The sequence below is a fragment of the Coptis chinensis genome, chromosome 7, assembly GCF_015680905.1.
Source record: "Coptis chinensis isolate HL-2020 chromosome 7, ASM1568090v1, whole genome shotgun sequence".
NCBI lineage: Eukaryota > Viridiplantae > Streptophyta > Magnoliopsida > Ranunculales > Ranunculaceae > Coptis > Coptis chinensis.
In genome coordinates this window covers 8642680-8710186 of record NC_141462.1, presented here as the reverse complement: position 1 = coordinate 8710186, position 67507 = coordinate 8642680, and the positions used below count along the sequence as shown (strand labels likewise).

At 36.8% G+C, this 67507-nt stretch overlaps 11 protein-coding genes, 1 long non-coding RNA gene, 4 other non-coding genes and 1 pseudogene across 21 annotated transcripts; 13 read left to right on the top strand and 4 right to left on the bottom strand.

The window, feature by feature from the left end:
* The first annotated feature begins 1943 nt into the window (after nt 1–1943).
* Nucleotides 1944–5592, top strand: LOC147485799 (uncharacterized). Its single transcript, XM_086573318.1, has 4 exons — nt 1944–2399; nt 2658–2853; nt 4472–4603; nt 5115–5592. The coding sequence occupies exons 1-4, from the start codon at nt 2107–2109 to the stop codon at nt 5238–5240; spliced, it is 747 nt and encodes a 248-aa protein (XP_086429444.1). The 5' UTR covers nt 1944–2106; the 3' UTR covers nt 5241–5592.
* A 542-nt stretch (nt 5593–6134) lies between these two features.
* LOC147485794 (histone-lysine N-methyltransferase SUVR3-like) lies at nt 6135–10297 on the top strand. Of its 2 annotated transcripts, none has more exons than XM_086571262.1 (2): nt 6135–6763; nt 9604–10297. In XM_086571262.1, exons 1-2 carry the CDS (start codon nt 6184–6186, stop codon nt 9990–9992), a joined length of 969 nt encoding a protein of 322 aa, XP_086427388.1. In that variant the 5' UTR covers nt 6135–6183; the 3' UTR covers nt 9993–10297. The 2 variants fall into 2 exon arrangements, with proteins under 2 accessions (XP_086427388.1, XP_086427387.1); XM_086571261.1 differs by having other exon boundaries at nt 6136–6805.
* On the top strand, nt 6870–6950 carry LOC147485798 (small nucleolar RNA SNORD36). Its single transcript, XR_015203399.1, has one exon. It is a non-coding gene; the product is annotated as a small nucleolar RNA SNORD36 (small nucleolar RNA).
* Nucleotides 7070–7155, top strand: LOC147485797 (small nucleolar RNA Z101). Its single transcript, XR_015203421.1, has one exon. It is a non-coding gene; the product is annotated as a small nucleolar RNA Z101 (small nucleolar RNA).
* On the top strand, nt 7244–7327 carry LOC147485796 (small nucleolar RNA Z102/R77). The gene has a single exon (XR_015203426.1). It is a non-coding gene; the product is annotated as a small nucleolar RNA Z102/R77 (small nucleolar RNA).
* On the top strand, nt 7503–7588 carry LOC147485795 (small nucleolar RNA Z102/R77). The gene has a single exon (XR_015203423.1). It is a non-coding gene; the product is annotated as a small nucleolar RNA Z102/R77 (small nucleolar RNA).
* A 6837-nt stretch (nt 10298–17134) lies between the features above and the next one.
* LOC147485793 (LOB domain-containing protein 20-like) lies at nt 17135–18801 on the bottom strand. The gene is made up of 2 exons (XM_086571263.1): nt 18432–18801; nt 17135–17557 (listed from the first exon to the last, which is right to left on the bottom strand). The coding sequence occupies exons 1-2, from the start codon at nt 18799–18801 to the stop codon at nt 17217–17219; spliced, it is 711 nt and encodes a 236-aa protein (XP_086427389.1). The 3' UTR covers nt 17135–17216.
* Nucleotides 18802–20330: 1529 nt separating this feature from the next.
* LOC147485792 (uncharacterized) lies at nt 20331–21595 on the top strand. Its single transcript, XR_015202483.1, has 3 exons — nt 20331–20777; nt 20925–21150; nt 21239–21595. It is a non-coding gene; the product is annotated as an uncharacterized LOC147485792 (long non-coding RNA).
* Nucleotides 21596–22249: 654 nt separating this feature from the next.
* Nucleotides 22250–23313, top strand: LOC147485791 (uncharacterized). Its single transcript, XM_086574936.1, has 4 exons — nt 22250–22596; nt 22792–22872; nt 22992–23092; nt 23189–23313. The coding sequence occupies exons 1-4, from the start codon at nt 22528–22530 to the stop codon at nt 23253–23255; spliced, it is 318 nt and encodes a 105-aa protein (XP_086431062.1). The 5' UTR covers nt 22250–22527; the 3' UTR covers nt 23256–23313.
* A 1741-nt stretch (nt 23314–25054) lies between these two features.
* LOC147485790 (putative splicing factor 3A subunit 1 pseudogene) lies at nt 25055–27115 on the bottom strand (annotated as a pseudogene).
* A 757-nt stretch (nt 27116–27872) lies between these two features.
* On the top strand, nt 27873–30316 carry LOC147485789 (uncharacterized). Its single transcript, XM_086571657.1, has 6 exons — nt 27873–28015; nt 28165–28390; nt 28485–28528; nt 29185–29262; nt 29399–29485; nt 29583–30316. Exons 1-6 carry the CDS (start codon nt 27941–27943, stop codon nt 29655–29657), a joined length of 585 nt encoding a protein of 194 aa, XP_086427783.1. The 5' UTR covers nt 27873–27940; the 3' UTR covers nt 29658–30316.
* A 594-nt stretch (nt 30317–30910) lies between these two features.
* LOC147485788 (uncharacterized) lies at nt 30911–33851 on the top strand. The gene is made up of 6 exons (XM_086571635.1): nt 30911–31052; nt 31391–31616; nt 31712–31761; nt 32726–32803; nt 32910–32996; nt 33100–33851. Exons 1-6 carry the CDS (start codon nt 30975–30977, stop codon nt 33721–33723), a joined length of 1143 nt encoding a protein of 380 aa, XP_086427761.1. The 5' UTR covers nt 30911–30974; the 3' UTR covers nt 33724–33851.
* A 204-nt stretch (nt 33852–34055) lies between these two features.
* LOC147485787 (uncharacterized) lies at nt 34056–37354 on the top strand. Of its 2 annotated transcripts, none has more exons than XM_086571637.1 (6): nt 34056–34217; nt 34439–34664; nt 34771–34826; nt 36307–36381; nt 36477–36560; nt 36691–37354. In XM_086571637.1, exons 1-6 carry the CDS (start codon nt 34152–34154, stop codon nt 37207–37209), a joined length of 1026 nt encoding a protein of 341 aa, XP_086427763.1. In that variant the 5' UTR covers nt 34056–34151; the 3' UTR covers nt 37210–37354. The 2 variants fall into 2 exon arrangements, with proteins under 2 accessions (XP_086427763.1, XP_086427762.1); XM_086571636.1 differs by having other exon boundaries at nt 34768–34826.
* Nucleotides 37355–37613: 259 nt separating this feature from the next.
* LOC147485786 (uncharacterized) lies at nt 37614–39110 on the top strand. 2 transcript variants are annotated; one of them, XM_086571634.1, is made up of 4 exons: nt 37614–37768; nt 38007–38232; nt 38311–38366; nt 38764–39110. In XM_086571634.1, exons 1-4 carry the CDS (start codon nt 37709–37711, stop codon nt 38932–38934), a joined length of 513 nt encoding a protein of 170 aa, XP_086427760.1. In that variant the 5' UTR covers nt 37614–37708; the 3' UTR covers nt 38935–39110. The 2 variants fall into 2 exon arrangements, with proteins under 2 accessions (XP_086427760.1, XP_086427759.1); XM_086571633.1 differs by having other exon boundaries at nt 38761–39110.
* A 728-nt stretch (nt 39111–39838) lies between these two features.
* On the bottom strand, nt 39839–41915 carry LOC147485785 (uncharacterized). 2 transcript variants are annotated; one of them, XM_086572637.1, is made up of 2 exons: nt 41776–41915; nt 39839–40875 (listed from the first exon to the last, which is right to left on the bottom strand). In XM_086572637.1, exon 2 carries the CDS (start codon nt 40808–40810, stop codon nt 39950–39952), a length of 861 nt encoding a protein of 286 aa, XP_086428763.1. In that variant the 5' UTR covers nt 40811–40875; nt 41776–41915; the 3' UTR covers nt 39839–39949. The 2 variants fall into 2 exon arrangements, with proteins under 2 accessions (XP_086428763.1, XP_086428762.1); XM_086572636.1 differs by having other exon boundaries at nt 39839–40871; nt 41776–41913.
* Nucleotides 41916–42315: 400 nt separating this feature from the next.
* Nucleotides 42316–43500, top strand: LOC147485784 (acidic endochitinase-like). 2 transcript variants are annotated; one of them, XM_086572635.1, is made up of 2 exons: nt 42317–42758; nt 42819–43500. In XM_086572635.1, the coding sequence occupies exons 1-2, from the start codon at nt 42400–42402 to the stop codon at nt 43357–43359; spliced, it is 900 nt and encodes a 299-aa protein (XP_086428761.1). In that variant the 5' UTR covers nt 42317–42399; the 3' UTR covers nt 43360–43500. The 2 variants fall into 2 exon arrangements, with proteins under 2 accessions (XP_086428760.1, XP_086428761.1); XM_086572634.1 differs by having other exon boundaries at nt 42316–43500.
* A 5050-nt stretch (nt 43501–48550) lies between these two features.
* LOC147485783 (uncharacterized) lies at nt 48551–51228 on the bottom strand. The gene is made up of 5 exons (XM_086573583.1): nt 50028–51228; nt 49747–49956; nt 49506–49628; nt 49358–49432; nt 48551–49258 (listed from the first exon to the last, which is right to left on the bottom strand). Exons 1-5 carry the CDS (start codon nt 50496–50498, stop codon nt 48767–48769), a joined length of 1371 nt encoding a protein of 456 aa, XP_086429709.1. The 5' UTR covers nt 50499–51228; the 3' UTR covers nt 48551–48766.
* Nucleotides 51229–67507: the final 16279 nt, after the last annotated feature.

The window sequence follows — 67507 nt, the reverse complement described above, 5'->3', positions numbered from 1 at the left end:
TGTGAATTTCGTTCTATTGCATAAAGAATTGTCACGAAAGTACATCTCAATTTTTTTGTACGATCGGAAGCATATGCATGCAATCTGTTCTTGGACACCGATAATTCATCATAAAATTCACCAAAGATGTCGGCGATAAATGCAAGAGCATTGCAACCCAACAAATTAACATCTTTACTCTAATATAAAATTATCGGGCCGGTTCAATCAAGCACACGCGCTAACATTAAGAAAATGAAGGAGTGGAATACTTACCTAAATTAAACTATGGTGACAAATTGACAATTATTGTGTCCTTGCAATTAGACTCACACTCTTAGATTGTGCATCAATGCAATAAAATATCCAATTTGTATTAGATTGTTGCATCGACTCTTCTTCTTTGTAGATATTTTCCCCATAATCAATGTAAGAGACCCATACAAAGGCTTGGAATCAGCGGTGAAGCTTCTTAGGATGAAATACAAGCAGCAAAAAACTTTTTGATTAACAAATATGCAAGACACAAGTCCAGTGTCAATGCTATAGAATCAACACATGACAAGATAATAATTATGAGAAGTTTCATGAAAGGAGGAGACCGAAGTTAACGTCAAGAAAAGAATGAGGGACGTAACTTAATCCGCGAGGTTGTCTTTGGTTGTCACAAGTATATTTCAAACTCCTTCCACCAACTGTCGTCATAAAGGCGGCCTGCGTCTTTATAGTACTTTTTGCTTAGCATACTCTTTCCGACAAAGGATAGACTGGCTCTGCAGGTGTTATATCTTTTTGACAACCATATATGAAGTCTGAAGAGCAAACTCCGAGCTCGCTATATGGGTATGCATCTTGATAGTTCTTTTACTACTAAGATCGTATATCTTTGCTCTATGGATCTTTGTTTTGTTTTGTTGAATAACGCTAGGCTTTACTCACTTTCGGGATTGATTCCACCTGCATTACCGAGGTGCGGTCCAAGGAGTTTGGAAGTCACAACTTCACTCTTAACTTATCTGCTTCTTTGGGTTTCTTCTACTTATCCGAAGTGATTGCGGTACCCTTGGCATCATATTTTTACGTGGCGTAAAAGTGGGTGAAGCGGATGTTTATGGATGTTACGCATCTCTCTTATTATTGCAGTGAGCATTCACGTTTTGTTTGTTTCTCTATCATTTTATGACTTTCGGAACACATGCTCGCCAGTCAATGTGTTCAATACGTGTGATAGTACTCAACCTTTCATTCCGGATGCAAAGCGTTCTCATTTGGAAATAAAATCCGGATGGTAAGTTAGGTTACAACTCTTAGTTTAATACTTTAACCCTCCCTTATCTCGATCGAGCTTATAACGCACATCTCCCCCCCTCCCCTCCTCCCTCCCCCTCTTTAGACTAATGTAAGGATGAGTCTTGAACCAAGCGAAGATAGATTTTTTGCTACATGAACAAAACCATGCATGATCTTTGGGCGCTTTTTGTCACTCTACTCTCTAAACCAATAAGTGGAGTCTCCCCTCTCCCTCTACCTTTTCCTTATAAGGCCTAAAAAACTTACCTATCAATTTCAGAAGGCATGTCAAAGTTTATGATACAATTCACTTTCTTCAAAAAATCCAACCACCAATAAATTCCATAATGGACGGGTGCTTTAGGATGTGTTATATATGTAATGGTTTACTAACCTTTGTATACTATGTAATAAATTTGTTTGTTAACAACGTGCAAAGCACGTACATCTTGCTAGTATATATTAAAGATTGGTTTACATATTTTTTTTTGTTCATAAACAAATTAAAAATCAAACTAAAATAGCCTAATAATAAATACTAATTGCTACGTATGTTTGCATTTCCATCCACATCAAAGATCTCTTTAAACAATCAAATAAATGAATGAAGCGCACGTCCACACGCTTGCCAACATCTCTTTATTTTCCCACCAAACCAACCTTTCCATAAAACTCCAACACCTTCGGCATTAGAAACTTCTCAGAAAACCCTATCAATTTTACCGCCATTTCTACCTCAGCTAGTCAATAAAATACCAATAAAACCCCTCTGATCTTCGTTTATTTAAACATTTTAAGTAAAGGGTAACTGCTAATTTGCATTAATAATAATTAAGAATGCCACCCTTTGATTCTGCGTCGAAGGCGGCCCGGGCATTGTTATTGCGCAATATGAATAGATCTTCATGTACAAGTAGTCAATTTGGGAAATATGTTTCGAATAGATGGTCTAGTAGTATTCCAGGTGTTGGGGTACCATGTGTTGAGAAATTGATTAGTAATGATAAAGAGAGAATTTTTTCGATTAGAGATTTGCATCAATCGGCTCAAATAAGGGGGTTTCTTGGTTGTGGTGATGGAGAGGAAGGGAGTGTTCTCTCTAAGACGTATGAGGAGAAGCGCGTGATGGGGTAATGTTAATTTGTTTGTTAAGCTTGATGCGTTGCAATGTTGTTGTTTGATATTAGTACTCAGAGATGTAGATTCTGGGGCTGTCTAGTGTTCCATAATTTTTTTTCTATATATTGGTTTTTGTGCAGTTAAAAGCTTATTCTTATTGTGTATAGTACAGTTAAGATTATTATCGAAAAAAAGCTTATTCTTATTTTTGACCTCCGAATAGAATTTAACTTGTTGGCTTCTTACATTTAATCTTCTCTGTCTATCAGGTATACTCCGGAGCAATTATTTGCAGTCGTTGCAGCTGTTGACATGTATGAAGACTTTCTTCCATGGTGTCAACGCTCAAAGATAGTTCGACACAATCCAGATGGATCTTTTGATGCCGAGTTGGAGATTGGTTTTAAATTTCTTGTTGAAAGCTATATGTCTCATGTAGAAATGACCAAACCAAAGTACATAAAGGTAATTTGTTTATGTCTCTTGGTAGTTACATAAAACCAGAAAATGTTATCTTTATTTAGCTTGAACTAGTAGGTTGTGCAAAAACCTGATGCATAACATGTTGGTATGTGATGATTCCAGAAAAGTATTTTTTTACTTATTTTTTGTGATCAGATGGGGCAAAACATGAATGAACAAGCCTAAAAACACAGCAGTATAGGAGTGTTGCTGTTGTCGCCCATGTTTTGATTACTGGGGTAGGAAAAATGAGCTTATTAAAGTAGATTCGTTTGTGATCGACATAATGCGTAATATAGTAATTAAGAAATGAAAGTGCACCCTATCATGGTTGCAAGAAGCTATGAAGATTACCTCTTTTAAATCAGATCCTTTTTTCGATGCCATCAAAATTAGAACCACACACTAAGATTGAAAGAACGTCTGTTAAAGCAAACTGGAGAGCAGCAGTAGGTGCGACTGAGGAAAAGGTTCTCAAGCCTCCTCTATTTTGAAATTTTTTCAGTATTTTCCGAGTACAACCCAGTGTTAACCTTTTTTTTCACAAAGCCTCTTTCAGTGGCCTATCTTGTCATTGTTTTTAGAGTTTGTACCTTATGGGAAAGGACAGTAATCCTCGTTAGACTTTTGTGATCTTAAGATGACATCATATCTTTGATAATATACTATACATCCGTGATTTGACAAAGGTAGCCTCCATGTTTTGTGAAATGTGGTGCTTCAGATCAACTTCCAATCACAAGCATTAGCAAGATGCCTCTCCCTCCTCAAACATGAGCACTGTGTTCCACAGGCCTCTCCCGCTCCAATATAAAGGGCAAAGGCAGAAAAAGAAAGAACAGAACATTTTCCTTATGATTCTAAGCCATCTAGCGAATAATTCATTGGCCACGATTGAGTATGAAGTAGATGACATTTCCCCCTTTGTGTTGATATTAGGAACATTAGCAAGTCTTTTCTCCATTTTGGACCATAACAATCCTCTTAGGAATCAGGTTGTTGAAAAACCCCAATTACGAGGGGTATGTTCTTTTTCCCTGTCAGTATTGGAAGGACATACTGTTAAAAAAACAAGAAAAAAGAAAAGACAACTTCTATAACATCTGAATAAACTAAAACAGATTTTTGAAAGGGTGGAAAAACTATATGAGAATTGTTTTGCATGATCTCGTTACTATCCAGAAAATTGTTTTGTTTGTCTAGAGAATTGGGGTAACAGTTGGTCAGTCGCACAGTGATACACTATTGCACGATAACGAATACTGACCATGACTTACCATTGTTTTCGGGCATAGCAGATATGCTTGATTTTTTTTTCTATTGGTTTAATGATTTTAATATCAAATTTTTGTTTGAACACTTATAAAAGCTTGCCACTTCATGAGGCTGTTACATTTTTTCAATGTAGAGGGTTATGGCCCCTTATTGATGCACCATAATCTGTGAGTGCTTTGGACTTTAATTAGAACTTGGCTGATGGATCACTTATAATATTTGGCTTTTGTAGATTATTTCTGTGATTGTTGATATGCCAAATAGTTTTTCGCTATAAACATGTTACTTTTTCCTTAGTTGCTATACTCTAGATATCCAACTCATATCCCTATCTGCTAACTTCCAGACAACTGCGTCAGAGAGCAATCTTTTTGATCATCTGATCAACGTATGGGAGTTCAGTCCCGGACCGATCCCAGGAACATGTGGCCTTTATTTCATGGTGGATTTCAAGTTCCAGTCACCACTTTATCGGCAGGTATGATTTACCCTTGCTTGCAATAATTCTTTAAAATTCATTGCCAGTTTTCTGCATTCTGTTCTGACCAACTTCAACATTTCATGTTATGCATAATGGATGACTGTATAATTCAAACCTACTTCCCCAAAATGTTAAACGTCTTATCTCAGGTTTGTAAGATTGTTTTTGTTTGGATTGATAAAAGATTTTATTAAAATCAATTGAAGTTGATTACAGCAGATATCAACATTTGGCCCTCTTGTACTATCATTTATCTTAGGTAGTTTTTTTTGGAGGACTTCTGTGGTGACCAAGAATATGGACTAAATTCTGTTTTTGATGTATGAACAACTCCATACTAGTACTCTGTCCAACTTTCAGTTTATCTAAAAACCAATCAGGGTGTGTAGTATATGATATATTACAAAAAATTTGATATTCTGACACTCGTCATTTCCCCATTTTCCTTGAAAATTGAGCTGGAGAATTTTTCAGAATCAGCCTGACACTGCTGGTGGTTTATGTGCAGGTCGCATCCATGTTCTTCAAGGAGGTGGTCTCTCGACTTGTGGGATCCTTTAGTGATCGCTGCCGGTTGATTTATGGACCAGGAGTTCAAGTCCTGGAGAATTCCTACGGACAAGACAGGACTTGAAATTCACATACAAATTATTATCAGAAACAAATATGCTAACCGCAGTAACTCCCATCTCCATTGGTTGGAGTGCACTTTCATGCCATTCAAGTCCATATAAATCGAGCATGCCCAGTAGGTGGATCCTCTTCACTTGTTCAGTTGAGCTGTCTTTGGAGCTTGTACTGGAATAAGCTTATCAAATTTTGGTAAATATATATTGAAGTGTCAAAGCTTGCCTGACATAACATTCTGGCTCAAGATTTATTACCGTCGATTCTGTCTAGGAAACGGATGAAGATTATTTGGTTTCTGTATCTGGATCAAATTCTTTTATCTATACTAATGCAATTCACTGTTTATTTCCTTAGTACTTATAGACTCGTTATTCAATCATTATTACTCCACTCCTTTTTAGACAACTATACTTAAGTTCAACGAAGACAAGCCCAAAATATTGCCGATATATCTGATATGTATTGTTTTTTTGGTACACCGATATGGATATATTTGATATATTTCAACTGAATATTGAATTTTTTTTTTTGATATATATCGCAATTTCTAATATATATCGATCGATATATACGATATAAACTGTTGATTTTGATCGATATTGTTGATTTTGACCAAATATTGTTGACGATATTTCTGATATAATCGACGATATTTATAATATATCAACATCAAAATAAAATTTTGACTGGTAAAAAAAAATATATATATCTATAATATTTTTGATATATATCGGTTTTTGGGTCATCGAAATATTCACCAAATTCAATATTTTGGGCCTTGCTCGAAAAACACGTGTACACAATTACAAAGCCCTAGCCTATAATGGGCCTCCAAGAAAAGCCCAATCACACCCACCGTCTAAACTATTATATTATTAGGGTTTACTGCCTCCATAAACTCTAAAACGAGGCCTATAAAAGCACCTCGTTATTCCTTAAACCCTACTATGCAACCACTAGAAACAGCAAACAAAAAATTCCCAAGCCTCTTTTTCCAATGCGCCGATTTACTCCTTCCATGGCTTTCTCCTCTAGATCTAGCTTCATCTTCTCTAACCTGCAAATTCCTTCACCAAATCTCCAAACAAATCACAATCTCAAGATCATTAGACGCCTCTCAAAACTTAGAAACCCACCCAATACCATTCATTAACAATACACCTGATTCTGAGCCTTATTCTTATTTTGTTTACACCCCGTGTCAAATACTTCAACTTTCTAACCCATCTCAACAATGGGGCTGTTTCAATTCATCGATTTATCTGAAACAGACGGTTTCTAGTTTGTTAACGATTGAGGATGGGTTTGGGTGTGATTGTGAGGGTATTTGTTCTGGGGATGAGTGTGTTTGTTGTAGGTTGAAACCTGAGTTTGATTCTGAGTTTGGTTTTGAATATGAGGTTATGAGTGAGTGTGGAGAGAGATGTGTTTGTGATTTGAGTTGTCGGAATAGGTTGACTCAAAATGGGGTTTCGGTTAGATTGAGAGTTGTCAAGGATGGAAGGAAAGGTTGGGGCTTGCATGCTGGTGAGTTCATTAGACAAGGAGAATTTGTTTGTGAGTATGCAGGTATAAATAAATAACCTTTTAATGTGCATTTATTTATTGTTGCCAATTGCTAAAGAGATGGTTTGAGCAGATGATGAATTAATATGATAATTGTCTGACTTCGGAATGAGGCTTCAAATATCGAGCTTTTTAAAACTGATGCTCAAAGTCTATCTCATGCCATAAAAATATTAATTGACCACTGTATAAGTTACCAATGCTCTGAAGCTCAACGATTTAATATTTAGTTGTGTGTGAAATAGTTTAATCTTATTAAAAGGTAGTTTTTGGCAAATGATGATTCACTCCTTAATGGGTAATTTGCGTCTGAATTCTTTTGATGTAAACATCTTGGAGGTCTGATGCCTTTATTGGTTGTCTGTTTGTAAAGTGCGAGTTTTTTTTTTCTATTATGTCAGATGTTGTGCTCTTTCTGCATTAGTTGATTATCTTGGTAGAGAATGACGTGATGATTATTTATTTCCCTATTGGTTTGATTGCTGATATGATGGCAAATCATGTATTAGCTCTATCTGATCATTCTCCAGCATTACAGAAAAGTTTAAATATTATAATTTTTTACTTGTATATATTTACCTTCTGAATTGTTTTACTGCTTTTTTGTTGGTTTTAGTTGTTCACCCTCTGTTTTGCTGTTCACTCATCTATGTGGCATATTTTATCTTGATTTTTATTATATGGTAGTTATCTTGTTAAAGAATGATATGATGATTAGGATTGTTTCCCTATTGGTTTGATTGCCGATATGATGGCACATCAAGTATTAGCTCTATCTGATCATTCTGTAACATACACTAAATGTAACCTGAAATACTGCTATTATAATGAATTGCATGTCCTAACATTGTAAATTCATAGAATAAGTGAGCATTTCGGTTTTGAAATGTATTTGACATAAAACTGTATCTTTGCATCGTGTACATTTTCCTTTTTACTAATTCAAAATGGATCAATTCAACAGTTACCAATACTCTTTTTTTTCTTTTTATGCCTTGTATTTTACATTGTTGTTGTCTAGGATATGATGTGTTCGTATGTCTAATGGGTATCAATCTTTTCTATGTATTTTTAAATTCTTTTATTGATTGCTGATGATTGTATGTGGTTAATTGTCATTTATTGGGTGGGTTGATTCTGATGGGGACGATTTTCTATGTCTTTTTAAGTTCTTTTATTGATTGCTGATGATTATATGTGGTTAGTCATTTTTTGGGTGGTTTGATTCTGACGGGGACGATTTTCTGGCTGGAAATCTCTCTACTCTGTTAAGGGAGCGGACAATTTTCCAATGTTTGCACATTCGAGTAAAGCGTCACACAATAAGCTTTTAGGAGCAGGTTTCCATATCCTGTCGTCTTGTGGAGCAGCGTTGCTGCCATTACCACTTGGGACTGGCCATGGGACGTACATTTTCTCCAATTTGTTCCAACTTTTAATTTTTTATTCCAATTATTCATGGTATGCTTTATGATAAAATGAACCATTTCATGTGATGCTATACTTAATTACAAGGAGCGAACCATTTCATTGTTCGTAAATTCCTAAGTAAATGTCACATAATAAGCCGTACGGGAGGTACGGTGGGTTTCCATATCCTGTCGTCTTGTGGAGCAGCGTTGTTGCCATTACCACTTGGGACTGGCCATGGACGCACATTATTCTCCAATATGTTTGATTAGTTCTAATTTTAATTTTTGATTTTTTTTATTCCAATTATTCATGGTATGCTTTACGATAAAATGAACCATTTCATGTGATGCTATGCTTAATTAGGAGTGAACCATTTCATTGTTTGTACATTCCCAAGTAAATGTCACATCATAAGCCATACAGGCGGTACGGCGGGTTTCCATATCTTGTTGTCTTGTGGAGCAGCGTTGTTGCCATTACAACTTGGGACTGGCCATGGGCACACATTATTCTCAATTTATTTGATTAGTTCCAACTTTAATTTTTATTTTAATTAGTCATGGGATGCCTTGTGATAAAATGAATTCTGTAGAGGACAGATCAGTATTTTTTGTTACCACCATGCAAACAGCTATTGTAATTTGTATTTACATTCTATGTTAATCTGCTTCCCATTGTATGTGTTTCCTTCATCTTTGTTCATTGATTTTTTCTGTTTGTTTGCTATATATTTTTGTTTCTAGTTGTTTTCAACCATTGATGTGACGGGGATGATTTTATGGCTGAAAATCTCTCTTCTTAATTGCAAGGAGCCGAACCATTTCATTGTTAAGTAGATTCCTAAGTAAAGCGTCACAGACAAAGCCCTTTGATACGTTGTTGGTTCTTGTCGAAGAGTTCCACCGTGGTAAGGGCGGTCTCATATTCCATTGCCTTGTGGAGCAGCGTTGCTGCTTTTACCTCTTGGGACTGGCCATGAGACAAACATTCCTCTCCAATTTGATTAATTTGTTCCTTTACACCTGTGCTTTCCCGTATAATGTTGTTTTTTAGTAGAGATTTGTTGTGAATTAGGTGAGGACAAATCAGATCATGTTACAAGTTTGTTGGACAGTAGTTTTTTCTACCTTTTGTGTTGTAATGGTTTGCTTCTGGTTCCTTGTCGTGTTATTACTTGTATTTGACTTGTACCCTTATATCTGTGCATTTTTGTTGTTGTTCTTTGGAAGTAACAGAAGCTTCCTGATTCTTCATGTTTACCAAACTTTGAAGTGTTGCTGAAAGTACATTTTCAATGTTGCCATTTGTGATGTTCATTGGATTGGAATGGGTGGACCCCTTTCTGTTCCGTTAGGTATTGTTATCTGAATCCTTTTTTATTTGTGTAGGTGAACTATTGACAACAGCTGAAGCGAGATGCCGACAACAGAAGTATGATGAACTTGCAGCAAGTGGCAAGTGTCCATCTGCACTACTTGTTGTGAGAGAGCATCTACCATCTGGGAAAGCATGTTTGAGGGTGAATATTGATGCGACCAAGGTAGGAAATATTGCACGGTTTATCAACCATGCATGTGATGGTGGCAATCTGTTGACCGTGTTAGTAAGAAACTCTGGGATGTTGTTTCCTCGCCTATGCTTCTTCACTTCAAGAGATGTACTAGAAGGTGAAGAACTTGTTTTCAGTTATGGAGATGTTAGGCTCAGTCCAAATGGTTTAAGGTGCTATTGCGGCAGCTCTTATTGTTTTGGATTCCTTCCATCTGAAAATACTTGATGTGATTTATCTAAATAGAGTTCTTCTGTTGGAGAATATTGCTCACGTTTATCTCTCTGTTCAAGGCACGGTGAGTCTGATGGCAAAAACTTTTGTAGCAGGGTAGAGACAATGGGTCTGTACTCTGTAGCAATAGGTACTAGTTGTGAAGCCTGATGCTGCTTTGTGTTGAAGCATTGATATTTTTTGAATTGTCTGGACTGGAGCTTGTAGTGTTGTGGGTGATGGAATGTGTACTTGTTGCTGGTTATAAATTGTTTTTATAATAATGTTTTGCAAGAAATATAATTCTGTTATAAGTTCAATGTAGTAGGGAAATCATGACCATTACAGCTTTATTTGTAATCCAGTTTCTGGTATGAGTTCGTTATAAAGGGAACTTGGTTTTTAACAAAATATCTTGTCAATGCCAAACTTGGAATCTTAACAGAAACTCTTGTCAATGCCAAACTTGGAATCTAAAAGTTCTGCACATGTACGCTATTTGACAAATGTTGAAAATTATCAGTTTCTACAAGTAAAATTTGTACACCAAAATAAAACTCAAAATCGTAGAGATCTCTCTCAACGGAAAGGTGTATCTAGCCGTATGATTGCCCAAATATATTTCTCATTATTTGCCGGTCTTAGTTCATCTCTAATGGGTGGTGTAAAGTTACACTTCTACCTAGGCTCCACCAGGTGCTATTAGGATTTAACAACTCCACTTACACATTAATTTATAGACTACAACACTATATAGCTCCCAATTGAAAATTAGAGATAGGATTGAATCGGTGGAGGGAAAACTTGCCTCCAAAATGTTTGACCTCGGTTGACTGAAAATTAGAGATAGGATTGAATCGGTGGAGGGAAAACTTGCCTCCAAAATGTTTGACTTTGGTTGACCCGGTGGTGACCGAGGGTTCTTCGCTTTTCTTTGCGATATATCTCTCCTCCACGATGGCTAATCTACCTTTTAGTATCGATGGAGGTGAAATCAACTAAATTATGGAAGTAATAATAGAGCTTCTTCGCCGACACGGGGAGAAGGATAACAACGCGATAGAGACACTAAACCAAGGTGTTACCACTAATGAGGTGCGGGGATAAGAAATCTTATGCTGCTGCTGCCAGACAAAATATGGTCGTAATGTGGACTTAGTTGCGCTACTAATTCCGAGAGAGCAAGGTGAGTTTCCCACAATTGCATTAATAGATGATGAGTGGAAAAAGGTTTGGAATTTTGTAAGTTTGCTTTGGTGGGTCGTTTTAGATCTCAAAATGATTAACTTAGAAGAAGTTAGAAGAATAGCATCTACTCTATGGAAGCCAAAATGTGATTGGTTGATAACACCCTTAGGAAGAGGGTATATTATGGCACGTTTTGATCACGGAAGAAGATTATCAATTGATCACGGGACCAAAGAATGTGGGATTTTTGATAAGCAGGGTGCTGATTAAGTAAATGGTCACCCATTTTCTACGGAGAAACAAACCCAATCACATCTTTGCTATATGGGTTAGGTTTCGGGACTTAGTTTGGAATCTTGGGAGGTTAAGAACTTGCTTGCCATGGGGAGAACCTTGGGAAGACCTCTACATGTTGATGAAACGACGACAAAACAAACTCACGGGGTTCTATCACGAGTGTTCGAGTCGGCGTGGATCTGTCAAAGAAGATACCGGATAAGATATGGGTAGAGTCGAAGAAATTTAGTGTGGCTTTTACGGCAAGAGGAGCAACTGGCAAGATTCGACTTTTGCAATCACCGTAAAGGGGTAGGACACCTTGCCGGAAGTAGACTTCTGAAAACTGATTTGGCTTTCGATCTAAAGAAAACCCGATGACGGGAATGCCGCCAAAGGAAAAGAGATTATGGTGGAACAAGCGGCTATGATGGATGAGTTATCCAAGAGTCGAGAAAGAAGAAGAAAGAATAAGGATAAAAAAGCGGTTACCCACGGTTGCACAACACTTTCGGGTTGTGTTGAAATAGTGATGTTGGATTTTGAAGATACATAGTTAGTTAACGAGGTGTAGGAGGTGAGTAATCAAATATAGGTTACAAGTGATCAACATGTAGGTGGTGTTGAGAGCTGTGGTGGGCCCGAAGGACATGAGCTAGTCAACATTGTGTGGAGGCTAGTATCCTAGTTCTACGTCTATTGTGGAAGTTGTAGGGGGAGAGGAAGCTCATGATGTGTTGAAGAATCATCATCACGAAGTCATAAAAGCGGTGTGTTGGAGCGGAAAAACAAAGGTGAGTCCACTGCAATTAATTGTAGATTTCTCTTAATACTCACGAAGGCAAAGGCTGCGATTGATCGGTGGTCGGTGGTGGAGCAGTTAGTCCCAATTCTTGAGAGTTCACCGGTGAATCCTGAATTGCCAATAAGAAATAACTTTTATGTCTTGGATAATGAAGAGGATCACGAGGGATTGAGTCTCAAAAGGAGGGTGATCTTTGGATGTGTTAATGAAAAGCTGGGGAGTTAGGCGATAACGAAGTCAGCGGGTTTTCTAATACAAAGAGGTGTGACTATAAGAACTAAGCGCGGGAAGAATAAGAACAAAGAGAAGAGAGGGGGAACTAACTCTGCAGGTTGTAACCCTACAAGCACGAAAAGCCACCCCAGTATATTTCTAAATGAGGACATTATTTTGGAATGTGAGGGGTTAAGAAAAGACATAGCGATAGAGAGAATAAAGGATTTGGTTTTAGGTCATAATCTAGAGATTCTTTGTTTGGCTGAGCCTAAGATCAAACCCACAGTTAGTAATATTAAAAGATTTGGCTTGAATATGTATAATGATTCTGTCATACATAATGGTTCTCAAGATATTTTGGGAAATCTATGGGTGATGAACAGAAGGGATGTGGTGATTAGACACCTTTTCAATTCAATCAAACATATTACTTGTTGAGTGGAATAGAGCTATCATTACTTTTGTACATGCAAAATGTCCTCTTGTTCAGAGGAGAGAGCTTTGGAGGGATCTGGAAAGAATTAAAAGCACGGCACCATGGCTAGTGGTGAGGGATTTTAATGTGTGGTCATGGCAAATGAGGAGAAAAAGGGTGGTAGGCCGCCTTTAAGAGTAGCAGTTAATGAGTTCCATGGGATGATCAATAATTGTGAACTGATGGAGAGTCCTTTTGTGGGGCTTGAAACAACATGGTGCAATAATCAGAAAGGGCTAAAGAGAACTTACTGCAAGCTGGACAGATTGGACAAATGTTTCTTTAATAACGCTTGGTGTTTGAAGTTAAGTAGGATGGAGTTATAAATTGGGTTCTAGGATAGGATCGGACCATGCTCCCCTCATCAAGGCGCTGCGTTCATGTTCCTAAGCCTAAGAATACACCCTCCGTTTCAATTTCTCTTTGGACCAACACAAAGGGTTTTATGGAAGTGGTGAAAAATAATTGGAATCAAGAGTTGCGGGGTAAGCCATTGTTTGTAGTGGCTGCTAAACTTACAAGAGTTGAAAAAATGGAATTGTGAAGTGTTTGGTCATACGGATACTAACATTAAGAAAGCACAGCAGGAATTGTTTCAGCTGCAACTACAAGCAGAGGCAGATCGAGGATGAGAATATGGAGTTCTTAGCTATTCAAGCCGAAACACGCATTAGAAGAAGCTCTGAACAATAAAGAATCTCTTGTCAAGCAGAAATCGAAAAATAAATGGTATGATGAGGGAGCAATGAATTCTGCTTACTTTCATGCTCTATACAAAATGAGGTTAGAGACATCTATGATTGAGGAGATTTTTAATGATGATGACCAATCTTGAAGGAACAAGATGAGATCTAGGCATTTATAATCAAATACTTTGAGACTAAATTCAAGAGAAGGAAATTCAAATGGATGAGCAGCTATTGGAATTAGTTCCAAAACTAGTTACTGATGGTGACAATAGAGAACTGACAAATATACCAGAATTTCAAGAGATAGAGAATGCTATTTTTTTCTATTAACAAGAATAGCTCTCCAGGTCCTGATGGTTTTAATGGGGTGTTCTTTCAACATTGTTGGACCATTATCAAATGGGATGTATTTGCAACTGTTAGATCCTTCTTTGTTGAATGCCAAATACCAGGTGGACTAAACTCGTACTTCTTAACACTGATTCCGAAGGAGAAAGAAACTAAGAAGTTGTCTAAGTTTAGACCCATCTGCATGGGAAATTTGCTGATAAAAGTGATTTCAAAGGTGCTCCAGTTGCGACTTTGCAAGGTTGTTACTAAGCTAGTGTCACCTGAACAAGCTGGCTTTATACATGGAAGATGCATTCAGTCCAATATTGGGCTTGCTTCAGAGATGGCAACTGAAATGAGGAAGAAAAGATATGGTGGAAATGTGGCCATCAAAGTTGACATCTCACAGGCTTACGATACTATGAGCTGGGAGTTCTTACAAGCGGTGTTGGTAAAATTTGGGTTTGCACAAAGATGGATAGATTGAATTTTTGCATCATGAAGGCGCAAAAATTTCAGTTTTGGTTAATGGGGGCCATGTGGATATTTTGGTGTTGGAAGGGGTCTCAAAGGTGAGGGGATCCATTATCACCGTTACTATTTGGCGTTGGCGGAAGATGTCTTGGCGGGGAATAAATTTTACGAGAGAATAGGGTTACACTAAGCCAATGGTGATGATAAAAAACACTCCGCCGAAGTCATCTCTTATTTGCCCATGATATTTTTTGTTTTGCAAGAGGGATAGAAGAGGCATCGAAAGTACATCGTGGTCGTTATTAAAAATATGAGAAAATCTAGGGTATTTAGGGGTGCCAATCGTCAAGGAAGAGTTACTCATGTCACTCGAGGTGTGTCCTAGATAAGATTAAGAAGAGAATAAGTAGTTGGGTTGGCAAGCTACTCACTTTTCAAGGAAGAGTGGTGCTAATCAAATCGGTTTTGAGTAGCATCCCAATATATAACATGTCTATTTATAAATGGCCAACGAGTTTGATTAAGGAAGCGTAAAAACAATGATGAGGAATTTTCTTTGAGTGGGGACCCCATGGTGAAGAAGTCAATTTATCGCATTTGGGACAAATGTTATATGCCCATCAATAAAGGGGGTTAGGTCTAAGAAGACTTAAAGAGGTGAACTTGTGTATGCCGATGGCCGGGCTGGCAAATTCTAAAGCGGAGATGAAGAATTTGCGAGAGTTCGATAAGTCAAGTACTACAAGAAAAATGAAGATATGATTAAGTATTACGGACCTCATCTATCCGGGGAGGCATTAAAATGACATTAGGAGAGGTGATCCCTCGATTACAATGGATGGTTGGAAATGGTCAACACATTGATTTGTGGAGATCAAATTGGTGGGAAGGAAGTCCATTCGGGAGCACCTACTCTCGGATGAGGCTCTAGTGAATTGTAATGCTCTGGTAAGTGATTTGATCCAAGATGGAAGCCGGGCACCACCAGGAGAACTTCAAGGAGTTTCTTATCCAAAAATGGCACGATACTAATATCATGGATAAACCCTTGACACAAGATGAGGATCCGAGGATTTGGTGTCCAAACTTGAAGGGTGAATTTACAACCGCTGCACAAAGATCTGAAGATATTAGAAGCAAGGAGCGTAAAGGTGGCATAAGGTGTTATGGAGTGCTCACATACACCCAAGTACAACCGCAAATACATGGAAACCGATGAGAATTGTGTAGCAACTCGGGAAAAACTTGAGGAGAAGAGGGTGCAGTTGGTACCAAGATGTGGAATTTGTAAGAAGGATGTTGAAAATCTGAATCACTTGTTGTGGTATTGCCCATTTGCGAGGTAGTTGTGGGAATGGATATCAAGTAAGTTCCGATTCAGGAGCGGCTTCTCCAGTGTGACACAAGCTCGAAGGATGGCTCAGGATAGTAGCGTGCTAGTGAGGCATATGTGGAAAGCAACAGTAGTGGGTGGCATGGTGGCTCTTTGGTTTCATAGAAATAAGGTACACTTTGAAGATGAAAGTAACAACTTTACCTTTTGTACAAAGTATGTGAAGCAACAAGTTAACTGTGCTATACACACGTCAAAGGGTACTATGTATGGTAATGCACATCATCACTTTGTGAGATTGGCTTGGGGTGCTGAACTAAAACTAAGGAAAGCTCCACAGATCAAGGAGTGCAAGTGATTACTGCCTGAAATAGATCAAATCAAAGTTAATGTTGACGGGTCTTCCATGGGAAATCTTGGACTAGTAGGGTGGGGTGCAACGTATCGAGATCATAATGGTGAGTTTCTACTTGTGAGTTGTAAAAGGCTTAGGGGTGGAGACGAACTATGTTCTTAAAGTGTTACACAGTGCCGGAGAATGCGAAGTAGCAATTGAGAAAGGTTGGCTAAACTTATGGTTAGAATCTGACCCGGTAGCTGCGATAGAAGCTTAGAAATGCAGGCAAGATACCATGACAACTCAGTAAAAGATGGGGGTGGTGTAAAAGCAAATTGCAAAGATGTATGCTCTCTCATACATGGAGAGAAGCTAATTTTGCAGCAGACACTGCTGCAAAAAGAGGATCTCGCTTAGATAAAGATGAAGTAAGTGTGTATGTAGGTATTCCCTTATGGTTGTATAAATGGGAGAATCCTAATGGATTGTATTTTAGATTTGTAACATGAACTTGATATGAGGTGTTACTGACCAGCATGTGGCTGGTGAGTAACTCTCATGGAGTTCATACACTTTTGTAACTCTCATTTTCTTAATATACAATAGATAAACTTACCAAGCCAAAAAAAAGGATAGATGTAAAAAAAAAATCGATTTAAAATTTAGGCGTCCAAATTTAAAAAATTAGAAATAAACACTGAAGAACTAAAGAGGGACGTCCAGAGATACTTTAAATTCGAACGTCAATCTAAGTGACATCCTAGCTATTTAACTTCTATACGGGTGGGAAATTCCCCACTTGATATATTAGCTATTAGCTTATTATTAACTACGGTTTACAACTTCCATTGGAACGAGTTTTTGAATTTAGGGGTGTAAACTTTACACTTTATACTGTTTACCCTCCCTTGGAGATTTGGAATATAATCATATCATTCATCGAAATAATTAGAACCGACACCCACATTTCTATAGTTTTTCCTAGAGAAGCAAACTGATTCAATCCAGTTATTTCTCCCGAACTTGTGATCAAGTGTTTGATCATGTAAAAGAACGCGCTTACATAACTTTTAACTCGTAGTTGCTCGTATCAAAAAGAATTTCATAGCTAAAATTTTATTTGCCGGGGAGTATCTGATTGGTGTATATAACTGGATTACGACTATCTTCCTCATCCTCATCCTCGTCCTGCGTTGGTCCAGAGTGTCCAGTTGGCCTAAAGCTTCGAGAAGTTGGCGGAGTGTCCGTTTGGATGTCAAAGTTTGAGGGAAAGGTGCTGAGATTGGCGAGATTGTTTGATGTTGAAGAGTTGTTCGAGTATGCAGGCTGCAACACTGATATGTGGTGGTGATGTTGCTGCTGTTGCTGTTGCTGCGAGTTCTGGAGTGCATTTGCTACTGCCTGTCTACTATTTATTAGTTGTGTCTGCACAATCGATAACTCGGCCTGTAGTGACGCTACCTATACGTTTCATGGAAAAATGAAAAGATATAGGCTGCTGTTAGTTTGTGTGGATGCATAAAATTTGTGCATGCATGGCTGATAGATGATTCTAAAGAGCCGATCAACACATCTTGACCAAAAGGCAGTAACTGGTAACAGAACACCTTGTCTTTTGAACATCACAGAATGATTATATTTCGACATAAGATGTCAAGGAGTTCACATATAGCAAATGTGAATGAGCTCTTATAATAATAACAAGAAGGAACTAAATTTCAGAAATTTTTGCGAAATGTTCACGAAATTTTTCGTTTTCCGTAGGTATAGAAACATTTTTTCAATTTGGTTCATTTTGTACACTAATATGTAGTGTTTTACGAAATTTACAGAAAATTTCAAATGGTAGCAAATACAATAAATAATTTAAATAGTGGTTAAATTATTTTTGTCAATTTAACATTTAGTATTTAGTATTTACTAGTAACTAAACATTAAAACCTAATCTTTCTCAAACAAGCATTTAGCATTTAGTATTCACCTTGCCATTTGTATTGCTTTTCCCTTTTAATTTTTAATATATATTTTTGAGAAGATTGTTAATTTTGAGAAAGTGAGTTGTTTATTTTGGTCATTTTGGTGTATAGACACATATTTAAATTTGAAAGAATAGTTGCTACACCATATTTTTGTTGTTGTTGATGTATTTGCATATTTTCTCTTACTTTTCGTGAAAATTTCTATATTTTTGTTTTCGTGTGGTCACCGAAACAATAACCAAAAACGATATTAATTCCTTGAATAACAATCAAGAAAATTGTAATTTGAAGTTATTGCTCAATTTACTGCTATATAGTAAAACAATTGTAAAGCTTTTGAATAAAGATTTACCTGCTAAGCAAAGGCAAAGTATGGTAGACACACAACCATAAACAGGGTCGGAAAGCCTTGCTTGAGCTTCATAAGATATAGTAACAACAGCATCATGCCTTTGGTTAGCTGGTATATGCAACAAAAGCTTAGACACATTACTTGCACCGAACACTTTATGAACAGCAGCAAACCTGGCTGCCCCTTGGTCTGATCCAAAATAGGGAGCAAATATGCATCCAATTATACATTTCCTTCTCAAGAATTTGCATGCCCCACAAGGTGCTGAAGCCGAAACCACGGTCGAAATGGATGGAGCAGCTCGTTTTCCACCACGACGACCTTGGAATGGTTGCTTATCGCACGACTCATCATTTTGTTGATCATCCATGTATTAAATAAATAGCGTGTCAAGAATGGAAATGGTGAAGAAAGAATGGAATGGAGCTAATATGTAGGGAAAGAGCACGCTAGTCTCGTGAAGGGTTGGCGAGGTGAATGAGGTGTGCTCTTGGGGGACGTTATGGTAAGCAAGAGAGGGACAATCTAAGCAAAGATTTGAAAATTGAAACACACAAAAGTGTTTATTTATAGCAAAAGTTTGGTGTGAGTGGCACACGGGCAAAGGTGGTGCCAATCTTCTTTTAACACACACACTACTTAAGTTCATCAATTTCCTGTCCAACGATTCATTGTTTCCAGCTTTTTAAAGAGATGCAGATACATGGAGTTTTGAAAATGATTTGCGAAATATTATTTATTTTTGCATATTTTATCTTTTAGTGTGGAAGCCTTCATACTTCTTCCATACATTATGTTTTAGTTGAAAACTTTTATTTTCTAGCTCGTCTGCTCGTGTAAACCATTACAGGTGAACAAGCACAATCTAAATTGAACAACAGTTAAACGGTATTGTTATACCGACAGAGAGACTATGCATTTTGAGCAACGAACAGTATTAGCCATTGGATCCAAGAAATTTCTTCACGAGCAATCATATATGTTCAAGTTCAACTGTTCAAGATCATGAAAAGTCAATGGCTCAAGGGACAGTAGTGTAAAACAAGTTTTGGTTGGACTGTTGGGGACTTGGGGAGCACAAGATTTGTGCTGCCCCTCGCTGAAATGGGGAATATGGTGGTGCATTAGACGTGCATGGGCCTCATAGTTCATACTGGAGATCTTATACCCTTAGGCCTTAGGCTCAAGAGGAATAAATGAATTTTTGCTTCGCAGAATATATACATTTAATTGGATATATGTAACAACTTAAACTGAGTTTGTTACTTAAATGTTCTAAACTATTAATTACGTTAACTCACACTCTTTGGCTTTGTAGGAGGCACAACCGGCCAAATGCACAATTTGTGTAGTATTGAGTAACAACAAAAAGTTACCTGGGTTGTAACTTGCAAGTAAAAAGCAACACCTTACCCAGGCTTTCTCTTAACAGGATGATGTCCGTTTACGGACAATTTATATAGTGTCTTGCGTGCACAGCTTATATATATATATGACAAGTTAATTTAGGCGAGAATAGTTGCCTTGAAATGCCAAAATATGACATGTCCTATAACTGCGACATTGCTGCTCAAACAGGAACACCAAAGTCATACAATGCCCTTCTTGTGGCAGAACGGGCGTTCAGGCCTCATGGACAGGATAAGCGTCCAGAACCTTGGTGATTTGCATGGCTGGATCGGATATCCTTCCATTCTCTGGATAAGGTGTCAAAAGCAAACACTTTGGAGTGAACGGCGACTATGTTGGAAAAGACAACGCTGGGTAGGAAATGGCGACTTCGCCCAGAAAATGACGTAGTTCAAAGAATTTAAAATAAAATGAATATATGTTGTGAGAATTTGAAGATTAATTATAACATACCCAAGCATTAGTAATCGAAGCTCAACAAGTCAAGTTCCACTCCTTGGATATTTATACTCAAACAGAAAGGATATAACTTGACCGTGTCTACTAAGAGTGGACGAGTAAATTTTAAAAAGAATAAAAAAGATGAGGCATACCTGTGAAACATGATCATCTATAGAGGTTCTCACACCGAATAGTATTGGTTCGACAGTCGAAATCGACATTTAAAACATGATCATCTAAAAATATTTGTTTTGCACATTCATTCATATAGCCCCTCTCCATCTAATGATTCTAATATCTGAAAACTTGTTTGCTTCAGTAACGTATTTGCAGCTAACAGAAAATGGCAACAATGTCCAACGAAATGAATATGTACAGTAATGTTGACATTTTCGACTTCGTAGTGTTGGCATTTTGTTATATGCCGATATCTCAAACTCATTCTTCCTCTTTGTAGCTTATTAAGCTCCCTCTTCAATGGCCGAACACAAAGAGGTACTCAACACTTGTATCGTTATTCTCTTCTTATGATGGGATTTTAGTAATATTAAGATAAAGTCAAATTTGTCTATTTAGTTGAATTTTCAAGTTATCTTTTGGATTTTGGCTTTGAAGTTGATTCTATAAAATTAATGTGTGTAGTTCTTAGAAATATTCTGCAAAAAGTTCGGGTAAAGTTAGGGATTTTCCGCTGGCACTGAAGCCGGATTTGCTTTGCAATTGATTAATCAGAGAATAGGCTCTGGAGTTCCTTCAGCTTTGTACATTGCAGCTGTTAAACAAGGAGAAGAACCTATAATCTTTGGTCCTAATTCTATTCTCGTTGACTATGGTGCTGGTTGGAAGTTGCAGACAGTTACAAGTCAAGGTGTTTTGGGATATGTTTGGATTATTTTAACCTGATGTTATTGCATTGATTTGAGGGATTTCTAATAGTGGTTTCTTTGTTTTTGAAGGAGTGGAACCAACATTGGAGCAGTTTCCGATGTTGTTGTAAGCTTTAATTTATTTATTGCTCAAATTCTTCTCTCTTTGTGGATAGAGGGGCTGTTGAAAATTTTCTTTGATATCCTTATTGAAGCTGCGGTTACAATTAATATGCTGGATTGTCACTTTTAAATTAATACTGTATTACTGTACCCCTAGCTCAATGTTCAGTTTCAAGTTTATGAATGATACCGGAAACTCTTAGCTTAGTATATCACTTCTTTAACCCCCAGTCCCCACCCCTCAACCTAAAGAAATAATAAAAAAAAGAAAAAAAGAAATGGACACACACATTCCCCGGTGTTCCACTTCATCTGACCTTAACTTTGAGCCAATCTTTTATCTTGTTTTACCTATATGAAGCAACTCTTTGCACTTGTTATCGTGAGAGTCACGCCTGGACTAGTGGCTCTACACTAAAAGCTACATTGAACCATAGGCTTCTGATAGCCAGATTAGCTGGGTGGTTTTACTACTGAAATCTTCAGCAACCCCCTCCTCAAATAATTATACCCCAAGTAGATATATGTTAAATGTGTTCCACCTTAGTTTTAATTTTAATTTAATTACCCCATTCCACTATTTGGCAAGTATAAGTTCAAGTCTTATTTGCAAAAAAGTATCTTCATTCTTTTGAAATGTGTGGAGTAACATCTGCTCTTCTTAACACTAGAGAAAAGACCTGTATACCATAAATAGTTTTTTCTTGGCAAAGGGATCCGTTTACAGTGACTAGTTTGTTATTATTTCCGTGCCTTGCTCTCAGCCTAAGTTACAAGATAAAGTTAATCACATAATATGATACTTAGAAGCCAATTGTACAAGAAGTTTCCTTCCCTCAAATTATTAAGTTTCATGTTTCATATATTTTTTCAATCAAATTATTGTTGCCTGTAAGCTGTAACACCCACTAAGAGCTGAACTTGTAAAAGCTTCCAGCCATTGACCAAGTCCTCCTTTGAAAAATTAAGGGAAAGAAAAGCACCTACACCACTACAGCAGTCTTTTCTCCCCATCTTTCTTCTAATCCATTCTCCAATTTTCTAGAGCTCTATTGAGTCATCATCCCTGGTGGTGTGTTGTTACCGTAATATTTCTTACGAGTACAAGTGTACTTTTGTGTGTACTCGATCAAATCTTACTATTGTGCAAGTAGCTCAGTTAAACCATTTCTTTTCGTTACAATTTACATAATTTGCATAGGAGTTGGAATTGCTTAATATTTGACATTTGAATATACTTTCTTTTTTAGGAGCCAATGGGAGATGTTCAAGTAGCTGCCGACCTTGAATTCCATATTGTTGATCCTCCTCTAGAAGAAGAAAATGTAAATCTTCTTATCATCTTACTTTTATTTCCTTTCTTTTATATTACGTATAACTTACAGCCCGTAATGAAATACGTATATATGATTCTGTTTTTTTTGTTATTTTTCGTAGTTCCATTACTGTGACTTCCTTTATTTTAGAAAGCAATAACATCCTAACCTGTCAGTATGGACTTCCACTACTTTCTTATTTAGGAACCAGTGGGAGATGTTGCTCAATCTGCTAGGGATCATGATGTCCATCTTAGTGATCCAGGCCCACAAGAAGTGAACGCCGTAAGTCTTGGAATTATTTTACCTTTCATTTTGTTTCCTTCATCTTATGTATGAGGCATTTAATGAACTATAGTTCAGTAAAAACATTATTGACATGTTTTTTGATTTCTTTACTCTAGATACCAGTAACATCTGAACCTGTCAGTGATATCGTATCACAATCCTTTGAAAAAGTTGATATCACGGATATTTTTACGACAGATGTGGTCTGTTGTTTATGGTTTGGTTTCTTGATTTATCTATGCATTTCAATTTTTAATATTTCGAATTGTTAGTTTTCTTTATGTTTTATGTTTATTGCTATTTGATTTTATAGGTCTTCAGCAGTTGTGATGAACTCATCAAGTGGACTCGAGATGTCGGAAGAACAATTGGGAACATAATTGTAATAAAGAAATCTGATTTTGGCATTCTTGGCGAGATTTCTAGTATCTTTTTCTCTCTTAAAGAAGTGGGAAGCGAAAGTGCCCTTTTCTTCTGAGAGGTATAAAGATGCCAAAAGATGATCAATGGATGGTTAAGGTGGAGTGCGGTCATCACAATCACTCACTTCGGAGACAGTTACAAGGTTCCTTTGTTAGCGGAAGGCTATCTTCCAAAGAAAAAGACATTTGTGATAGAACTGTCAAGGGCTGGAATCATAGTGAAAAAGATTCTCAAAGTGTTGAAGGAGAGAGATGCAAGTACTGAGTCTACAATTCCTACAATATATAACACCCAGGCAAAGTTGAAACATGATCCAATAGTGTCTGCAAGATCCCAACGTAATAGCTCTGATGAAGTTGACAGTACATAAAACCTGAAGGTTACTCATCCCATTTTTTTCTAGTCAGAAGTAGGCAAGAGGTTCTTCCACTGCTTTGGATTCTGCTTCAATTCTTTTTGGTGGAACAGAAAGGTTAGTCTAATCTAGCGTTGAGGTTAGTGTGAATGTGTTTAATTATTATTGTTAACAGGACTGTATTGTTAATCACATTCCATGGGGTCAAGTTATTGGAAATTGTTCACATGTGCTTGTAAATTTTTTTTGCATATAAGATACTGTGAGCTACATTTTTCATTGTTTACCTTCATCTTGTCATTGTTCAGTGTTTAACACTTTAACTTGGGTGTCTTGGTTATTTTAAGGAGGGAAGATATGACTGCCAATCAAATTTTGTCAGGAATAACCAGGAGGGAGGGGAAAAAAAATGAATGGGCGTCAATCCAGCTTAATTATTTTGAGATTGTGTTAACCGTATGCTTGAAATTCACAACAGTTAAGCTCCACAAGCTCCTCCTGGACCTCCATAATTGAATTTGTAATTGTCTGTTGATTGATCTCCGTCATCCTTGATGCCATAGCACTTCTCGGGTTCTACAATTTTGTCCGTTATTACAAGGGGAATCTGCATCATATCGTCATTGATTGTCAGCACATTCAGGGAAAAAAAACCTGAATGGCTGTAGGTGCTAGGTAGCATCAGGAAATTTCCCATAACCCATTAGTGGACTTGTCCCATCCGCTGATGCAATTTCTAATCCTCCCCATGCAACACGAGTTGCATCTTCAGCTAAACTAATAAGCTCTTACTAAGATATTTAAGCTGGTAGAAAACAATTTTCCACCTAAACCCACATGGGCATGCTCATGTGTTCAAAAGAGGCAAGGGATGATTCTTTCTAATTTTTCCACGTAGGCAATATCATTCGTTATGATATAAAGTAAAGGTGCTATTTGAGCGCATACCTCCGATCATTATTGCCATCAGAGCGCATTACCTGCAGAAAGTTAAGTTGGTATAAGAAGATGGACGATAAAGACGAAATACCAAGCTTAAAGTACGAATAAGATGCACTAATATTCAACAGAGCCAGTAAATAACAAATGACAATATATCCTCCCCTTAATCATAAGGTTTTAATTTGCGTCCCTGCAACCTGTAAGAGACATTCTCCGAGATGCCCAATCTGTAAGTATAGACCATATCATTTAGCATCAGTGTGAGACAAATAATAGTGTTCTGATATAAGATCCAAACAATGTAATATCAATTAAATCCCCAAGTGCAAATTTCAGTTAAGAAACAAAGAAAGTATGTTGAGATGGACTTCCCTACTGGACAACTTCCACGGAGTGTAATTAAAATTAAAGAAAAGAGTTGCACATCAACCTTTCAGTGACTAATGAAGGGTTAATGATTTATCTCTTTCTGCCACCACGTTCCCTCAAAGCAAGAGAGAGTGTTTCTCCAGCTCCAATGTTGTAATATGCGAGCGAGAAATTGTCCTTGAGAAAACCTGCTCGTCCAGTCAGTTTCTGTTTGTTGGCAGGAAGCTGAATCTCTCCAGCAATCTTCTCCTTTAGACTGCCAACGGTCTCAGATAATTCCTGCACTTTAATATCAAGAGGTTGCGCTTTCAAGTTCAGCTCAGAAACATTGGGAACAGATACAATAATGCGAACAGGTCCCTGATTCTGAGCCAAGAACTGATCCTCTGGTAAAAGCAAAGAATCATCAAGCCTCTGCCGCTTTGGCTCAGGTTCATCTGGCAGTGGAGGTGGAGCTACATCAGGTGGGGGTGGAGGTATTCCTTGCAGTAAGGAAGATGGTGGAATTATCTTCATAGAAGGTGGAGGAAAGGGAATAGGGGTGAAAGGTCGATGACCTCCGAGAGGTGTGAACTGGGATCCAGGAGGAGGTGGTATAGGTATAGGTATAGGTATAGGAAGACGATTCATATATGTTGATGATGGATGCAGAGGTTGCCCACAGTTCATTGGCATGAGAGGAAGCAGTGGCCTAACTGATGAATTAAGGGCATTGTACACACTACTTGGAGCAGGATATTGCGCAACGTTTGGTCCCTCTTCTTTCCTTTTCTCAATCTCTGCCTTGACAGCATTAGAGACTTCTTCAGCTGTCGTACCAAAGATATCAGGACGAGTTCGTGCAAGCCCCATAATGTTCCGTGAGATCTCATCATCTTGGGCAAGTGTGGTTTCCCTAATCTTTGCCATCATCCTCTCTTTTTGTTCTCTGTACTTGGGATCAATAAGAGAAATTCTCATGTGCTCTGCCATCTCATTGATATGAATCAGCTCCCCAGTTATTGGGGAAAGTACAAATTTTGCGGCACCTCTTTCTATAGGGACCCTTTCTTCTGGTCTCTTCCAGTTCTTCACAATTATTAATGGTGGTTCTGGTTCCTTGGGTGTTTCTGCTTTCCTCACGCTCTTGTTGACTTCACTGTACTCTTCGAGACTTGCAACTTCCATGCCCTCCACAACAAGCTGCATCTCTTCTTCATCCGTGTCCATATCTGCTTCCTTTTCAAGCTCAATTACCTCTGCCATATCTTCTTCCATAGCAGAAGAAGCCTTGCTCCTCATAATAACTTCTTCCAAAGTCAATGGTTGGGGAACCTCAGTGTCCTCAAAATCTGCAAACTCAATCGTTTCCACCACACAAAAATCATGCCAATCAATCATTCCCATCTGAATTCGTTCCTGTTCAGTCTCCTTTTCAGCTTTCTGCTTCTTTTGCTCTTGCAAAAGTTCCCAATTACAACGGTCCAAGCATCGATCAAGGACAGTTGTCATATCAGCCACACTAGTCCTCAACTTATCAGTAAGACCCTTTGGAGGCATCAAGACTTTCGAATAAGCATCAGTAAGTTTAGTAAAGAACGTGTACATACTATTATTCGGCTTCAGGAAACTGAACTGAGGGTTGAAAATCTCTTTACCAGACAATTCTGCCAAAAAAGACTTGCCATTCCGAGCTATAAATTGTGCTGTAAGCTTTATAACATCAAAAGTTTCACCACTAATAATACCTTCTGGTAGCGAAACACTATACAGTTGGGCTTCTGGCTCTTTACACTCAGGTCTAAATTGGCTTACTAATGCTGGAACCGATGCAACAGATTCATTGTTCTTCGTTGTAGTCGAAGTAGCAACAACACAAGCTTCCGTAGGCTGGGTAGGAACTAGTTGTTGAGCCTGTAGGCGAAACTCAGAAACACGACGTTGGTAGTAGGCATTATAATGGTGTGAGGCATCTGTTAAGAAACTAAACTTAGCATTCCCTTCATTAACAATTTTTTTAACAAATTCTGGTCCCTTCTTTGAAACATATTCCGCTGTTTTATCAACAATTGCTCGTATTGCAGGAGGCGGGTATATTATACCAATCCTCCTGGTATGACTAGTAATGACTGGAGGAAAGTTTGCATGTGGAAGTGATGAAATATTCAACATCCTACTACGTACTATAATGAACTAGAACTAGTACTACGACGTATAAAGAACATGAAAAAAGAGATTGAGAGAGAGAGAGAGAGATGTCAGACGTACCTATATGGGCAATCCACTCTTTCGTATAAAATAAGGTTATGCAAGCTAGGCTGCCGGTTTTATAGACTTGCTAAACAACCGTTTCATCTTTATTTAGAATTCGAACTTTCTATAAAAAAAGAATTCGAACTTTCTAAAAACGAACCCGAGCCCAACCCAAGTTTTTAACGGGCTTTATTTTACAAGCCCAAGCCCAAGACCAAGTTGCACTCCTATATATAGAAACAACATTTAGAGCTTCAATGGAGGGCTATATGGCCTAATAAAGACAAATATAGCACTCAAACCACAAAAATGTCATTCCAATGAAGCCGCTAAAAGGGTTTTAAATTTGGAAGAAATAAAAAACCCAGCCAAAATTAAGACTTTCGTTAGCAGCTGCTATAATAAGTTCGGAGGGGGACGAAGTTAAAAGGCCATCCGCCAAAAAATTATGTTAAATTAAATTTCGATGGACGACAGTAATTATGCTATCCGTTTAAAAAAAATTTCAAAAAATAATGAACTGACGGCAGAAACTATGCCGTTCATATCATTTAGCACTTAGAAAACGCGATTAGATTGGTTTTTTGATTTTGAGAAGCCAAATTTGGCTGGACAAGTTAAAAAGCCTATGTGGCACTTATGTGGCAATTTTAGCAGCCCAATTTAGCAGCCTAATTTAGCAGCTCTCCATCGGACTTGCTCTTACCAAAAAACAAGTCTTTGTAATTTTTTTTTTTTGATTCAATGGCTGGAGAAGAAGAAGTTGCCAACAAAGCTTCTTCATTCTTTCTTCATTCTTGTCAGCAACGTCCTTCTCCAGTAAGCTTCATATGTTTTTTTGTACTTGAATTCATTTATCTTGCGTGGGGCTTTTCCAAATCCGTAAACTTAAATTTCAAGTTTTGATATGTGGGGCATGATCTGTTATTTTTATGATATATTGATGATGTATTCATAAATGTGTGTAGTTTTTGGAGATAACTTGCAAAAGTTCGGGTAAAGTAAGGCGGTTTTCTGTGGGGACAGAAGCTAGTTTTGCATTGCAATTGATTAATCAGAAATTAGATTCTGTGGATCCTTCAGCTTTGTACATTGAAGCTATTAAACAAGGAGAGGAGCCTATTAGCTTTGGTCCGAATTCTGTTTTGATCGACTATGGGGATGGTTGGAAGTTGCAGACAGTTACACGGCAAGGTATAGATGGTGTAATGCCTTTTATCTTTCAATTATTAAAGATGTATTTATTTTCCAAGAGCTCAATACTGGTTTCTTTCCTTTCTGAAACCAGGTTCTCATAGGCAAAAGGCTATGGAAGAATTCCCTACTGCCATTGTAAGCGTAGAATCACACTTGTATTTCTCATTTTTATATTGGGATTACACAAGTGGAAGGGTTTGTAAAAAGTTGTTTCCGTTTCAGGATTGTGGAAAAAAGAATGTCTTCTTTGCATGAATAGTTGTAGGTTCTGAGTAACATAAGAGGGAGGAGTGTTTAGTTATTGTCTGAGGAACTTCGATCCCTTGTAAGTTTAATGGCTCTAGACTCACCAAATCAGTTACATGTTGCTGTTAACTGTGTATTTGTGTGATATGAGTATATGACAAGGAAAATCCTAGTATCTTGCACCCAAACGTTCCCTTGTAAAACTAGTAGAGCAGAAGCTGTAATAGATTTTGATGACCTATCAAGTTGTCCTTTGAAAATAATGGAAAGAGCAACTGCACTTGTTTCTTCTTCTCACTAGTGTTCCGATTAATTCTCCCATTTTTTATTATGGCTAGAATCAGTTTTATCTTTTTTGTTGGCTATTTTAAAATCTTTATATTTTTGGTAAGTACTAACTCAGCTTGTTTCTATCATCTGAAATTCTGAATAGCCCTTCTAAGCAGTTACTAGTACAATTTTTTGGCTACGATCAACAGAGTTTGATTGGAATGAGTGTGTGCCAACCAACATGACATTGACGTTTGATTTTACTTTTCATTTAGAAACCCGCTAGCGGTGATGTTCATTCAGCAACTGACGTTCACCTCGATCTCTTAGAACCACCTCTGCAAGATGAAAGCGTAAGGATTTCCAGGGTCATGTTATATGTATATATATTTTGGTCTTTTATTCCATTTATTTTGTATCGGGTATGAGGAATTTAATTACGTGCTTCAAGTTTTATTACTGAGAAGTTGTTTAATTCCTTCACTGTAGAGACCAATTACATCTGAACCTGTTAGTGATGTCGAATCGCAGTCCTTGGAAAAATTGGATTTCACGGACACCTTCAAAACTGATGTGGTATTCTGTTCCACAGTTTGGTTTTTCCTTTTCCTTATCTAGTTATTCTACTTGTTTGTTTTCTTTGTTATTGTTACTGACAAAGACAAGGAAACAGGTCTTCAACAGTCGCGATGAACTCATCAGGTGGGCTCGAGATCTTGGAAAATCAATTGGGATGGTCAGTAAGTAATAAAGAGATCTGATGTTGGTTCGTCTGGTAGGGTTCCTAGAGTATTTATGGCTTGCGAGAGGTTTGGAAAGAAAAGTGAGCATCCATTCACAAAGAAAGCACAGAAAATGTCAAAAGGTTTTAACTGCCCTTTCTTATTAAGAGGGTTAAAGATGCCGAAAGATGATCAGTGGGTTGTTAAAGTGGAATGCGGTCATCACAATCACCCACTTGGGCCCCTACAAGGTTCATTTGCCGGAAGGCTGAACTCTGAAGAAAAAAGAAATTGTTGTACAAATGTTAAGAGCTGGAATTAAGCCCAAGGAGATTCTTCAAGTTCTTAAGGACAGAGATGAGCATAGTGAGTCTACTATCCATACAATCTATAATACCCAGGCCAGGTTGAGACGTACTGCATTATCTACAAGATCACAAAGCAACAGCTCTTGATGAAGTTCAATTGTACAGGAGTATGCACAAAGCAAGTCTTTTCTTTCCTTCAGTATGGGAAAATGTAGAATGAAATACACAGTTAAGAAGAAAAACTGCCTGACATTTCTAGTGCATGAAGCATGGCTGTCCTGTTGTGTGCTCTTGAAGTTGGGGACATCCAAACATGTATTATCAAAAATACTATATTATTGTTTAATGTATAACTAACTCAATCAGGCTAATGCTTCTATCTGCTTCTCGCACACATAATCCAACCAAGGATCAAAATATCGAATTTGGTGAATATATAGGTGTACCTAAAAATCGATATATATCAGATATATCAGAAATATCGGATATATCCAGATTTTTTGTGACCAGTCAAAATTTTGTTTTGTATGTTGATATATCGGAAATATCATCGATTATATCAGAAATATCGATAATATATCAGTCAAAATCAACAATATTTGGTCAAAATCAATAATATTGGTCAAAGTCAACAATTTATATCAGATATATCGTATATATCAATCGATATATATTGTTATCGGAAAAAAATGATTCAATATTTGGTAGATATATATCAAATATATCGATGTCGGTGTCGGTGTACCAAAAAAATGATATATATCGGCGATATTTTGTTCCTTGAATCCAACTATTTGCTCTTCTGCTCTAAAACTCGATTTTCTAACATTCAATTGATTCTCGAAATGTTGAGTTTGAGAATTTAAAAAACAGTGATATTTCTGGAAAATAACTAAAATTACTAAAAACCCATAGAAGCCTTTTTAAAAAGAGAGTATATCCAAAGGATATAAGTGACATTTCGCAAATAACAGACACGCCCAAGTTCCCCAACTGCAGAAAACTTGGATTCTGAAAAACAAGCCTTTGTCTACAATGGCCGAAGGAGAACAAGTTGCAAATAACGAGTCTCCTCCTCAACAACAGCAAACCATTCTTCAACTACCTCATCAGGTATATACTCTTTTTCTCTCCTCCTCCCTTTTCATCTCACGTATGCTTTTATAGTTTTCTACGAGTTGTCTCATTAAGCCTCAGTCACCTTATTATGTGTCTAATTTGTTCATGTTGTTATATACAGTAGCTATTATATCGCAAAAATTTCATATCTTTTTGGTTGTAATACTGTTTACTAATCTGTATCTTCATTTGGGGCAGTTTCACTTTTCAAAATTTATGTTTTTATGGTTTTTTGGGCTTAAACTTAATCTGCCCACAAGTGGGTATGAGTTGATATGTAGTTTTTTATGAATGTGGTTTGTGATTAAATGTATTTCATCAATTGGGTGTAGTTTTTAGAGATATATTGCAAGTGTTCGGGTAAAGTTAGGCGATTTTCTGTGGGCACAGAAGCCAGTTTTGCGTTGCAGTTGATAAATAAAAAACTAGGCCATGGAGTACCTTCAGCTTTGTATATTGAAGCTATTAAAGAAGGAGAGGAACCAATAACTTTCGGTCCTAATTCTGTGCTAATTGACTATGGAGATGGTTGGAAGTTGGAAACAGTAACTAATGAAGGTAATATGTTGTGTTTCTTACTTGTTCGTTATTGAAGATTTGCATTTAGTTTGGAAAGGCCTCAAGATTGTTTTGTTTCTTTTTTCTCAAAGCAGGTTCCGAGATACAGAATGAATATGATTATAAGGAGTTACCTGATATTATTGTAAGTTAAACGTCACATTTTAAATTTTAAAATCTTGTACTGATTTTTTTGTTGGATAAATATGTTAGATTGTCGAGACCCTAAAACAGATTTTGAACTTGAAGCCACAATCTTGTTTAATGCCTTAACCTCTCTAGTTTATTTAGGTGATCATATATGTTTCCAACCTCAATATATTGGATGAAATTTTATCGTCGAAGCTGCTTTTTCCCCTGATAACTTTTTATCCTCTGACAAGTATGAGTAGAAATCTTGTTTGTATGAAGTACCATTTCTGTTCAGCATTTGGAATAGTTTAGGTACTTAGTGACATGAACATTTATTCCCAAATGGATGATTGTGTAGGCTCGTATCTTTTTTAGGGACTCTCTCCATTCGGACCATATTTCCTCTGTTATACTCAATGGACAAGGTAGTAGTATATCCAGCCATTACTATCAAAGCTATTGGACATCAATGGTATTTGACTTGTGGAGTCAATAACCCTAAACTCTCCACCTCAGTTACCATTAACTGTGTAATATTATATGGAAATTTATAGTACAGGATGTTTGCCACCCAAACTTTTTCTGCTTCATGCCTTCATCCACATTCAATATATATTATGAGCAAATATATGCCGCAACTTGTAAGTTGTAAATTGTAATATCAGGAAGAGCTGAACATGTGAAAGAAAATCCTTTCTTGAAAGTGAAAGAAACGATCACCTACATTATTTTTCTTCCCAATATTGTTCCTATGTCTGATCCAATTTTCTAGAAGGGCAGTTAGTCATCTTCTGATGATTCATATCATGTTTGTTTGGGTTTAATCTTTCAAAAGTTGTTACTATCATTTGAGTTACTATTTAAAAAGAAATGTATTGGGTACAGTTGAGTAGTTGACATAATTTGAATGTCATGAGTCAGAACTCACAACATGTCAACACGTTTGACTTTGTTTTTTTGTTTTTGTTAAATATTAGGAGCCAGCTAGAGATGATGTTCAATCAGCCACTGACCTAGAATTCCATCTCACAGACCTACCGTTACAAGACGAAAATGTAAGACTCTCCGGCTTATTTATTCTTCTGTACTAGGCAGGAGGAACTTACTAAAAGAGATGCTTCATTTATTATTATTAAAAAATTTCCAATTCGTTTAATGTAGATGCCAGTGACATCTGAACCTATCAGTGATATCGAATCACAATCCCTTCGAAAATTGGATTTCACTGATGCCTTTACAACCGATGTGGTATGTTATTACTGGTTTTTGTTAGTTTAATTTACTTGGCTATTTGTTTCTTTACTTTGTTTTTAATATTAGCAAGAAAGATGCTTTACTATTTTATTTACAGGTCTTCAACTGTCGTGATGAACTTGTCACATGGGCTCGAGATGTTGGAAGATCAGTTGGGATGGTAGTTATAATAAAGAAATCTGAGTTTGGTGCTTCAGGTCGGAGTTCTAGAATATTTTTAGCTTGTGAGAGGTTTGGGAAGAGAAGGGAATATAAAGTACCGTTCAAGAAGAAGACCTCCGCAACTCGAAGGAGAGTGTCAAAAAGGTGTGATTGCCCTTTCTTATTGAGAGGTATAAAGATGCCGAAAGATGATCAATGGAGGGTTAAAGTGGAATGTGGTTATCACAATCACCCACTTGAGCGACATTTGCAAGGTTCTTCTGTTGCAGGAAAGCTAACACCTGAAGAAAAAGACATTGTGATACAATTGTTGAGGCAAGGAGTTAAGGCAAAAGAGATTCTTAAAGTACTGAAGGAGAGAGATGAGCGAAATGAATCTACGGTCCGTACAATCTATAATGCCCAGGCAAAGTTAAGACACGAAGAGATGTCAGCAACATCCCAGATGGGATACGAAGAAATGGCCACAACATCCCAGTTGGGATACGAAGAAATGGATGCAGTATCCCATTTGAGACACGAAGAAATGTCTGCAGTATCCCAATGCAACAGTTCTTGATAAAGTTGATTTTGTACTAGAGTTCATATCTAAATCTTCAAGTTTTGTGGAGAAAAATGTATTTGACTTTATATATTTAACCATTTAAATGATTGCATAACTGAGAAACTGATGTTGCCTGACTAAAACTGAGTCTGATATTTGTTATGTATTATCAGAAACTGAACTCTTCCTTCTGTAGACTTGTAGAGTATGAAAACTGAAAAGCCAACCTATTTCTGAAACTATCAAGCTTTTGGTATATATCAATGGTCTACTCTGATATGGCGAGATTTTTCGGAAATCTCGGTGTCCCCATAAAATAAATTGTTGGACAAGTTTAATAATTAATTAAAGAGTGGGTGCAAATATGGAGGATCATTTTATGAAACTCCCCCAAACAAGTCTCTGAGAAAAAAAAAAAAAAAAAAAAAAAAAAGGTGTCTGTAATGGCTGACCAAGAATTTGCAAACGTTTCTAGCCTTGTTCAAATTCCACAATGTTCTTCTCCTCAAGTAAGCAAACACCCTCAATATATCACTTTTTAAGCTTCAATATGTTTTTTTGTTATGTTTCTTCATTTAGGTGTTGCAAATTTTTAATCTTTGTTGGGTTTTCTTTATTTTTCATTGTCCCCACTTTCATATTTTACTGAATTTCCAAGTAGGTAGATTTTTTTTTTTTTGTATATATATGTTGTGAGTTAAAATTGATAGAATGCCACACTTGGGTGTAGTTTTTAGAGATAACATGCAAAAGTTCCGGTAAAGTAAGGAGATTTTCTGTGGGGACAGAAGCTAGTTTTGCATTGCAATTGATCAATCAGAAGTTGGCTCCTGGGGTTCCTTTAGCTTCGTATATCGAAGCCGTTAAACAGGGGGAGGAGCCAATAATATTTGGTCCTAGTTCTAGACTTGTCAGTTATGGTGATGGTTGGAAGTTGCAGACAGCAACAAATGGAGGTATAATTGTTATTGTTATCATTGTTTGATTAGTTCAGTATTTTTTGTGGTATTTGTAGTTTGTTGGAAACAGTTCAACATCGGGTTCTTTATTTTCTTAAAGTAGGTCGTGGAAAGCAGAGTAATTTGGAAGTGGCCCATCAGGAGTTCCCTAATGTCATTGTAAGTTATTTCTTCACTTTAAAGCTTTTAATCTCTCTAGTCTTGTTTAGGATGATGGTAAATTTGGAAGTTTAAACTACACTGATGTTTGATATACCAGAACAAAAGTAAGTACAAGAGATATTTAGATGTTTCCCGCTTATAAGAAGCCAGTATCAGCACAAACAATCATGTAGAATATACTCTCTTATCATATTGAAGTCACAAAACTTATTGCAATTTGGGCTCCTTTTTGAATTCGAAGCAATGCATCTGTACAGAATTGATCACCATAAGTGACTTTTTCTAGTTGTGAGATTCACAAATGTAAATCTTTGACAGTACTAGATCCGCAAGGACGTGGAACATAGCAAAACTTTAATTTCATAGTTCATACTCAAGATTTAAAGCAAGTTTTGAAATAATGACTGTCTAGTTGATTCCTGCATACCTTTTTAATTACTCTATAATTTTGAGGAAATCTTTTCCATGGGAATGCTGTAAGCCTGTAATTATTGCGTTTTAACGTATCTTTCCTATTACACCCTGCCAAAAGGTAATAAACGCATATTTTATTCTTCTGAAGAAATCGTAAAATGGCAATTCCACAGTCATGGTCCAGCAGTTTTCCATTTTGGTGGTAATGATCACTAGTTAGTGCCAGATGGGTAGTTACCAAGTGTGCTCAGTGCATACTTTCATAAGTTTCTAAATTTGTGAGTGAGTTTTAGCCAAAAGGGTTCCTAAGAATGGTGGCAAAACTGGTTTGAGCATTTTAAAGCTGTTTTGTTGGGACTTAAATCCATTTTTGACAGAAGAGAAGAGATTGTATTCTGAGAGGTGGTGATGGTGATAAGAGCTTTGTGACAAAGTAGAATAAAGTGGAAATTTGGGACGACAACTTGTGGTTGTCCTGTGTTATAAGTGCATTTTAGGAGACACCAGTTCATTTGGAGTCCAGTTAGTTTGCACAATATGTGAGAATTCACACATCCGTTTCTTGACATTCCATTGGAGAGAGTTTTTGGGAGGGATGTGTAGATTTTTCAAATATGAGTTTGTACACTCCATAGGACTGACACAGGAAGAAAAAAAAATTGTACTAATGGTTGAAAGTTGAAACCCACATGTATATAATGCCGTAACGAGGAACATTGACTACTATTTTTCATTGGTCAACCTATGTTTATATGGATCCAATAAATTTTTGGTTTTGTCCAGCTCATTGAGCTTGTCCAGCTTTAATGTCAAAGCCCCACACAATGTTTGGATAAGCCTTATTGCTTCTGACGTAATGTTGATATCACTTTTCTTCACCCGAATCTCATCACCCTATGAGTCGCCAAGATTGTTTCGTCAGCATAGTATGAGCTGTTAGCCAAATCTTTTATAACATTTAAAGAGGTAAAATTTATATCTGTATTTTTTAATCCAAAATATTCACTTATCAAAATTGACTTCATCTGCCAGTAATCCACATATTGGATACTCTTATTTGTAGGAGCAAGCAACAGATAATGTTGAATTTGCTGGTGAAGTTCAATTCCAGCCCGAAGTCCCTCAACAGGAAGTGGAGGTAAATTTTCCCCTATTTATCTCATTTATTTATTTTGTCTTGACCTAAGAGAATCTAAGATTTTCTTTTTTCTCTACTGTCCTTCCGAATGTTAGACACCAATAGTATCTGAAGCTGTCAGCAATATTGAATCTCTATCTGAAAAAATTGATATGACGGATGTCTTTGCAACGGATACGGTATGTTATTTATCACATTGGTTTTGATTTCTCATTCTTTCTTTCTTTTTTATTACTGCTAGCAATGATTAGTATCACATTCTTTTTCTGTTTTTGGCAATAATCCTGATTCTAACGTATTGATCTATAGGTCTTTAACAGTCGCGATGAACTCCTTAAATGGACTCGAGAACTTGGGAAATCAGTTGGGACGGTCATTGTGATAAAGAAGTCAGATTTGGGTTCTGTTGCAGGTAGGACACCTAGAATTGTTTTTGGTTGCGAGAGGTTCGGGAAATATAAGGCTAAAAAAGGAAGTAAGCAGCAGTTACCTACTGAACAGACAAAATCAAAGAAGTGTGATTGTCCTTTCGTATTGAAAGGTATAAAGATGCCAAAAGAAGATCAATGGGTAGTTAAAGTGGATTGTGGTCTTCACAACCATCCACTCGGATTACGTCCAGAAGGTCACTCTTATGCTGGGAAACTCACAGCTGAAGAGGAAGCAATTGTGCGGGAAATGTCATTGAGTGGTTTGAAGCCAAAGGAGGTCCTAAATGTATTGAAGGAGAGAGACACGCACAATGCAACTACAAGGACTACTATATATAATATCCGGCAGAAGTTGAAGCTTACCCGAAAGTCTAGAAAATCTCAATGTAACAGTTAACATATATACCTGTTTAAGTTGTCAAATACAGTAATGTCTTTAGGTCGAAATAGCCAACATCATCTTTGTAAATCTTTTGCAGAACCGAAATGTAAACTCTTAGCATTGGCTTATGTCAGTATATATTGAACACTTCTAAACGAAATGACTGATTGCCACTGATGATTGTAATTTACAAAAACAACTCCACTGCATCTGCAAGTGCACATCTTGCTTATTTCTTTGGAGTATGAGCAGTAAACAAGTATAATACGAACACTGGCAAAATTTTTAGCCACACTCCGAACACCAAAAATCACCTTAACAAAAGTGGGTAAGAACACCCTTAGACAAGTTTTATAGTACTTTAGGAGCCAAGAATCCTAATGCATATGTATACGCCAACTTCGGTTTAAGGTTAGTTTAGGAACCAAACAAAAACCAGTTGACTCTCCTAGATAAAAGTAGTTGAGATTCCTATCCTAGTCTTTTATTCGCGCCTTCTTTCATTGACTCTTCAATGGCCAAAGAAGAAGAAGAAGTAGAAACACAGTCTAACCTTCTTCAACCTTCTTCTCCTGTAAGTATATATAAACAATCTCACTCTCACTTGTTAGTTGGTTCCGAGTCGTAAAATGGCCTGCACTATATTTGCTGAATTTTGGTTTCTACTTAACGCTTGGTAAATTTTCATTTACTTGCTTTCTTATATGAAAATTTGCAGTGCATAATAGTATGGGAAAGGCACTTGTTGATGCATATTTTTTTGTCAATGATTTGGATTAAAATTGAATTGAATTGACTTGAGGTCTTATTAGTTTCTAGAGATAATCTGCAAAGGTTCCAGTAATGTTAGACGATTTGCTGTGGGTACAGAAGCTGGATTTGCTTTACGATTGATTAATAGGAAATTGGATTCTGGAATCCCTTTAGCTTCATATATTGAGGCTGTTAAAGAAGGGGAAGAACCTATAAGCTTTGGTCCTAATGCTGTTCTAGTCGACTACGGCTATGGTTGGAAGTTGCAGACAGTCATAGATGAAGGTATAGTGTAATGGCTCTTATTGGACTTTATTTTAAAGGTCATTGTACTTAATTCGTTTCTTTGTGTTTTGGAAACAGGTTTCGTGAAGGAGAAAGGGGAGCGAACAACAAACGAGCAAACACCTGATGTTGTTGTAAGTATATTCGCTATAACTTCCAGTTATTGTATTTAAGGTGTTGAGATGTGTTGTCTTGAAACTCAAAGTCATTGTTGGGATTGTTTCAATGGTGTTTTCATTCTTGTGGCTTCAATCTACTAGGGAATTGCATGATTTGTAATTGCAAGGTTTATTTTTCTATTAAAACAGTAGTTATGTTTGAACATGCATTGAGTTTTTTCTACTTGCTTGCATCAACTTGATGAATGATTTGGAGAGTGGGGAGAGAGTTAGAAACTATGGAGTCCTTTCTTCTTGGCTAGTTTGTATTGAGTTGTATACATCAAAACGTTTTTCTCCTTACAGTATCGAATGAAATTAAAGTTTGTAATTAACATAATTTGATGTAGTCTGTATCTGTTTTGTGCAGCAGAAAACAGATAATTTGCAAAGATCAACAAGCGAGTTAAAGCCCCACATCAGTTTTCCATATATTGGGAGGATAGTGCTTGCTTTGACTTTTATCATTCTGCTTGGGGTGATGTTTACCTTGGCTCTGGAAAACCTTCCAAGGTTATTCCTTTTTGTTACATCATCAATGTAAATGTATCCTCTCCCTGCCACGCACTAATAGAGAACATAACTGAAAGTTTGTTTATTTTAGTAAGTTTTATTTTATCCGGCGTTGTATTTAGATCGATACATGGTCCTGCTAGACTCCGGTTGAAGAATCTTGAGTTAAATTACCATTTTTACTGATATGTATGTAGCTTAGCACAACGGTTATGTTTAACTTGAGCTACTAATTATTTGTCGACTTCTACAGCCAAATTTTGAGATGAGAACCAACAAACATAGTCCCTTCAATAATTCTATACTGAGCTTTTCTTTCAAAGCAAAATTCTACTAAAAGTAAGTAGACAATGAATAGCACAGACAGACTGCAGGTGTAAGTGCTCTTTAAATAGCAACTTTGGGTTCATTTTGGAGCGTTAAAACGATTCTAAGGCTGCAGTTACCTCAGAAATGAAGGGAGGGAGGGTGAAGTGTCATCTTGGTGAGTTTATGCAATTGCAAGAAATGCGCTAGAGTTTCATGCGTTAAGTAGTAGATAGATCCTGTCATTGGTCATTGTATTATTACTCAATGTCAGCGCCACTCAAACTCTCAAAGCAACAGCTTCTGACTTTTAGTTCGAATCACATTGTCAATTGTGCATTTACACAAATTTCATGCGCAAATATACGTACATTTCTAGAAGTGGAATGAACTTGGTCACCATAAAACACACCTATGCCTCTTGGCTGCGTGCAACAAATTATTTTCCAAGCTTGGTTGTTTTAACCTTCAAACTGTTTGTGTATGTGTTTGTGGGCTGTTTCTTGATATCCATCAAATGTTGCTTGTAACCCTATCACTTTATAGATCTCAATATCACCAATTTTGAGAACGGCGGAAACTTACTGCTAAAGATTTACCATAAAGGTACATTCTATGTGGTGGAGAAATTTCAACGAGTAATCCAAGGAGAAAATAAACTCCCTGCTAAACATAAATACTTCAATTTCAAGAACTCTTAAACCTGAACATTTGCTTTCTAAATGTGTACGGCAAGCTAATCAAGATATATTTGCATTTTGCAAAGAAGTAGATGTCACCACTCCTGCAGAAGTCTGCATAAGCTGTGTCCCAAGGGCTGCAACACAAGAACCATCAGTCTTGAGATGAGGCTGCACCAACTCCCAAATCTTTTTCTTCTGAATCTGGTTAGGGCTGGCAGCAGGAGATTGATTCTCCTTTTCTTCTTCCAAACCAAACCATATTCTTTCACCTATGACTGAACCTTCAGGAGGTGAAAGAAGCTCAACATTCTCATGGGATGCATCAGAAGCGCATAAAAGCATTCCACTGGACTTGACACCACGCATGTTCCTTGGCTTAAGATTAGCAAGAACAATTACTTTCGAATTCTGGAGACTTTCTAAAGGAATGTACTTGACGAGGCCACTGCATATGGTCCTGGGTTCTGGCTCCCCTACGTCCACTTCTTCGACATAAAGTGTGTCCGCCTCAGGATGTATCCAAACTTTGATTATCTGCCCGACTCTTATGTCCAGAGTGCCTGCTGCATCCTTTAATGGATCGTTGGATGCGGGCGAAGGAGAACCCACGGCGGAATCCGGATTCGGAACAGGAGGGGCACTGGTCACATCCTCGGTAACAGGAGCTTCAACTTCTGATGATGCACAGAAGAGCCTCGTATTAAATGAAGGAAACGGCGATGAAATTGTTCTTGATATTTTTCCAATGCAATGGGAACTGAGCGACGGGGTAACAGCTATAGACATTCCACTATGTTTTCCCTTGGAAGACCTCAAAGGGAACCCGACAGAGATGGTAGCAGAATGCAGAGGGTAGACTCTGCAGGAGCGGGACAGCATCATAGTAGCACCTCTCAGAGTGACAGCCGAAGTAGCCATGGATAGCGCCTTGGCACTACCAGTAACTGATTGTACTGGCACTCGCCGCAAAAATGTACACCTGTCTAAACAAACAACGTCAGCAGAAAAATGATTACAACAGTTTCGACCCTTATTCGCATTTACATTACCACACCCCAAGAGTCTGAGCATGCACGACTAAAACCTTCATCACCCTTCCATAGCTTAATGTACCAAATTCACAACTTCATATGGCATCAAAAACAAAATATGAGAAATAATAAAGTTTTTAGCTTTGAAGTGTGTTCACAATGCATCGTTCCCACAACAGAAGTACATAACAACATATTTACCCAAGATATTCTTCAAATGAGTATCTATGAGCACTTCAGGTGTACTTATTTACCATCTACTAGAGCAATTTGCACATTGACCCGAGCCAAAGTGCCAAACAGTGTATAATGTAATCTATACAGCTCCCCACACACTTATCTAGTTTATTCATAAAAAGCTAACTCCACTTTCCCATGCTACTCTCTATCCTGCATGTGCTATATAGTTTAGCATGTATCGATATACTTCCATGGATTTAGATTGTAATTCAAGCCACCATTCTGTGTTTTTCATATTCAAGTACACCACAACAACAACAAAAAGCCATAGGCACAGTGGCTAAAGCATGAATGCCAATGTTAAGACACGCATAGTACCTACCAAATACAGTTTTGCAAAAAACCAAAAACTCATGAGTCCCTAAGCATTGTGGTTATGTTATCGGTTATCCTCACTTGTACAAAGTCTTCTATACTGTGATTACTATATCAAAAGGTTTCATAGGCATTTCATCAAACTCTTTTATTGGGTGCTCCACAAGCTAAAAAATGCTCCAAAACATGAATGAATCAACAAGTTTACTACTGCATTCAATTACTCAAAATGAAAAGCTACTTGGGCATATTCATTTTCCATGAAAAACAAATTGAAATGAACAGAGAACAACTTACAGCTTGCTATGGAATTTGAGTCCCTTCCTTAACTTTGGAATGAATAGCGATATGGCAAACTTGAGGCAATGGCGATAAAGAGAGTTTTACTGTATCTCTACTATTTACACCCCTTTATTTTACTATTTTCACCGATTTTATCGAAATCTGAGGAAGTCATAACGATATCTCCGGCATATGCCAACATATCGGTTTGATATTTTTTGGTTGTACGAGCTTTTTAAGTTTCAGTTCATTTTGTCAATCCAATTAAATTCACAAGATGGATATTAAGATTACGTAATTGTTATGTGACTCTAGAAGTCAAATGATCCACAGCAATGTTTAATGTAACGTGAAAATTAGATTTTTATATTATAGAGGACACAGATATAAGACACAACAGTGTTAAAACATGTTCAGATTGCAATAAGTTTACTTATTAATGATTATTTTATTCCAATAACGAAATTAAGCAACTGAAACGCCACGGGCTTAATATTTCTAATTCTAAATATGGATAAAGAGAAATTACTTTCAATGAAAATGTTCTCTATATAAGGAAGTACTCCATGGAACAAATGAACTCATCCAGCTAGAATCAGCTCTGAGGGTGATTTGTAAGAGTCATTTGGTTTAATTAGCATGGCGTTTCTACTCTCAAAACCAGCATTCTGGCTGCTAGTCTCCCTCATGTTTCAGGCAACCTTGCAAACAAAAGCTGGAGGAATCTCCATATACTGGGGTCAGAATGGGAATGAAGGGACGCTGGCAGAGACTTGTGGTACAGGGAACTACGACTTTGTTAACATAGCTTTCCTTGCCACATTTGGAAATGGGCAGCTCCCAATGATCAATTTGGCTACACATTGCGACCCATATTCTAATGGTTGCACTAGCTTGAGTGATGACATTAAAACTTGTCAAAGCAGTGGTATTAAAGTGATTCTTTCTATAGGAGGTGCTTCTGGGAGCTACTCTCTTGCGTCCTCTGATGATGCTAGGCAAGTTGCCACATATCTATGGAACAACTTCTTGGGTGGGCAATCCTCTGATGATGCTAGGCAAGTTGCCACATATCTATGGAACAACTTCTTGGGTGGGCAATCCTCGTCTCGCCCACTTGGAGATGCTGTTTTAGATGGAATAGATTTTGACATTGACGGAGGTTCAAACCTATATTGGGATGACCTTGCTAGGTACCTCTCCGGATATAGCAAGAAAGGTAAGAAGGTGTATTTGACTGCTGCACCACAGTGCCCATTTCCTGATGCTTGGGTTGGGGGTGCCTTGACAACAGGCCTTTTCGATTATGTTTGGGTGCAATTTTTCAACAATCCCCCTTGTCAGTATGCCTCGGGAAGTATTACCAATCTTGAACATGCATGGAAGCAATGGACCACATTCATCCCTGGTGCTCAAATATTCTTAGGACTACCTGCTGCTCCTCAGGCAGCTAGCAGTGGATTCATTCCTGTCAATGATCTCACTTCTGAAGTGCTTCCTGCTATCAAAGGGTCAAGCAAGTATGGAGGCGTCATGTTGTGGTCCAAGTACTATGATGATCAAACCGGATACAGTTCATCTATCAAGAGTGATGTCTAATTCATAGTATCTTCTGGAGAAAATGACCAAAAAATACGTCAAACTTTGCAGTTGGTTTCAAAACAGACAATGTATTTTTTTTTTATTCAAATAAACATTGTACTTTCAAAACATTTCAATTTAGTCAAACCGTCAAATTAATTGGATGGCGTGCTGACGTGGGTCGTTAAAATTTTCCCCAAATCTAAATTTGCTTATGTGGCATTAGTTTTAATCTTGAGAAATCCACATAACATTTCAACACACCAACTCTTGAAATGTCAACTAAAATCCGAAATTATAGTGAAATCGAAATTTAAGATGTTTGATGAAATTGAGATTTGAAATAAAAGGGGCGAGATAAAAATAAAACCCGGCACTTAACCAAAGAAACTCATCTTCCCTCTTTTCCCTCCAGTGCAACTTTTTCCCTCCATTTTCTCTTTATTATGACAGCTAGGGTTAGTTGCAAACACTCCAGCACTTAAATTTTCTCTTCTCATTTCTCTTTGCCCTCTCTCTTATTATGTCTTCCAGCTCAGTTAATATTCGCGTTAATTCTCGTACGATTTGTGAATGTGGGTATCAAGTTATTGTAAAAGTTTCCACCACCCAACAAAACCCAGGAAGAAGATTTTATGGGTGTGCCATTAGGGTTTGTGGTATTTTTGGGTGGGTTGATCTTGATTCTAATAGAACTGCTCAGCCCAACCAATTGGCTGATTTACATAATCAGATTAGGACATTGTAGACAAGTAATGAGCAATACCGGCTTGAATTTGGTCGTTTACATAGAATGGAATTTGAACTTTTGAGGAGAATTGAAGAACAAAAAATGCTCAACAATGAATTGAAAAAGGAAAATGCGTTATTGGTGAAGAAATGTGCTATGGTGCCGAAGATTGTTTTTTTTTCAAAGTTGTTGTTTGCTTTGGTTATTGCAGTGGTTGTCTTGAGATCTCTTAGTAGTTGAGATCTCTTAGTATTTATTTGTTGTAATTTCTTTTGACTCTTTTTTGTTCTCTGTCCTCGTTGGTATTTGAGATCTCTTAGTAGTTGAGATCTCTTAGTATTTATTTGTTGTAATCTCTTTTGACTATATTTTGTTCTCTGAGATCTCTTAGTAGTTGAGATCTCTTTGTATTTATTTGTTGTAATATCTTTTGACTATATTTTGTTCTCTGAGATCTCTTAGTAGTTGAGATCTCTTTGTATTTATTTATTGTAATCTCTTTTGACTATATTTTGTTCTCTGAGATCTCTTAGTAGTTGAGATCTCTTTGTATTTATTTATTGTAATCTCTTTTGACTATATTTTGTTCTTTGAGATCTCTTAGTATGTAGTTGAGATCTCTTAGTATTTATTTGTTGTAATCTCTTTTGACTATATTTTGTTCTCTGAGATCTCTTAGTAGTTGAGATCTCTTTGTATTTATTTGTTGTAATCTCTTTTGACTATATTTTGTTCTCTGAGATCTCTTAGTAGTTGAGATCTCTTTGTATTTATTTGTTGTAATCTCTTTTGACGTACTATATTTTGTTCTCTGTACTCTTTGGTATTTGAGATCTCTTAGAAGTTTTGTTCTCTGTACTCTTTGGTATTTGAGATCTCTTAGAAGTGAATTTTACAACGATAATGAATGAACTCATGTATCAATTAAATCATCTCACTGCAATTTCCATCCATATCCATATTAAAATCTCACTGCAATCATCTCACTCATGTAGCCAGCCCCGTACATAACTAAGGTATGCCCGTGCCTACGGCCCACGAGACCTCACCGCGCCTGCAGCGCTACCCGAAAAATGAACAATCATGTTCATATATGTTTTGGGTATGAACATTTATTGTTCATATATGTTTTGGGTACGAACAATCAATGTTCATATTTGTTTTGGGTTCATGTTTTTTTTGGGTATGAACACGGATTATGAACAATCAATGTTCATACCTAAAGAAGGTATGAACAATCAATGTTCATATCTGTTTTGGGTGTGAACATTTATTGTTCATATCTGTTTTGTTCATAACCATTAAGTATGTGGTACACATATCAATCTTTGTCTATCTATTGGTTGCCCAGGTGTGTTTACCAGAACTTTGTCCTTTTAAAATGTGTCCACCTGCTACAAAACAGAAACGTCCACCAAACTTTGCAGTTATGTGCAGGAGCTTTTGATTATCTCTTCTTAATCCCAAGCAAAGAAAATATTACTTTGTGAGTATCCTATATATATTTGGGAGCTAGAGTGTGTATGGGTATCTAATTACCTGAAACCGAATCGGAATTAGAACTGCTTTTATAAGCGGTTATGGGTTTAAAATGTTAATAGCGAATTAAAACCGAACCGAATTAATTAATACACTATATATGTTAAAATTTAGTGTGTAATATATATTTATATAGATCGTATGTATGTATGTATAGTATAATGTACTCTTGTTCGATTTAAAATGGAAATTAATACATGCGTCTAACAATTTATGAGTTGTACTTAAAGTTTTTCTAAAAATTCAAAGATTATCGAATTTATGACCATTATAAGTGTTATTGTCGCACTAAAAACTAACTTTTATATCTGTTACGTAATTAAAACGTAATTTTTTAGTAATAATAATATATAACCCAAGAAAACCAAAACCAACTTAATTAATGGGTATAGTTTCGGTTTTCTTAAAAATAAAATAAAATAACCAAACCCGATAGGAACCATTAAAAATAGAATGCAACTCAAAACCAGCAAAACCCACCCATGAACACCCCTATTTGGTACCATGATCAACTGATCTTTGTTTAGCCTTAGGGTGCCCAGTGTGTGTCTACCGCAAATTTGTCCTATCTCATTTTATTATATTTTTATTTGAAAATGTGACCTCGTGTTATCAAAGAAAACGCCCACCAATCTTTGAAGTTATGCCCGCGCCACGCCCATTAAGACCTCGACGCGCAAGCGCGCTATACTCGAAAAAATGAACAATCAATTAATGTTCATATATGTTTTGGGTATGAACATTTATTGTTCATATATGTTTTGGGTATGAACAATCAATGTTCATGTCTGTTTTGGGTTCATGTTTTTTTTGGGTGTGAACATTTATTGTTCATACCTATTGTTCATAGCCTCTAAAGCACGGACGCACCTCCTAATAGGTTGTGTCCGCGTCTGACGCGGACATGGACGCAGCATGGACGCCCGTCGGACGTGGTCAACATGGTCAGGACGCGGGTCAAGACACAGTCAGGACGCGGTCAACATGGTCAGGACGCGGATTTTGACCTAAAAAAATAAAAAATAAATCAAAATAATATTTAAAAACTCAATTTTTTCATTTTTTTTTGTTTTGTTAAGACTTATAACATGTTTTTAAAGTTTGAGTAGGAAATATTAAACTTAATTTTGTGGCTATTTATCTTTAATAGTTTTGAATTTATGAATGTTGATACATTTAATTAAGTTTTTAATGTTTCATTTATATAAAATAAAATTATAAATATTAATTAATTTCCGCATCCTTTGCCGCGTCTGCGTCCTACTTTTTTGAGATATAACCGAGTCACCGCGTCAGTGTCCGCGTCCGCATCCGTGTTCGTGCAACATAGTTCATAGCTAATGTTCATAATTTAGAGTATGAACAGTTATTGTTCATATCTGTTTTAATAAGCAGTTGATGAAGAACAACTATATAGTTGATTGAGAAGTTATATATGTGATAAAATATATGAAGAAATGGTCACACACCCTATGCTTTCCAACGATAAATATTCCTTATGGGCTTATTAGCGAGTAAAGTGTGTAGGAAAAGACGGCTTTGGATTGTGCTTTTAAACAGACTTAGAGATTACAAGAACTTGAAGGAGAAAAGACAATGGAATTAGAAAGCCTGAAATGAAGTGCACGTCATGTTCAAGTGAAACGTATCAGGGATGGTTAAAGAAGTTAAATGGACTTGTATACAAAAGGGTATGCTCGTGCCTACGGCCCACGACGCGCCTGCGGCGCTACCCCGAAAAATGAACAATCAATGTTCATATATGTTTTAGGTATGAACAATCAATGTTCATGTCTGTTTTGGGTATGAACATTTATTGTTCATATATATTTTGGGTATGAACAATCAATGTTCATATTTGTTATGGATTCATGTTTTTTTTTTGTATGAACACGGATTGTTCATACCTTCTTTAGGTATGAACAATCAATGTTCATATCTGTTTTGGGTGTGAACATTTATTGTTCATATCTGTTTTGTTTATACCTATTGTTCATAGCTAATGTTTATAATTTGGGATATGAACAGTTATTGTTCATATCTGTTTTGGATTCATGTTTTCATAGCCACAATCAATGTTCATAGCTGACGTTCAGCATGGGTAGATATGAACAATCAATGTTCATACCTATTGTGGGTATGAATGAAAATAGAACCTGTCAAGTCTCACAGTTCAAACCAAAAACCAACTTCATTCTAGGCATTTTTCCCCATAAAATAATAATAATAATAAAAGATTCTAGTGCCTCTTCAAAGGAAACTAAGACATGTGTGAATATGAATACTAAGGAAGCTTTTCATCACGATAGCAGCAATCCGCTGAAAATTTCCCAGACAGGGTAAATTGCACCATACAAAGTGACTTCTAACATCCAGCAACCAAAACCAGGCGGGACATCGGGATCATCATCATGAGAAATTCAAAATGTGGCTATAAAGAGATTGTAGCATTCGCATGAAATTTCCGTCTCAAGCACATTGGCAGCAGTAGTTGAAACTTGGAACCGGAGAACACACTATTCCCAAATCGAGAGTGAAGAATGCAATTAGTAACCTCTTCAACAACCCAACCAAGCCATCCATGCATGAACCTCTAGCTGGTGGACATTAATCACTTATCTTAAGTTGTGGGTAGTGTTGTAATCTCTTTTGACTATATTTTGTTCTCTAAGATCTCTTAGTAGTTGAGATCTCTTTGTATTTATTTGTTGTAATCTCTTTTGACGTACTATATTTTGTTCTCTCTGACTCTTTGGTATTTGAGATCTCTTAGAAGTTTTGTTCTCTGTACTCTTTGGTATTTGAGATCTCTTAGAAGTGAATTTTACAACGATAATGAATGAACTCATGTATCAATTAAATCATCTCACTGCAATTTCCATCCATATTAAAATCTCACTGCAATCATCTCACTCATGTAGCCAGCCCCGTACATAATATCTCATAAAGATAACAGAGATCTCAGGATAACAACACTGTCATAACATTGAGTTCTCCTATTTCAAATGTCATAAATATAACACTTCCAAAATAAAGACTACAAAATAAAAAACATTGAGACTTCACATACTGACAAATCATAAAGTTTAGGTTCCATAATCCAAAACATCACACATTGTCATAACAAAATGAGATCAACATGTCAAACAAGAGACATTACTTCCAAGGTGCCCTAACTGTATTAGTTGTTGACTTCTTCAAACCCAAAGTCTTAGTCCTAGGTTTAGGTTTAGCTGCTTGGGCATCAGGTGCTGCAATTGGTGTTGTATTATCCCTTTCTGGTGACTCCATCAACAAAGCTGGCAACCTCCTTCTAGCTTGAGGGTCAAATAGTTGTTGAGGTCTAGCTCTGGATGGTGTACACCTTACTTCAAGAGGTTTAGGTTGAGCTCTTCTGGGTGGTGGAGTCCTTGTTGGTGAATGACTAGTATTCCTTCTTGGTGTAGACCTCGTTGGTGAAACATAAGCATTACTCTTCCTAGTTGATGGTTGATCTCTACTTCTTTTCCTCGAGGAAGAAGCTCCTGGGGCAGATAACATGGTAGTTGAAGCTTGCGTACCTTGAACCACTTGAGTATGATCAATGTCAGTAGTAGTTTGAACACCAGGTTGTTCATCAATATTGACAGGTGGTCCTTGTCCTGACATCTGTTTAAACAACACCACCAATATTGAGATCGATACTGAGATCTTTAAATTTGACCTCCAATAAAAATAAGAGGTCTCAAAAAATAAAAGAATACTAACCATATAAGTATTCCCAGTTTGGGGGTCATCAAACACACCAATTCCATTTGGTAAACCTTGTTTTCTCTTGTATTTCTACATAAGAATGGAAACACATTAGTGATTGCATAACCAAGATATGAGCTTCAACCCTAAATGATAAACTTACCCTCCTGCTTGTTGATGGTGCATTGTTGTTCTTTTTAGGTCTCCCCCTTCCTCTACCACTCTTGGCTTGTTCTTTATCTTTATTTAGCATAGGTCTCCCTCTTGTTTTTCCAGTGCTCTTTTTCTGTGGAACATAACAACCCCTTACTCCAAATAATGACTTAATGAAGAACAAATAAATAGAATATAATAACATAAAATATTAAATGAATAGAATAGAATAGAATAACATAAAATCTTACAGTTTTAGGTACTGGTTCTTCTTCAATGTTTGGGCATCTCCTTTTGTTGTGTCCTGGCTGGTTGCAATGAGTGCAAGTCATAACCCTGTGGGTCCTCCTTACTTGAACTCTAGGTGCTCCTGGTTTCTGACCATTGGGTTGTTCATGCATTTCCCTTCTCCTTTGCTTCTTAGGCCTTCCAGGCATTCTTATGTGTCTTGGAGGTAAAAACTTCTCACCACTACCCACTGGCGCGGCCATAACAATTCACCATTAAAGGGCTGCATGAAATGTCCATAAACCTTCAAGTTTGTCTCCTTCTTAAACCAGTGTTCCACATAATCATCAGGGTCCATATTAAAAGTGTAGATGCATGAGATAGCATGAGGGCAAGGTATTCCACTCAATTCCCACATCCTACAAGAACATGTTCTCTTATGCAAATCCACAACATATCCTTCCTCTTTATACTTCACCTCAAACTTTTGTTGCCCAGTGTGAAATGGCGACCAAAACCTATGATTATCCTTGCTCTTTTCAAGCTTCTCTCTGATAATTGGACAAATTTCATCAGTCCATGAAGCCATTATCTCCCTTCTGTTCTGCATTCTTTTCATAGCATTCATCCTTATCTCTTCAAGCATCCCAATGATTGGTTTGAATCTAGCATCTGATTGGTCACAAGAGGACTTGAAGCTGAAGAAAGCTCTTGACCATGCCTGAGGAGTCTTTCCCATTATGTGATCCCTAGCCCTGAAGTCAATGGCATTCATTTAAGCCATCACCTTGTCAAATGCCTGAGGTGTGGAACTCTTGGTAGACTCCCAGAAAAGAGACTTCAGTTGTGCACCAGGGTAGGTTTTCCTGAAGTTGGCATAAATATGCCTTGCACACATTCTGTGCTCAGCAAAAGGGAATAAGTCAGCTATGGTGTGCACAAGACCCTTCTGCTGATCAGTACTAAAAGTGATTCTAGTTCCATCACCTAAATCCAAGTCATTGTCCAAGTTCAGTAGAAACCACCTCCAACTGTCCTTGTTCTCACATTCAACCACTGCCCAAGCAATTGGAAACATTTGGTTATTCCCATCTCTTCCAACAGCAGACAATATTTCCCCCTTGACAAAACTTTTCAAGAAGGCCCCATCTAAGCCAATGATGTTCCTGCATGCCTCCTTCCACCCACTCTTCAATGCATGGAAACAAACATACATTCTATGAAATCTACCCTTTCCGGTTCCATCAGGACTCTCTTCAACTTGAATTTTAACAGTACTGCCTGGGTTGCTCCGTATGATTTCTTGAGAGTAGTCCCATAATTTACCATAGTGCTCGACCAAAGATGCCTCAACCTCACCCATGGCAAACTTCTTGGCCCTATAACACTGGATCTTACTGACATGTATCTTATAATTCTCTCTCACATCCACTTTAAAGTCTTCCAACTTCCAACATGGATTAGCAACAATTCTCCTAACATACTTTGTACACAACCACCTTGAGTTTGCAATTTTTATCTTGAAATGCTTGATACATTTATGTTCATTGTACAAACTCTTTATCCTAAAAAAACTCTTCTCGGCTTGCATATAAGTAGCCCATAACCTCCACTTGCACTTTCTACCACACTCTACAAGCAACCATTTAGTAGAGCTCCTAGTGAACCTAAAGAGGACAAAGAGTGGCCAACTTTGATAATCAATTAGATACTCCTTAAGTTCTTCACAACTACTAAATCTCATTCCAAGAACAGGTTTCATCTTCATTGAGTCATTCTTTTTATTGAAAACAGGAAACCTTGCTCGATTCCTCTTAAGCACGCCATCCTCATCACTTATAGGACTATCATCATCAGAATTAAAACCTTCATTCACATCAACTACTACATGATCAGTGACCTCTCTTCTGGTATCTTCTTCTTCAACGATCACTTCAGGTGCCTTCTTCTTAGGTACCTTCTTAGCAGCTTTCTTAGCTGTATTTTTTTCAATTTGGGATCTCCTATAATTAATCAACACCTCATCTGCATCACTACAATTCCCCATGCTATCAATCTCTGACTCAGCTGTCTCATCAGAGTAATAGTCATCAATCTCATCATCATTATCAGTCTCTTAACAAACATCCCCCAAAATTTTCTCTTCAACACAATTCTCAACATAAACTTCAATTGCGCGCTCCTTGTTTTTTAATTTCCTCAATCATCAAATTTGTGTCGACATCATTGGAAACTAGTCTAAGACCATTTTCCAATGATTTCCAAGGAACATTGTAATATAGAGAAGCAAATGTTTGGTAACCCAACTCTTTAACAATGCCAACAAGTTCAAAATATGATAACTTATCAATCTCCAAGTCGTTATAATACATAGTCTTCCCATTTTCATAAGATAAAATAGGACAATGCACAAAAGCCCCACCATGGTGCAACTCTAGTGAATATGTATCATGAATCACTGCAAACAAGTTCAAAATATACTTTAAAGAGAATATAAACAATGTTTTTGGAGACTTTAAACATTGTTTCACATGCATCCAATCAATATTTTAATGTAAACCCCTAAACAGAGATAGTGCTTTCATAAAAAAAATATATGCTTTATAAACAATTCAAGTTTTATAAGCAATTCAAACAGACAAACAGACAAGAATCTACTTTATAAATCAAACAAACCTAGAAATCAAACAAATCAACCAAAACCATTTTTTATTCAAACAATTCATGCATCATAAACGAAAAAGGAGAGAAAAAGCTTACTCTCGAATTAAACCAACGCATTTTAATATAAACCCTTAAACAGAGATAGTGCTTTCATAAATAAAAAAATATGTTTTATAAACAATTCAAGCTTTATAAGCCATTCAAACAGAAAAACAAACAAGAATCTGCTTTATAAATCAAACAAACCTAGAAATCAAACAAATCAACCAAAACCATTTTTTATTCAAACAATTCATGCATCATAAACGAAAAAGGAGAGAAAAAGCTTACTCTCGAATTAAACCAACGCATTTTAATATAAACCCTTAAACAGAGATAGTGCTTTCATAAATAAAAAAATATGTTTTATAAACAATTCAAGTTTTATAAGCCATTCAAACATAAAAACAAACAAGAATCTGCTTTATAAATCAAACAAACCTAGAAATCAAACAAATCAACCAAAACCATTTTTTATTCAAACAATTCATGCATCATAAACGAAAAATGAGAGAAAAAGCTTACTCTCGAATTAAACCAACGTAATCCACTTTGAAATTCCCAAATTTGTCGGCTACTCACCACCAACCAATTTAAGGTTTAGGACTGGCGTTCTTTAAAAAAGAGGGAAGATGAGTTTCTTTGGTTAAGTGCTGGGTTTTATTTTTATCTCGCCCCTTTTATTTCAAATCTCAATTTCATCAAACATCTTAAATTTTGATTTCACTATAATTTCGGATTTTAGTTGACATTTCAAGAGTTGGTGTGTTGAAATGTTATGTGGATTTCTCAAGATTAAAACTAATGCCACATAAGCAAATTTAGATTTGGGGAAAATTTTAACGACCCACGTCAGCACGCCATCCAATTAATTTGACGGTTTGACTAAATTGAAATGTTTTGAAAGTACAATGTTTATTTGAATAAAAAAAAAGTACATTGTCTGTTTTGAAACCAACTGCAAAGTTTGATGTATTTTTTGGTCATTTTCTCTATCTTCTGTGATCATGAGCTTCTTATGTATATTTGTATGTTTGTCTTTTAAAAGCTTTCCTTGTCAATTGTCATGTAATGATATATCCCTCACGTTGACAGTGTATGTACATGTTTCTTTTACCAAGTATAAACTCTAAATTAAGAACATATTTTTTACTTTCTTATGCAGCTACTCTATCAGTATAGTCCAGTATATATAATCCGAGCTTTTGGTCTTGTGGTATCAATGTGAAGTGCCCTTTATTTGGGAGTGTAGAGATGATCGATAGTGTCCGACCACCTAGTTCCCTAACTGGTATGTCCATTGGTTTCAAATTTCAATATTAAGTCGGTCGAACTGTCCGTTGGATATTTTAGGTGGCATCTAAATGATATTTCTCTTTCCAAAAATCAAAAACTAAAAATAGAAACAAATAAATAACTAATAATTTACCCAATTAAATAGTTAAAACCAGTAACAAATAAATAACAACAAATTTACTTATATTTCCACAAACAAAAAAATAAATAAAAAACCAGGCTCCAAAAAATTTACCTTCTTCATTATCAATTCTCTCTCTATTTCTTGTTACAAAATTCCACTTTTTATCACTTTAATTTATATTAACTTTCTAACTCACAAATATCAACCCCAATACGAATAAATGTGTACTTTCTAACTCACAAATATCAACTCCAATAGGAATAAATGTGTATTGTATAAGCAAAGATGTTCTTGCATATTTAAAAAAGATGGGATAATCGAAAAAAATTATTAGACTATGAGTTCGATCACCAAGTATAATGGGATGTAGTATGTCTCCAGGAAGTAGATGATGAGTATTTTGTTAGTTTGTGTTGGTAACAATTGCTGTAACAAGAATAAACTGTGAATAAGAAGACTGGCTAAGGCACGGATCAAACGCTTTCTTTAAGGTTGTTTCGCGTCTGTTTATCTTTATGCAGACAAAGCGCGTCAACCTCCAGGATATAACAGCCAGATAGACTCTCCTTTGTTTACTGCATATAAACCAAAAAAGAAAAGAAGAACCACGATACTGATCTTATGATATCCCTCAACTTAGTATAGAAAATAGTTTTTCGCATATCATATTAGTTGCTGCTCTAGGAATATTTATAGAGGAAAAACGTGGAGCACTTAGTAGATCCGGATAGGGTACTGATCCTGTAACGCCTTTATTTAAAATACGTATTAATCTATTTATTAATTAATTAAATTTATTTATTTAAAAATCGGCTGGATTGGATTTGGATACGTGGGCCTGATTTCTGGGCCCGAGTCTGTGTTGGGCTTGGGTTTCAGACCCAAGTATATAAACACATTGCTCTAGAGAATAGGGTTCTTAGAGAATAAAATATATTAAAAATGGAGGCAGAGCTTGAAGCTTGTTTGCTCGAGTGTGGGAGCGCGACGATTCGGACTAGGAGGATTCGTGGAGCTGTTAATCCAAGTGAGTAGATTAGTTTTCTATTTCACGTATAAACTTTACTGTTAAAGATTTCTGCTCATGTTTTCGATTCATTTTTCGGTTATTATTAATCGTCCTGTCTTTTGGTTGTTTGAACCCTTGTTGTTTTGGCTTTGTATCGAGTTGTTGACGTCGGGCTGTCGAAGCTTGGAGGCGTCAATGGCGTCTCGAGCCAAGATAAAGAAAACGTATTTTCTGTTTTGTATTGAACTGTTGGACGGTTCAAACTCTGGAGCTTTGGTAAGAGGATGAGTGCCGCGTGCCCATGGATCGTCTCGCCCTTATTTTATGATGTTGTATTGGCGGGTGTCGGTGATTGGACGAGCTGTACAAGCTCTGAAGACATCGCTAATGGCGTTACTGCCATTACTGTGTTACTGAAGGTTTTGAGATTTGTATTTATTTTCGTGTTTGAACTGTTTTTGGTTGATGTTGTGGGTTGTTGAGGTATGTTTGTATGTTGGAATGTGGATGGGGTCATTTGAAAGGTGGTGGAAGCCATTAATGGCGGCTGTAAGGTTTTTAGATCTAAATTTGATGAAGTTAGGATTGAATGATTTGAGGAATGTGTGTTTGTTAAAGTTGTAGGGATTGTTATGGGGAGTAAAACCGCTTGGTTAAATTGGGTGGTCGATTGGAATTTTGTGGTGGCCGGTTTTGGTGGTGGAGGAGAGAATTTGGTGAGGGAGAAGAACTGTTGGCCGAACTGGGCCTTGGGCCTTAGGTGAGTTTGGGCCGATCCAAATCTTTTAAGTTGGGCCGTTTCTATTTTTAGATGGGGCCAGTTCTAATTTTTAAGTGGTTGGGCCTTAGCTAGTTTAGAGTGTTTTGTTTGGGCCCTTTTCTATTTGTTTTGTAATTTGTGGACCAGTTCAATTTAAAGTTTTTGGGCCGAATCCAAATTATGTTTTGGGCCAGTTCAGTATAAGTTTTTGGGCCCGTTTCTAATATTGCTTGGGGCCAGTCCATAGGACTTAAAATAGATCTTTTTGGGTCTTTCAATGTTTAGACTTTCGGGTTTTAAGGTTTGGGCTTGGCCAGTTGGGTCCGAACCATTACCTTGGTCATGAGCCCATGAGCCATGCACATTGACCTTAGCCGTGAACCATGGCTATGACCCTGAACCAGTCGAACATGGAAACGACAGTTTGACTTTGACAATGACAGTTTGACTTTGACCATGACGTGTTGACTTTGACTTTGACCGTTGACTGTTGACTTTGACCTTTGACCGTTGACTGTGGAATGTTGACTTTTTCCAGTTTTTCGCATTTAAGAATATGGACAAATATAATAATAAAATATTGTCGAAAATTATATAACGTTGTTTGTCATTATCTAATTAAGATTTGACGTGAGTAGTGTGTAAAGCATATATATATTGGGCTTTGATTGTGGACTGTGGACTGTTTAATTGTGCTACATTTTATGTTGTAAATTGTATGGACAAATCAAATGCTAAAATGCTGTAGAAGCTTGTATAAATTTGGTAGTCATTATCTAATTAAGATTTGACGTTGATATTGTGACATTATATAATATGTTGGGATATATATATTAAATACAATAGTTTTGGAGAAATAAATATATAAACACTCTATTATTATATATGTGAGATGCTACTATGAGGTAGTATAGTATTGGTGAATATTTGCCACGGGAGTGTGGCGTAGTGCAATAATATATTGGCACGTGAAAGAATGAAAGTGGTTATGAGATATAATTGAGATATTTCTATATACTGTGGCTTAGTGCAATAATGTATTTGACATACACGTGATATAGTGAAATGATGATGAGTCATAAATGTATGACACTTGAATAAATTACGTAATGAAAATCCTAGAACCTGACTACCACAACTCATGTGATTTGGCTCTTCTGGCGTTTCAGTGAATCTGAATGGCCTTCGGGCGTAAATAATGTGATTGGCCCTTCCGGCGTTTCGTGAATCGAATGGCCTTGGTGTAAGTAATGTGATTGGCCCTTTCGGCGTTTCAATTGAATCTGAATGGCCTTCGGCGTAAGTAATGTGATTGGCCCTACGGCGTTTCAGTTGAATCTGAATGGCCCTTCGGCGAGCGAATAGTGGCTTGATTATTCCGTTCGCAAATATTGGAACGAGACGCCGCTGATATTTTATGCGAATAGGGGCATTACTTACATAATGGCTTCGCGGTGAGGATTTACGGTGTCGCGGCATCCCATTTCGGGGTGGTGGTTACGCACGGAGTGGTTCATTATGTGGGGAGGCATGTGGATGTACATGTTCGGCGTTGGTAGCGATTGTGGTAGCCAGAGGAAACTAGGTAAGACATAGATACTGACGTGATTTTAGGGACACACAAAGAAAGTCTAAACTAATATAATTATGGTAATATGTTGGTAAATGATATATCTCTAGATAGATGATTGTATAACGGTTAGTAGTTTAGTTAAAACCTAAGGCGCCTCGTGGAGGAACTAAATGCCTTTTTATTATGCGTATGGTATGTTGTATTAGTAGTGGGAAGTTAAGGCGCCTCAGTGGAGGAACTACTTGCCGAGATTATTGTATTTAAGGATGTTGTATTAGTCGTTGAAAGTTAAGGCGCCTCGGTGGAGGAACTAACTGTCGTATGGTTTGTGTATATATTGGTATAAGTATATGTTGTATTTTAGGGCTACTCACACCAGCATTTTTATAATGTTGACCGATTTGCATGTTTGCTTATCGGGTGTGTTCATTAAATGAACACAGTTGATAAGTCTTGACAGGTTTAGTGTTGAAGAAGATTGGTTGCTGCTTGTGGTTTGCGTTAGCGTCGCATTTCAAGATAGGCTTTGTTTTCCTTTGAGGTGATATAGATTTTCAGTTTAGATAAGGTTATTTGTATTTTCATTTGTTAATTTTTGTAATGAAGATGACTTTTGTTTAAGTTAAAAATTTTATTGGTTTTTAAATTATCCCAAGATATTTAAACTGTTTATGGGTTTTGGGAGTGGAGAGTCGTCACACCTGAGATCGAAGAGTCGGGGGAACAAATAATTTTTTTCATTCGCCGAAATTCGCGACAGATCCAGTTCCCGATAAGAATTGGATTCTACAAGTCTATCACATCTGTTTCCCAATACATATCCAATTCTGCTTCCAAACTTATCCGAAAACAGTTTAAGGAAAATGATTTACCAAAAAGAAGATTAGGGATCAAAGAGAGCCCAAGCCCAAGTTCACCTCTTGTTTTATTCAAAATAACACAACAATCCCCCATTTATTTTGGATAAAAACAAAATAGAAAATATACTTAAGGGCAATCAATATCAGTATCAACATGTTATGCATAGATGAAGGTGTCCACGACTTAAACCTTTATGTAGTTAAAATTACTCAAAGTATAAGAGCCATAAGCTAAGTGACTAAGTCTTAAATTTAGGTCTTGAGTATACAATAAGTCATAATCACGCACAACATATCCAGTGTTCTCCTTTCATGTTCTGCACATTAAAGGCCCTGTGCTCTCCTGGATTCGTGAATGATCTAGAGAATTAGCCCTCATTCTCATAGATCGAAAGTGGCCTCTACTTTCACATTCACTAGGTGAGTCTATCAAGAGTGTTCCTGTAGCTATGCACTCTGCCCATAAGGACTATAGAACTTCATTAAGAGTTTTCCTAGAAAACTCAACCTATGTATTCGCTTGAGGATATCATGCATTTTATTAATCAAGTATGGAATGATTAATAAACAACAATGCATGACTCATCACCACCATTCTATGACTTGTTCTTCCCTTTGAACCTAGTTCTTGAGATCTCCAGTCCCTAGGTTGGGCTATCATCATAGATGTTTATCTTTCAATTGGCTTCAGTCCCATGCTAGTAGAGCAATCCACATTGTATCTCTAGCCAGAGCTTTGGTTTGTGAATCTGCAAGGTTATCTTCATATCTCACAAAATCAAAATAATATGGACTCTCCCAGTTATAGCTGTAATGTTATCAACAAAGTATCATTGTAACTAATACCGTCTATCTTAGACTAGTATATGAGTAAGAAAGCCTAGTACTCAACTAGCTTCTTCACTCGTATTAGCCAAAGCAATAATCTCGGACTCCATAGTATACTATGCTATTATGGTCTGTTTCTTGGACTTCCAAGATACAACACCTCCACCAATGCTAAACACATAGCCACTGGTGATCTCGGAGTCTTCTAAAAGGATGTTCCAATCCGAATCTATTGCTTGCTAGTATACCTGCAAATAACACCTACTACATAGGCAATGTCAGGTCTTAAACAATCTATAGCATATCTCAAACTACCAATGATACTTGCATATTCCTTATGATTCATAGGTTCACCATTATTCGTAAATAATTTAACACAGAGATCAAAAAGAGTGCTCACATTCACGCAATCAAAGTAGTTACACTTCTTCAACATTTTTTCAATGTAGTGTGATTGATCCAACCATATGCTATCAGATGATCTTGTAATTTTGATTCCCAACATTACATCAGCCTCGCCTAAGTCCTTCATATCAAAGTTAGAAGACAACAGGTTCTTGGTCTCTTTCATAACATGTAAATTAGAACCAAAAATTAGTAGATCATCAACATATAAGCATATAATAACACATATTCCATCAGAGTACTTATAATAAATGCACTTGTCACTTTCATTTATCTTGAACCCACTGGTAATTATAAAGTTATCAAACTTCTTATGTCACTGTTTAGGTGCCTGTTTCAACCCATAAAGTGACTTAAGTACTCTGCATACCTTTTTACCACGGAACCTGTTGGCTGATCCATGTAAATCTCTTCTTCTAAATCCCGGTTTAGAAAGGTCGTCTTAACATCCATCTGATGAATAACAAGATTATGAACAACATCAACAGAAGATAATACTCTAATAGATGTTATCCGTGTGACAAGTGAATATGTGTCAAAGAAACCAAGTTCTCTCTTTGTCTAAAGCCCTTGATAACAAGTCTTGCTTTAAACTTATCCACTGAACCATCGGTTTTAAACTTCCTTCTTAAAACCCATTTGATTCCTATAGTTTTACAACCAATAGGCAAATCAACAAGTTTCCAAGTTTTGTTTTCCATGAGAGAATCAATCTCACTTGAATGACTTCTCTCCAAAACTTGAAATCAAAAGATATGAGAGCTTCTTCAATGGAGGAGGGATCTCCTTCCAAAGTACAGTGACAAAGTCGGGTCCCAAAACCTTAGTGACCCTAAGCTCTTTTATATCTTCTAGGTTCATCTTCTGTGTCCATGATCCTATCATGCAATCTAGATATGTCAGTGTCAGAAATATCATTATTAGGGGCCTTGGAGGATACTACCCCCACTAGCACCCCCACTATTTCTAGATAAATATGGAAATCTATCTTCAAGAAACTCAATATAAGATGATCAACAAAAATATTACTCTTCATATCTAGAAAAACGTAGGGCATTGCTCTCCATAGCATTGCCTAAAACGACACACTCATAAGCTTTGCTCTCAAGCTTTGATATCTTGGGATCATGCTTCCTTACAAAAGCCAAACATCCCCATATTCTGAAGCAACTCAAATTAGGCTTCCTGTTCTTCAATAGCTCATAAAATGTAACATTTGTATTAGAATTAGCAATTATATCCAACACATATATAGCTAATAATTAAAACAGTTTCCTCCACAAATTTGAGGGTGCTCTAGAAGACTAGAACTAAGCAACATATCAACAATTAATTCTTTAAGAGTTCTGTTCTTACGTTCAGCTACTCCATTCATTTCATGTGAATAAGGAGCTGTCGTCTCATGGATTATACCATGTGATTGCAAGAAAAAAAATTAAAATCAGCATAACCATATCCAGTACCTCAATCACTTTGAATTACTTTAATGTTCCTATCATACTGATTTTGAATCTCAAGTACATAAGCTTTAAAAGCATAAAAAACACCACTTTTTATCTTCAGCAATTAAACATATGTAAATTTCGAGCAACCATCAATGAACGTAATAAAATATTTTTTACCACCTCTAGTCAGAACACCTTCAAGCTCACAAATATCAGTGTATACAAAGTCTAGCAAATTTGTATTTCTTTCAATTGATTTGTGACGCTTCTTTGTGATTTTGGTTTTAGTGCAAGATTCACCGTATACAAAATCATCATCATTCAAATTAGGAATTAAACTAAGTATGCTCATGTTCTTAACATATTTCTTATTAATATGACATAATCTACTATGCCAAATATTAATTGAACAAGAAATCATGTAAGTAGAGGTATAAGATTATTAAGATCAATAACATCCAATTCGGTCCATACACCTAACAATCTCCACCTTGGACCGAAACTGGTCTAACCGAACCATCGACTTTGTCTCACTAGTCAGGCATGACCAGGGCCAAGCCTAGGGACCATCCATGGTACCCTCACATATGTCTCACCTAAGACTGATACTGTCCCCAACCTTAGCCATCACTTGGCCCAAACCTCAGTTGGACCTCATCTAAAGTGTGGGGTTCTATATCAATAGAAGTGTAGCTCCATTACTACTAGATGTGGGATCAACAAACTTCAATATCTCCTTACATGCATATCTTTTACCAACAAAGACACCAACCTTGGTGATCATATATGTACAAAAGAGAAATTAATCTCAAACAATTATATCTAGTCAATGAAAAAACTTTCAAAACATGTTAACCAACACCCAGTGCCACAACATATTAACTAGATAAATAACTATAACATATAGACTTAGGTTTTAAATTTCCTTAAATTAAAATCGTAGCATGTAATTCTATGTTTTAATCCATCTCACAATATAAAACAAATAATTGCATATATTTGGTAAGGAATACGATACCTATCTGATTGAAAAATTGGATTACCATGTTTCAATTCGCTATTGGACGAAAATTAGCCCATAAAGATCTGTAAACCTGAATCAGCTCTGGACGAATTAGACTTCAAGCCATACACCGTTAGAAACATCTCTGAGTTAGCTTTCTAACGCAAAAAGCGGTTCGCAAGTCCAACGTTTGAGCAGAAAGTTATGGCATTTTTCGTTGAGAGTGTCATAGTAGTCCGAATTTCGAAGTCGGAAAGAACAAAGTGGTTTGTCTCCCAAGCGGTCCCGACCCTTCAGCTCTGGCAACTCAATAAGACAAGCGCACTCAACCACCACTACTCCAACTCATTCAAGTAGCCTGATTGCAGCACACAAGGTACCCCCAGTCGCAATGAGATCATCACTAAGAAGAGCACGTTCTCCTGGCTCCACAGCTCCTACATGCATCTCCATTATGTCTATTCCATACTCGAGAGAATATTTTTCCGAGATAACTTCCCCTTCGAAGTCGGACTCATGAATTACAAAAGGAGAGATCCATTAGAGTAATCATTTAACTAAACATATATTGACCATATGATTTTAAGCTAATAACACGTTCAATCCATATATCATATCACATAAACATCAGCACCTTGTTTACTTTCATTGAATCCTTCTTTACTAATAAGAAAGAACCTACACGATTTTTTCTTTGCTAATAAGAAAGAACCTACACGTTTAAAAATCATGTAGTTGGAGCAACTTCACACACGAAAATAAGCAAATTATTATGGTGTTCACAAGGTGGTCAGGAAGCATCTCAGCATGTGCATCGAAACTTTTTCGTTAACGGACAAAGATCATCACCAAATAAAGACATCTATAGTTTATAAACTTCGATCACAATACTTATCACCGTCCGCAACAGTTATTAGTAAAAGGATATTAAAGGATACCATATAGTATGCATGTAGTATGCTCAATAATCCCGTAATCATAACGAAATCTCATACCTCGTAATCGCTTATCCCATAAACGAAAACCAATAAACAAATCTTAACCTTTCTTCGTATTCATCGTCAAACAACCTTAAAATTGTTGGTAACAATTGCTGCAATAAGAACAAACTGTGAATAAGAAGGCTGGCTGAGGCACGGATCAAACGTTTTCTTTAAGGTTGTTTTGCGTCTGTTCCTCTTTATACAGACAAAGCGCGTCAACCTCCAAGATACAACAGCCAGATAAACTCTCCTTTGTTTACTGCAGATAAACCAAAGAAGAAAAAAATAACCACGATACTGATCTTATGATAGCCCTCAACTTAGTATAGAAAATAGTTTTTCGCATATCATATTAGCTGCTGCTCTAGGAGTATTTATAGAGGAAAAACGTGGAACACTTAGTAGATCCGGATAGGGTACTGATCTAGTTTCCCGATAAGAATTGGATTCTACAAGTCTATCACATCTGTTTCCCAATCTATATCAAATTCTGTTTCCAAACTTATCTAGAAACAGTTTAAGAAAAATGGTTTACCAAAAAGAAGATAAGGGATCAAAGAGAGCCCAAGCCTAAGCCCAAGTTCACCTCTTGTTTTATTCAAAATAACACAACAGTTTCGCTACCAAGAAAGTAAGGATTTCACATTCTAATTAAGTACAAACCCAGTATTATAGTATGAATTTTTTTCCCCTTGTTATAACTCATATTTAATTGTTGAATGTAATTTAAATTATTCCTTTCCTATTGCACCAAGTGCCTACTATGGTATGTACAAAAACAAGATCATCTATTTTTTCGAAAAACAAACAAACGTTATTATCTTGAGTATGGTATAGAAATCAACAACTAAGAATTTGCGCACATAACTTCTCAAAAAGGGATACTAGAGGATCATCTACAAACTTTTACAATCATAAAATCGACTAGCAACAAAAAATGCATCAGAAAAATAATTAATATAAAAACAAGTGGCAAGTCGAAAGTTATATTCCATCTTGTAAGCTATTACAGTTGGCATGACTGTATCAGCCAAATTCAGGACCAACAGGATGACACGTCTCATGGATCAAGGTAGTATATGGCAGGAGAGAGGGAGAGCACAGGATCGAGTCCGCGAAATATTAGAAGGACGTGGACTCAAGAGATACGTGAAGAAAAGGAGGGTTCATGAGCTAGAGTGGAGGTAAGTTAGTAGAAGAGACGTCATGAGTAGGGGATCCAGGCCGCGATACCTAAGATGGTAGGTGGGCGGTTAGCAATCGTGGGGAGAGAGAGGTGGAGATCATGGAACCAAGAAGCAGTTAGCGGTTAGAGGGTATAAGAAGAGGGAGAAAAAGTGAAAGAGGAGAAAAAAGAAAAAACAGAGAGAAAAAGAGAGAGAGAGATTGTAAGATTAGAGATTACATTCTGATTTCAAGGGTTGTAAAATCTGATTATACAATGACCATAACCATGAGACACCTTGGTCAATGGCGGAGCTAGGGGTCGAGAGTACACTCTAAACTTTTGTGGAAACAACAACAACTTGTACGGTCTCTAATGGTTTGTTATTAGGAGAGTAGAGTTTGCTATTCATAAGGGACTAGCACCACAACTTGTGGTGCGTTTGTTGCCTCTCCCAATGTAGTTTGTTTATATATCAATAAAATGCTTCTTAAAACACACACACACTCCGAGTCCCAATATTTCATAATATTTTCATTGGTAACGTTCTCTATATTTTAAATTCTCTAATTCCTTTATTTATTTATTTTCATTATGATAAATTTATTATGTTGAATGTTTTTCTATATTAGTTTTGCTTGTTTATTCTAATGAATTTAGTTTTTAATCTATTTAAGGCATTGATTGGAATTGTGAAGTAGAACGAAAACAATTAAAATAAACGCCCTAAGTGAAGACAAAAAAAAATATTCTTATTGTGGTTGTGCCACTGATGTCTCTACTTTTGCTTTTGTGGCATCCCGTTGTTAGACTTCTGAGCTTCAGAACAACATTCTTAGGACTTGTGGCCCAGTGCCTTTGGATGAGATTTTTGATGTTGCTAGCAATGTATTAAGTCTCTGTCTACCCGATTTTGACCACAGTTCTATGGCTGTGAATGCTACCGTCCCTTCAAAACCACAAAAAGTTTTGGTGGAAACGTTCTATAGTAAGATTGTCGCTGGTCTTGAGAGGGAGTTTGTGTTATCTGTTTGTCAAAAAGCAGTCATTGAATGCTTGCAGTCAGAACATGCAAAGGATTTTATATTTGCTATTCCGATGGAGGGACTTGGACAGTGTATGTCGCCGGTGGAGTATCGTTATATTCTCCGGTACCGTCTCATGATTCCTTTGTACTTTGATGGTCTGATGGTGGTCTATGCCCTGTTTGTAAAAGTAGTAGACTAGATGCTTTCAGGGACTATGCATCACATTGTAGACATTTTCCAGGTTTCAAATACCGACATGATCATATCAGAGATATTTTATGTGATGTATTTTGGAGGGCTGGAGTACAAGTGAAGAAAGAGGCTCCCGTGAATTTTCTCACTGATCCGAATGAGGGAAGATCTACACTTCAGCCTGCGGATGTATTGATCTACAGTTGGTTTGAGGGGAGACGGAAAGACATACATGTGTTGATGTAACTTGAGCCTCTCCGTTGGTAGGGCTTGGGAATGGAGTCTTTGAGGTAGGAGAGGCAGCTAATAGAGTAGCAGCAGAGAAGATTGAGAAACACGAGGAGACTTGTAGAGCTAACCAGTATTGTTTCATTCCGTTCAGTTTCGACACTTTTGGTTTCTTGATACAACAATCTGTTGAGCTCCTTAAGATATTGCATAAAGTTATGGACTGCAACGTAATGAGAGCTGGTTCTAACGAGTTTGTATTTAGAATGATAGGATATGCCAAAGACTTGCGGCGCAGCTTGTTGCACGCTTGTCCTAATTATTTGTAAAACTCGTTATCATTATCAATAAAATTTCCACTTAATAAATAAATAAATAAATAAAATCAAAATCCTTTTTGGCTCTTTAATTTATTATTACAGTCCAAACTCCGAATTATAATTATCTGCTTTTGTCCGTTTACAATATAATATTAAAGAGAGTTTCTTGAAGCATATATGTAGGGTGATCTTGGACATACCCAACAAAACACTCATGTACCCCAACTTTAAAATAAATAAATAAAATGATTTTAGACACATTTAACTTCCTAAATTACCCTTCTTTTTTATTAGACGTACCCAAGATATTTATTGACTAAAACAAGTCATTTACTCTACGTGATTCAGAAGAAAAAGACCGCTCGGTTTTTTTTTTTTTCCTTTTTCTTCTTCTCCAATAACCTCTTATTTTTTTTATCTCATCAACAAACATGCAAACACCCACTTTTGATTTGAATCAATCGTACCAAAGTAATGAGGATGAATACCAACCAAACGAGAATGAAGAAAAAAATTCAAAATCAAATTTTGATTTAACGGAGAACGCTTGAGAAGACTATTATATTTTGGATTACTACAATGAACAGATACAAACACCAAACAAAAATGTGAGTTTGTTTGCAATATTAAACAAAGTGCTATTTTTTTTGGGTGCATACTGAGTATAAGAAACGTAAACCATTTTTTTTTTTTGATAAAATTTTACTTTGAACAGCCTCATCCTATTAGTAGTGCATCTCCAAATGCATTGTCTTTGCTTCAACTGAATTATGAGTGAAGTGAAGTATTGATTCTTTGAAATATAAGGAAGACTAGAGGGTGATTCTGAGGTGAAGGCAGTCGCTTATGAGAGAATAAATAGTCAACAAAAAAAGAAGTGGAGGTGGGAGATCATTTGCCACTGATATAACTTGGGTTTCATAATTAAGCACATTCTAAAACCAATGTCACAGTGATCTGAACTTGAATTTAACAGGGAGAACAAGAGTGCCCACTTTCAATGAAATATAGAGCTCTGTAATAGTAAACATACTATATATGGTGGCATGGATCACGCTTACATGCAAAATCCTACACTAAAACTTACTTAACTATAGAAGCAAGCACTCTTCTTAGCTAAGTTTATTATAACGACACAAAGAGCAACAGAAAGAGGAGGATTAATGGTGAGGAAAACATCTCAAAAGATAAAAGACACTTTTCTTGTATCATGATATTAGACCCAGATGGATTCGAACCATCAACCTCTCAACTAGTGAGTGCTCTTTCCATTTTGAGCTTATGGATCCATTGATAGCAAACACAGGGAAACAAACATTTATTTTGATAAAGAAAATAAAAACCATCCAAAGTCGTTTACATCACAACTAAAAAAATTTCTTAGCATAGATGGGGGATCTTATCACAGCACGGGAAAAACAGAGACAAGCATTTGATTATAGTAGCAGCACAACAAGAAGAGGGTACAGGAGCAAAGAAAGACACAACACAGCCAGTGCATCAAGGAATATCATCAAGAAGTGAAAAAATTTGAAGCAAGTGGAAAGAAGTGGAGATGGTTCTGGTGTTGTTCTTTGTTGTTATTACTGTTGAGGATCTTGCCGAGGCCATTGCTGTTGATACGGTGAAAATGGTAGCCAATAAGCATCTCAATAGCAAATCGTTCGTCAATACCACCTCTCCGGGCCTACAAATGAGGAAATTATTAGGCAATATGAAAGCACAGCAACATCAAGTAGATATTTAAAAAATAATTGGTGCATTTGGGAGGTCAAGAAAATCAAATTGTAGGTTATACCAGTAATACCACAGATGTTATTAAGTAATGTAAAGATACCAGAATATATCTACTATACCTTTGT

Excerpts from the sequence above, each read along its gene's own strand:
- LOC147485799 (XM_086573318.1), top strand. The coding sequence starts at position 2,107 with ATGCCACCCTTTGATTCTGCGTCGAAGGCGGCCCGGGCATTGTTATTG. Across the intron at positions 2,854-4,471 it reads CCAAACCAAAGTACATAAAG|ACAACTGCGTCAGAGAGCAA; the intron begins GTAATTTGTTTA and ends GCTAACTTCCAG. Across the intron at positions 4,604-5,114 it reads AGTCACCACTTTATCGGCAG|GTCGCATCCATGTTCTTCAA; the intron begins GTATGATTTACC and ends GTTTATGTGCAG.
- LOC147485794 (XM_086571261.1), top strand. The coding sequence starts at position 6,184 with ATGCAACCACTAGAAACAGCAAACAAAAAATTCCCAAGCCTCTTTTTC. Across the intron at positions 6,806-9,603 it reads ATTTGTTTGTGAGTATGCAG|GTGAACTATTGACAACAGCT; the intron begins GTATAAATAAAT and ends TTATTTGTGTAG.
- LOC147485793 (XM_086571263.1), bottom strand. The coding sequence starts at position 18,801 with ATGGATGATCAACAAAATGATGAGTCGTGCGATAAGCAACCATTCCAA. Across the intron at positions 17,558-18,431 it reads ACTTTGCCTTTGCTTAGCAG|CGTCACTACAGGCCGAGTTA; the intron begins GTAAATCTTTAT and ends ACGTATAGGTAG.
- LOC147485791 (XM_086574936.1), top strand. The coding sequence starts at position 22,528 with ATGGGAGATGTTCAAGTAGCTGCCGACCTTGAATTCCATATTGTTGAT. Across the intron at positions 22,873-22,991 it reads GCCCACAAGAAGTGAACGCC|ATACCAGTAACATCTGAACC; the intron begins GTAAGTCTTGGA and ends TCTTTACTCTAG. Across the intron at positions 23,093-23,188 it reads GATGTGGTCTGTTGTTTATG|GTCTTCAGCAGTTGTGATGA; the intron begins GTTTGGTTTCTT and ends TTGATTTTATAG.
- LOC147485789 (XM_086571657.1), top strand. The coding sequence starts at position 27,941 with ATGGCTGGAGAAGAAGAAGTTGCCAACAAAGCTTCTTCATTCTTTCTT. Across the intron at positions 29,263-29,398 it reads CACCTCTGCAAGATGAAAGC|AGACCAATTACATCTGAACC; the intron begins GTAAGGATTTCC and ends CCTTCACTGTAG. Across the intron at positions 29,486-29,582 it reads ACACCTTCAAAACTGATGTG|GTCTTCAACAGTCGCGATGA; the intron begins GTATTCTGTTCC and ends ACAAGGAAACAG.
- LOC147485788 (XM_086571635.1), top strand. The coding sequence starts at position 30,975 with ATGGCCGAAGGAGAACAAGTTGCAAATAACGAGTCTCCTCCTCAACAA. Across the intron at positions 31,617-31,711 it reads GGAAACAGTAACTAATGAAG|GTTCCGAGATACAGAATGAA; the intron begins GTAATATGTTGT and ends TTCTCAAAGCAG. Across the intron at positions 31,762-32,725 it reads AGGAGTTACCTGATATTATT|GAGCCAGCTAGAGATGATGT; the intron begins GTAAGTTAAACG and ends GTTAAATATTAG.
- LOC147485787 (XM_086571636.1), top strand. The coding sequence starts at position 34,152 with ATGGCTGACCAAGAATTTGCAAACGTTTCTAGCCTTGTTCAAATTCCA. Across the intron at positions 34,827-36,306 it reads AGGAGTTCCCTAATGTCATT|GAGCAAGCAACAGATAATGT; the intron begins GTAAGTTATTTC and ends TCTTATTTGTAG. Across the intron at positions 36,382-36,476 it reads TCCCTCAACAGGAAGTGGAG|ACACCAATAGTATCTGAAGC; the intron begins GTAAATTTTCCC and ends TCCGAATGTTAG.
- LOC147485786 (XM_086571633.1), top strand. The coding sequence starts at position 37,709 with ATGGCCAAAGAAGAAGAAGAAGTAGAAACACAGTCTAACCTTCTTCAA. Across the intron at positions 37,769-38,006 it reads TTCTTCAACCTTCTTCTCCT|TTTCTAGAGATAATCTGCAA; the intron begins GTAAGTATATAT and ends AGGTCTTATTAG. Across the intron at positions 38,233-38,310 it reads GCAGACAGTCATAGATGAAG|GTTTCGTGAAGGAGAAAGGG; the intron begins GTATAGTGTAAT and ends TTTTGGAAACAG.
- LOC147485785 (XM_086572637.1), bottom strand. The coding sequence starts at position 40,810 with ATGGCTACTTCGGCTGTCACTCTGAGAGGTGCTACTATGATGCTGTCC.
- LOC147485784 (XM_086572634.1), top strand. The coding sequence starts at position 42,400 with ATGGCGTTTCTACTCTCAAAACCAGCATTCTGGCTGCTAGTCTCCCTC.
- LOC147485783 (XM_086573583.1), bottom strand. The coding sequence starts at position 50,498 with ATGAATGCCATTGACTTCAGGGCTAGGGATCACATAATGGGAAAGACT. Across the intron at positions 49,433-49,505 it reads CACCATCAACAAGCAGGAGG|AAATACAAGAGAAAACAAGG; the intron begins GTAAGTTTATCA and ends ATTCTTATGTAG. Across the intron at positions 49,259-49,357 it reads AAACTGGGAATACTTATATG|ATGTCAGGACAAGGACCACC; the intron begins GTTAGTATTCTT and ends TTGTTTAAACAG.